The sequence below is a fragment of the Lontra canadensis genome, unplaced genomic scaffold, assembly GCF_010015895.1.
Source record: "Lontra canadensis isolate GAN:19392208 unplaced genomic scaffold, GSC_riverotter_1.0 scaffold206, whole genome shotgun sequence".
Taxonomy (NCBI): Eukaryota; Metazoa; Chordata; class Mammalia; order Carnivora; family Mustelidae; genus Lontra; species Lontra canadensis.
This window is the reverse complement of record NW_022631200.1, coordinates 1,783,149-1,851,903: the sequence shown is the minus strand read 5'-3', so window position 1 is coordinate 1,851,903 and position 68,755 is coordinate 1,783,149. Positions and strand designations below refer to the sequence as shown.

At 53.5% G+C, this 68,755-nt stretch overlaps 3 protein-coding genes and 1 long non-coding RNA gene across 4 annotated transcripts; 3 read left to right on the top strand and 1 right to left on the bottom strand.

The window, feature by feature from the left end:
- Positions 1-20,449: 20,449 nt before the first annotated feature.
- Positions 20,450-21,677, bottom strand: LOC116861851. Its single transcript, XR_004381547.1, has 3 exons — positions 21,447-21,677; positions 21,237-21,316; positions 20,450-21,144 (listed from the first exon to the last, which is right to left on the bottom strand). It is a non-coding gene; the product is annotated as an uncharacterized LOC116861851 (long non-coding RNA).
- A 154-nt stretch (positions 21,678-21,831) lies between these two features.
- MYADM (myeloid associated differentiation marker) lies at positions 21,832-24,724 on the top strand. The gene is made up of 2 exons (XM_032848653.1): positions 21,832-22,128; positions 23,580-24,724. The coding sequence occupies exon 2, from the start codon at positions 23,582-23,584 to the stop codon at positions 24,548-24,550; it is 969 nt and encodes a 322-aa protein (XP_032704544.1). The 5' UTR covers positions 21,832-22,128; positions 23,580-23,581; the 3' UTR covers positions 24,551-24,724.
- Positions 24,725-28,774: 4,050 nt separating this feature from the next.
- On the top strand, positions 28,775-45,283 carry PRKCG (protein kinase C gamma). The gene is made up of 18 exons (XM_032848620.1): positions 28,775-29,217; positions 29,711-29,742; positions 30,639-30,721; positions 34,028-34,139; positions 34,288-34,419; positions 35,325-35,481; positions 36,179-36,313; positions 36,615-36,702; positions 36,969-36,998; positions 38,596-38,748; positions 39,044-39,232; positions 39,973-40,064; positions 40,148-40,210; positions 40,463-40,601; positions 41,598-41,678; positions 42,991-43,098; positions 44,362-44,502; positions 44,752-45,283. The coding sequence occupies exons 1-18, from the start codon at positions 29,048-29,050 to the stop codon at positions 44,938-44,940; spliced, it is 2,094 nt and encodes a 697-aa protein (XP_032704511.1). The 5' UTR covers positions 28,775-29,047; the 3' UTR covers positions 44,941-45,283.
- A 2,222-nt stretch (positions 45,284-47,505) lies between these two features.
- CACNG7 (calcium voltage-gated channel auxiliary subunit gamma 7) lies at positions 47,506-65,037 on the top strand. The gene is made up of 6 exons (XM_032848669.1): positions 47,506-47,636; positions 50,184-50,408; positions 51,012-51,098; positions 51,416-51,556; positions 64,180-64,325; positions 64,716-65,037. The coding sequence occupies exons 2-6, from the start codon at positions 50,213-50,215 to the stop codon at positions 64,971-64,973; spliced, it is 828 nt and encodes a 275-aa protein (XP_032704560.1). The 5' UTR covers positions 47,506-47,636; positions 50,184-50,212; the 3' UTR covers positions 64,974-65,037.
- The last annotated feature ends 3,718 nt before the right edge of the window (positions 65,038-68,755 follow it).

Sequence of the window (68,755 nt, the reverse complement as noted above, 5' to 3'; positions counted from 1 at the left end):
GCCTGGGACTTTGTAATTCCTACACACTCATGTGCTATCTCGTCCCTGTTTCACGGATGCCGGCAGAAGACTTGCACTTCCAAGTCACAAAGGATTTATTCCCAGGGCACAGCAGGCAGGAGGACCCCCCATGCTTGTGCTGGTTTCCCGGGTCCCCCGTGTCCCGCCCAGGCAATGCAGAGAGGCACAGGCGGGCTATGCCCATGCAGTCGTGTCATCGAAGCTGAAGAACACCAGCTTGGGGGTCTGTCTCTGATAGAGCGCGCCTCTCTCTGCTCTTTGTCCCAGAAGGAGACAGCCCCTCACCCACAAAGCTGCTTGTGGCAAACTCAGCCCCTGAGAAGTGGCCAGATGGGCAGTGGAGGGCTGTGTATCCTGGCACCGACACCCTCTCCCAGCAACATGGCCCTATGTACCTGGCGGGATGACTGGGCCACCTGGTCAGGAATGGATGCCACTCGGTCATCAAGACACTGAGTCAGCATTTCCTGGAGCTGGGGGATCTCTCCGATCATCTCACCCACCGGCCCTGGATGGATGTAGCCTTACGGCGTGAATCTATAATCCTGGTCCTCGTCCCCTCTGACAAGACTATCTATCCTCGAGTGTGTGTGCGTCTTCTTCCCTATAGACAGACCCAGACCAGCTCCCTGATGACCTGTTTTTCAGCTGTATCTCCCTCAGACTCTGCTCATTCTTAGACCCCACTCCATTCATCTTACTCATTTTATTTTTTAAAAGATTTTATTTATGTGTTTGAGACAGAGCATGAGCAGGGAGAGGGCAGAGGGAGAGGGAGAAGCCAACTCCCCCGTGAGCAGGGAGCCCGATGCAGGACTTGATCCCAGGACCCCGAGATCATGACCTAAGCCGAAGGCAGATGCCTGATGGACTGAGCCAGCGAGGGGCCCCCATTTGACTCATTTCAGAACAAGCAAACACACTCCCACTCCCCAACACACACACACACACACTCTTTAATGTCCTCCTCCCACTCCCAGGAATGCTCAGCTCTAAGACATTCAGGCCCCAAGCAGAGAGGCCTTCTCGGATTGTCTGCCTTGGAGCGCCACCTGGTCACCCCCATCATGTGGACCTCACGGCCTCACCTGCAGGACCTGTAACAGGCACAGGGTTCTCTGTCAATACCGCTGGGTGGGCGTCACCCCAGTCAGCACGCTGACCCCGCTGCCCTGCGGCCACCCGGCACCCACACTGGCATCTTTCCCCAGGGCCCCTGCCTGCTCTGGCCTCCTCACTTCCCTTCTCATCTCTACGGCAGCCACCTTGCTGGCTTTTCTCCACCCAGCACGGTGGTTTTAAGCAGAGCAATCAGATTATGTCATTTGCAGTTTTAAAAGACTCGAATTGCTTCCTTTCCCACTTTGAACAAAAGCCAGAGTCTCTATCATGTCCTCAAACACCTTCCACCATCCGGCTCCTGCTCACCTCAGCGGCTTCATTTCCTGCCTCCTGCGGGCCATCTCTGTCCCACACCGCATCAGCCTAGAAGCTCTTTGCCATAGGCGACTGGATCCCTTTGATGCAGGGTCCTGAAGCTGATTCCTCCCGGTGCTTGAAATGTCCAGACTCCCCCTCTTCCACTCCCTATGTGGCTGGCTTCTCCTAATCCCTCCATTCTGGCTCCGAAGTCACCAACTCCAAGTGGCCTCTCCCACCAGGTCACGATCCTTGGGCATGATCACACCGCGCCTTTCATGTTTGAAGGGATCTGATCCACATCTCTTCCATCTGTCTTGTCTGCCTCTCTCCCCAGATCGTGTGCCCTGGATGGGCCACGTCTGTCTCATCTATGGCCATCTTCCCTGTCCCATGCAGCCAACCAATTCTTGTTGAAGGAAAGAAGAAAAGAACCTTTGTGGTCTTCATCAATGCATGGGGATAAATGAACTCTCATCACAGTTCCTAGAGCAAGATCTCAGCATGCCGGAGCCCTCTAGGGACCAGATTTGCCCAGTCCACCTACTTGCTTTCCTGAAATGCCCCCACCCCAGACTCATGTCTAAGAATATAGCAGGAGACCTCAGGTGGGGAGAGAGCCCTGGGCCCGCCCAGTCTCTCACTCTCCAGGCCTGTGTTTGTCTGGGAAACAAGGCGTAGTTCTGGAAACCACCTCAGACCCTTGTGCCCGCCCTGGAACTGATCCCGTTTGCTGGGGTGGTCACAGCCTGGCTCCTAGAACATGGGTCCTAGCACTAAGTATTGGGGCAGAGCCCCAGTCTGGAGATCATGGACTCTTGGGGTCAAATTCTGGCCTTGCTTCCAGCCGTCTGTTTGGGAACTTACCAGCTGCTACTACTTACCACTATTTCTACCTTTGCCACAAGCCAGGTGTCTTCTCCCCAGGGACAAATCCACCACAGTCTCCTTCCAGAAACACTCCTCCTCCAGCACAAGGCTCCCTTTTGGCCAGATCCTATTTTGTGCCCAGCTTTGACTCAGGAATCCTTTTACACGGTAAACTGCAGAGCATAAAGTACTTCTGTATGAAGGACGAGATGCAACATCTAAGAACAGAAGATTGCAACAACACCCATGGACCTGGAGGGCATTATGCAAAATGAGGGAAGCCAGAGAAAAAGACAAATGCCATGGGATAGCACATGTGGAATCTGAAGAAGCTGCCCTCCTAACCCGAGGGGTAAAAGGGCGTTTCCGGGGGGGGGGGGAAGTGGGGAGATGTTGGTCAAAGGGTACAAACTTGCAACTGGTAGATAAATCAGTCTTAGAGATGTAACCCACAGCATTGTGATTACAGTTCACAATGCTGTATTATAAACTTCAGAGTTGCTAAGAGACTAGCTCTTAATTATTCTCACTGTAGCAAAATGGTAAGTGTATGTCATGATGGAGATGTTAGCTAATGCTAAGGTGACAATGTTGCAATATATAAATGTAACAAGTCAGGGAACACTGTTGCAATATATAAATGTATCTAATCAGGACACTATTGGTATATATAACTGTATCAAATCAAGGGACACTGTTGCAATATATAAATGTATCAAATCGGAACACTATTGGGATATATAAATGTATCAAATCAGGGAACACTGTTGCAATATATAAGTGTATCAGCGGTGCCTGGGTAGCTCAGTCGGTTAAGCACTGGACTCTTGATCTCAGTGCAGGTCTTGATCTCCTGAGTTCAAGCTCATATTGAGCTCCACACTGGGAGTCTGCTTAAAAACAAAAACCAAGGGGCACCTGGGTGGCTCAGTGGGTTGGGCCTCTGCCTTCGGCTTGGGTCATGATCTCAGGGTGCTGGGATCAAGTTCCTCATTGATCCCTCATCGGGGAGCCTGCTTCCCTCTCTCTCTCTGCCTGCCTCTCTGCCTACTTGTGATCTCTCTCTTTGTCAAATAAATAAAAAATATTTAAAAAATTAAAAAACAAAAACAAAAACGAATCAATCAAATCAACAACTGGTGTACAACTTGAACTTACACAATGTTGGGGCACCTGGGTGGCTCACATAGTTAAGCATCTGCCTTTGGCTTGGGTCATGGTCTCCAGGTCCTGGGATTGAGCCCCATGTCATGCTCCCTGCTCAGTGGGGAGTTTGCTTCTCCCTCTCCCTCTGCCTCTCCCCCTGCTTGTGCTCTCTGTCTTTGTCTCTCTCTCAAATGAATTTTTTAAAAAAGATAAACTTGCATAATGTTATATGTCAGTTATATCTCAATAAAAATAAAAATTTTAAGTCCAATAGTCCCCCACCCATCCCCATTTTCCAGTTTCTCAATCCCTCTGCCCCTTAACCATTTCATTATCTTCCCCAGAAATTCACGACATCTACAAGAATGTATTTCATGGTTAGCAAGTGACAAGATGCCACGATTTGGAGGCACTGTCCTAAATGTTCTCCTTGCTTTGAGCTTCATAATTAATACATAACTGTTAGATGGGAAACACATTTGTGGGTTTAAGAAATGCAAAAATGTACACATCAAAAGGTCTTACCCGTGCTGTCATACCTAATCACTTGCCAGGCATCCTTCCCTTACAGGCCACCACGCTGACGAGTTTCTTATGCAACCCTCCAGTGTTTATGCAAAACCCAGAAGATAGGAAAATATATTCCCATTTTTAAACCTTTCCTCACACAAATGATGACATAATCCTGGTCTGTCCTTGCTTATCTTACTAGGAAATAGATTCTGGAGATTTTCCTATGCTCCATCCAGTTAAATAACCGTAGCTCAGCTGAGTAGGATCACCTGTCTGGCTCAGTTAGTAGAACATGTCTCTTGATCTCAGGGTCATGAGTTCAAACCCCATGCTGGATGTAGAGATTGCTTTAAAAAGAATTTCAAAAAATAGAAACAAAAGCTCAACTGAGTAAGTTTATTTTTTTAAAGATTTTATATATTTGTTTGACAGAGAGAGGGAGAGAGCACGAGCAGGTGGAAACAGCAGAGGGAGAGGAAGAAGCAGGCTCCCCACCAAGCAGGCAGCCCCATGAGGAACTCTATCCCAGGATCCTGGGGTCAGGGCCCAAGGTGAAGGCAGATGCTTAACCAGCGGAGTCACCCAGATTCCCCAGAAAAGGATAGGTTTTTAAAGGCAGAAAAAAGTAAATTATTAGCAAAGAATGCATTGCATTAGGCAATGCATTTGCCTGACGGCATTCCCCTGAGGGAAACCGAGGAGCCGTCCCAACCACACTGGTGCCTACCAGAGGATTCCAAGTTGACTGATTAGAAGTCACTTTCTTTTTTCTTTTTTTTTTTTTTTTAAGATTTTACTTATTTATTTGACAGAGAGAGATCACAAGCAGAGAGGCAGGCAGAGAGAGAGAGAGAGAGAGAAGCAGGCTCCCTGCTGAGCAAAGAGCCCGATGTGGGGCTCGATCCCAGGACCCTGGGATCATGACCTGAGCCGAAGGCAGTGGCTTAACCCACTGAACCACCCAGGCGCCCCAGAAGTCACTTTCTAAATTACATTTAGGTTAGGTGTTAAGTCTTGGTTTGCTGGTGTGGGATTTTAATACAAGTGACTCCATCTGGGGCCTGCAGTCCCCGTTTTAATACCCTCACACCTTTGCGAATTATTAAATTCTTCTCCAGTTACCCATTAGAGTTTTGTGGTTCCCTACTCCAAAGGTGCCCAGTACGCCGACATGTCTGAAAACCCCTGGAGTGTGGAAGGGCATTATGGGGATGTGGGAAATGGATACTTTGGGGGCCAGACGCTTATCAAAGGTAGGTTTTTAAATTTTATTTATTTATTTTTTAAGATTTTATTTATTTATTTGACAGACAGAGAGTCTCTTTTATAAGGGCATCAATCCCATTCACCAGGGTTCTACCCTCATGATCCAAACCTCCCCAAATCATCCCACTGGGGCTTTTCATTATTGGGGGGGCGGGAAGCACAGACATCCAATCTATAGCAAGAAAAGTCCTGTTTTAGGTAACTCAAACTTTCTGTTTCTACACAATGCTGTGTCCTGTTAAGAAATCTCTGTCAAGGGGCACCTGGGTGGCTCAGTGGGTTAAGCCTCTGCCTTCCGCTCGGGTCATGGTCTCAGGGTCCTGGGATTGAGCCCCGCATCGGGCTCTCTGCTCAGCAGGGAGCCTGCTCCCCTTCCTCTCTCTCTCTGTCTGCCTCTCTGCCTACTTGTAATCTCTGTCAAATAAATAAATAAAATCTTTAAAAAAAAAAAATCTCTGTCAATCCCAATATTCCAAAGATGTTTTCCAATGCCTTAATCTTTTCTTAAAGTTTATTTATTCATTCATTCATTTATGTAATCTCCATGCCCGGCGAGGGCCTCGAACTCACAACCCTGAGATCAAGAGTCACGTGCTCCTCTGACTGAGCCAGCCAGGTGCCCCCTTGAATACTTATTGTTTTATATTTCACAGTTAGCTCAAAGTCATCTGGAAATGTATTTGCAGGTGTGGTAGGAGTGGGGGGTTGTTTGGGGTAAATTCTCTACCCTTCCGAGGGTTTTCTGGATGGCCTAAGAATTAAACTGACATGGGACAGATGCACAAGGGAAAACCAAATTTAATTCTGCACATGCAGGATCCCCACATACACAAGAGGTTCCAAGACAGAGAGGAAGGCTGAGGCAGGTCTCCGTGCCATGCAGAGCTGAGGACGGGGCTGGGGGCTGGGGGCTGGGGCCTCAGAGGGGAGCAGGGCACTAAGAACACACGTGTGGTAATAGATGTCTGCCCTGCCGTGCAGATGGGGCCCTCAGATAAAACCCGTCTTCGGTAATAGCTCTAATTCTGGAAAAGACCCCCAGTTTAGAGTCTTCTAATTCTGGAAAAGACTCCCACTTTAGATTTAAGTGAAGGGCAAAATTTCTCTGGGGCCTACAGGGTCTCGATGGCCTTCAGCCCCAAACAGTCCACGTGGCAAAGTGGGACTTTTTGGGGAGACCTGGTCTGAACCTGTTAAGAGCCATTAGCTCAGCAAGAGTCAAACAACAAGAAGAATATCCAAACCCCCAAACCCTCCTTTCTCCACTGCAATGCGAGGTATATTTGTTCCTGAGTCAAGTGAGTTTCTTTTCTTTTCCTTTAAGATTTTATTTATTCATTTGTCAGAGAAAGAGCACAAGCAGAGGGAGCAGCGGAGGGAGAGGGAGAAGCAGGCTCCCGGCTGAACAGGGAGGCCCGATGGGGGACTCGGGACTCGATCCCAGGACTCAGGGATCGTGATCTGAGTTGAAGGCAGACGCTTCACCGCCTGAGCCCCCCAGGATGCCCAAGTGACTTCCTGGGTGTGTGTGTTTCGTCCCCCTGTGCCTGTCTCGGTGAGAATGTCACCTTAGCGACCCCTCCCACGCCTTCCCACCAGCCCCTCACCATCCGGCCCTTCCCGTCTCCTCTGGGCATGTGCGGCGGCTCTGCCTGGCGCCTCCTCCCTCGGACTCCTCGGGAGGCCGCTTCTCCTGGCCCTTCAGGGCTGCGCTCATGCCACCCCCTTCTCTGACCTCTCTGTCTGGAACAGACCCCGGTGTCCTCCGCATATTTGAGTCTCTTCGCAGACACCACCTGTGTCTGTCTTTGCATCTTCGCCGTCTCTCCCTCGACTGTGTGTCCAGAGCCGTGAGGAACCCGTGACTTGTTCCCGCGCCCTGCGCCCGTGAGGGCGGTGACTCCGCTTGGAATGAGCGAGAAGGAAAAGGTGCCTCTTCCACATCCTGAAGCCTGCATTCCATCTTCACAGTCCCCTAGAGGGCGGCCTACAGTGGATGCATCCCCAGGGCCCGGCCTGCAGGCCGTCTGGAGTTGTTTTTGTGAGTTTTCCCTGAACTGCGCCTTTTCGCTACAGATTTAGAAAGAGAGACCACAAGAACTGGAAGCCAAGGTTCATTCAGCGCTAGGTGACCCGAGAGGAATAATTCTTAGGCCCCAAGCTCGGTCCCCCCCGAGGGCATGCAGAGGTTAATGGGGCCAGATGGCCATCACGGTGGGGGTGACCCCAGCCCCCCACGCCCACCCCGGGCCATAGCCTGGCACGCAGAGCCCTGGGGTCCTACAGTAGGTACGGGCTGCATCTCAGCCTGCAGGTCACGGGCACTGGGATAAATCCGCCCTGGCCTCCCAGCCTTCCAACTGTGTGCGTTTGATCCCCACTATTTTAATCGGAGAAAGGGAGCTCAGTAAGGAAAAGGAATCTGTATTCATTTATCATCATAAGGCTCCTTGCCTGGCAGATTAAAAATAGCCCGTTAAAATGCATGCATGCGTACTTACACGTTTTTGACTTGGTAATATATTTACCCCCGCAGAGGACTCAGAAAATACAGAAAAGGGGTGGATACTGAAAAATAAGTCTCTTGCCCATGCCCGCGTGCCAGCTGCCCCGTTCTCCTGTCCCTCTGGTCCGACCGGATTTCTGTTGTATCTTTCCAGAACTTTCCACGGGTGTATTGTAGATGATATTGGGATGTGTTAGGTATCGTACTGTATGTAATTAGAGTCTACTGCTGTGGAGCCATCCTTCTAAGCATTTCACACGCGTTGAGTCTTGTAATCTACACTTAGATATAATAGGAAATAATCGGGTAATAGGTTTAAAATTTAAAATGTATCCATAGACACGGAGAAGTTTCATTTCCACCCCCGTGCCCCCATCTGACTTTCTGCCTGCCCTTGCAGACCCTTGTGTCTCCTCACAGTGTTTAAACAAACACCAGCAAATAGGGGTGCCTTGTGGGTCCATGGGTGAAGTGTCTGCCTTGGGCTCAGGTCTGATCCTGGGGTCCTCAGACCCCCCGCATGTCAGGCTCCCTGCTCAACGGGGAGTTTGCCTCTCACTCTCCGTCTGTGGTAACTCCTGCTTGTGCTCTCTCTCTGTCAAATACATAAAATCTTAAGGAAAAAAAAAAAAACAGCAAATAGACGTATTCTAATTTTAAGTATTCCCACACAAAAGGTTAAATCCTCTTATGCCATTCTGCGTCTTGCTTTCTTCATTAAGTCCATACCCTGGAAAATTTTCCATTTAGGTAAACAGAGCTCTTCTAATTCTTTTTTTTTTTTTTTCTTTTAAAGATATGCACAGGGCTGCATTATCAGGAGGCATCCGCGTTTGCCTGTCCGTTCCTCTCTAGCTGGGGACTTGATCTGTTTCCCATCTGATAGGAACATTTAGCAGGGGAGTTTTACAAATCGACTAGATTTCCTTCCTCACCTCCTCCCCACACACAAATGCCACCTACGTCTTCAAAACAGAGGACTCCAGTCTGTTTTACTTAAGGAGGATGAAAGTCACCATCTGTTAATTCAATCTGCGTTGTGGAGGAAAAGGAAAATCGTCTCATGGGCATGACATCTCCTTTCAGATCCCACGGAGGGTAGTTCCTGAGGGTCTCCTACAGGTTAGCACTGGCATCCAGAGCTCCTCCCCACTGAGGTCCTGCTTTGCAAATGCCATCTTTCTGGGTCTAAGAAGCAGGGGAGGCATTTACAGGAAGGACCCTGAGTAAATCACATGCTGCATGGGAAGGCTAGACAATCAAGCTTGGGAACTTGGTGGGAAGCCAAGAACAGACCAGCAGAGTGTCGCTAAAGTCATGCGAAACCACAGCCAGCCCGGAAGCTGCCTCGGAGCCACCACTGTCTCCACTGGACACTACCTCCTCCCCATTCTTGACCAATGGACGAAGCCTTCCCACTTCCCCCTGCACTCTGAATTTCCCCACGTCCTAGCCTCTTTCCCGCCTAATCAGAGTCCCAGCAGGAAGCATTTCATGACCCCTACCTACCTCCCAGGGATAGGAGGAAGGCAGGTCTGGTCCCCTAGGCTTCCTAAAAAATCAGACACCAGCCCCACCATAGTACCCAAGGTGGGGAACTACATCCAAAATAGGGTTGGGGCCTAGATACTGGGAAGCCCCCAAAATATCTGGTGTCATCTATAGCGTTTATAGGGGCCGTAGACTTGGGCCTTGATACCAGGGACCAGGAAAACCCCTTCACGGCACAGCAGCTTTGGAGGGCCACAGATGTCTAAGAGCTCTGGCAACTGCAACTTCCTACTTATTCGGTGTTTGGGTGGGTTTTTTTGTTTGTTTGTTTGTTTGTTTGTTTTAAGCACTAATAGATATTCAGTTTTGCCAGATACTCTCTGCATAGATGGCATCATCATATGATTTTCTTCCTACCTGCTCTGCGAGCGTGAAACCTCTCATGAACAGTCTCTGAACTTGAGCCATTTCTACATTTAGCCGTTATCTACTGCATTTCCAGAGTAAACTCCACTTGGACACAACATATTATTTTTTAAAATGCTGCTGGAATCCGTTTGCTGGTTTAGGTTGGCACACTCCAAAAAAAAATGGAGAGTTCCACTCTGAGCACAAAGCAGTGACGTTTTAAGGATGAGCTTCCCAATCCGAGAGCCTCACTGAGTGTCTTGACTGGTGGCCCGTGGGGCTACAGAACTGGATTTAACATTTTATTGATGTTTAATTTAAGCTAAAGGCTGATACTTGATTCGGTTAGATAACTCGGAAGTATGTTTGGACAACTTGGGCATAGGGATTTACTTTTTCAGCTGTTTTATGAATTCTGCCTACAGAAGAAGCATTTCCCTTAAAAATTTTAGCATCCGGTTTGAGATGTGTTCTAAATGCAAAATAGTGGGGCGCCTGAGTGGCTCAGTGGGTTAAGGGTCTGCCTTCTGCTCAGCCATGATCCCAGGGTCCTCGGATCCGGCTCCCTGCTCAGGGGGAATTTGCTTCTCCTTCTCCCTTTGCTCCTCCCCCACTGCTTGTACTCTCTCTCTCAAATAAATAAGTAATTTTTTTTAAAGAAATGCAAAATAGCCCCTGAATTTTGAAGGGAGTACAGGCCAGCATCTTTATCATGGCCAATAACTAGGTCTTATTGAGAAACATATATATTTTTTTATGATTTTATTTGACAGAGAGACGTCGAGAGAGGGAATCCAACCAGGGGGAGTGGGAGAGGGAGAAACAGGCTCCCCACTGAGCAAGGAGTCCAATGCAGGCTCGACCCCAGGTCCCTGAGATCATGACCTGAGCCAAAGGCAGACGCTTAACTGAGCCATCCAGGTTCCCCCTTAGGTTCTTTGAAATTGCTAGAACAGCTCACAGAACTCAGGGGAACACTTAGGTTCAAAGGATATGATAAAGGATATTTACCAGTAGCTAGATGGAAGACATGCATAGGGCCAGGTGTGGGGAAAGGGCCTAGGGCTTCTGTGCCACTCTCTGGACCACCACCCTCCCAGGACGCCCCTAACTCATCAACCCGGGAGCTCTCTCTGAAGCCAACCAGCCCTCTAGGGGCTCCTGCAGGCTTCATTACATCGACTTGATTGACTGACTCATTGGCCACTGGCTGGTTCCACCTGCAGCCTCTCCTCTCCCCTGAAGTCAGGGGGAGGGAGAGTTCCAGCTTTCCCATCCCACGGTTGGTCCTCCGGGCCACCAGCGCCTGCCCTTGGGTGGCATCCAAAAATCACCTCCTTAACTTAACAAAAGATGCATTTATCATCCTTATCACGGGAAATCCCAAGGGTTTCAGGAGCTGTGATCCGGAAACTGTAGATAATGGGAGAAATACATATTCGGTCATCAGAGGGACTAAATATAGATTTCTTACAAATCACACTGCAATACTCAAACGTTCCTTTTTAAAAAAGGGTGGGGAGAGAGGTTCAGAGAGCTTCCTTTTTTCCATTTTCTTCTGTTCTATTCTGAATGCTGCAGTCTGTTCCATTGTCCTCTTCATCTCGCTTTGTACTGAAACCACACTCACTCAAGCATGTGGTTTCATAAGCAAGTCTTTTTTTTTTTTTTCAAGTTTATTCAGGTAATTTCTACCCCCAACATGGGGCTCAAACTCATGACCCTGAGATGGAGAGTCGCACACTCTTCCGGCTGAGCCAGCCAGGAGCCTCTGCATTCTTGTGGTCGCGCAACCTTCACCACTCCACATTTCCAGAACTTTTTAACATCCCAAACTGAAACTCTGTATCCCTTACACACGAACTCCCACTCCTCCCTGCCTCTAGTCCCTGGCTGGTAACTACGACTCCACTTTCTGTATCCGTACATTTGACTACTAGAGGGGACTCATACAGGTGGAATCCCTCCGTATTTGTCCTTTTGTGATCTGTGTTGTAGCAGATGTCTAAATTTCTTTCCTTCGAAACACTGAGTTTGGGGGCGCTTGAGTGGCTCCGTCCGTGAAGCGCCCGACTCCTGGGTTCGGCTCAGGTCACGATCTCAGGGTCCTGGGATGGAGCCCTGAGTCCGGCAGCATGCTGGGTGTGGAGTCTGTTTAGGATTCCCTCTCTCCTCTCCCTCTGCCCTTCCCCACTCTCTCGCTGTTAAAACAACAACTATAAAAAACAAACAAAACAAAGTTTTTGAGTTCTGGAGAAATTTATTATCCAGCAATGTGTGACTAGTACCGAGATGTAGAGAAACTGATGAATCCGAGAGGGAATATGGGAAGCAAACAAGGCAGGACTTGGTGTCCCGGATGTGGGAGCTGAGACAATCAGTGATGCCCTCGAATTCTGGCTTCTGCTCGCTGGTGGTGTGTGCTGCCCTGGGAACCACAAGGTTTGAAGGAAAGGTCATCTGTGCGCTGTAGATGTTTTGAGTTTGGACTTTGGTGTCATCCAAATGGAGGCACAGCGAGCACTCCGATACATACATTTGGAGCGCGGAGGAAAGATCTGGGTTGTGGTCTAATCCTATGAGTTGCGGTCTATTCCTATCCAGTGGTTTCCCCCAATTTCCTTCCTTGTAATGAAGGTTTATCTAGACATGTACCTCCCCAAATGAAGACTAGATCCCCCAAGTCTCCGTTAGAGCTCTGCATGGTCATGCAGCGAAGTTCTGGACAATGGCATTTGTGCAATTTCAGGATTACTCCCTCGAAAAGAAGGAAGCATGCTAACCTCTCCCCTTCCCCTCTTCCTGCTGGGGGCAATGCCAACACAGTGGTATGATTGGGTCACATGCTGCATCCCAGACAGAAGCCCTTGTTGAAGAGGACAGAGCAACGAGGGAGACAGTTCCTTGAGATGGTGGAGGTATCATGTCAACCCCGGATTGCTAACTCTTGGACTGCTAGAAGAGAGAGAAGTACATCATTACCTTGCCTGGGTCCGCACTGTCTTGTATGGCAGCCGTTGGCCACATGGGGCTATTGAACCCTGGAAACGTGGCTAGCATCATATGCCAAAATTTTAGATGGACTAGATTGTATAAAATATGTTCTTAAAATTAACACTTTCCTTCTATTTCATTTTAATGTGGTTACCAGAAAATTTAAAATTGCACACACAGCTCCCATTATTGTTGTTATTGGTCAGCCCCTGTGTGAGCCTTTGCCTTCTGCCTTTGCTGAACTAGCATCTTCAGCCGTGCATGGCTTGTGTACCCACTGGTGCCACCCGAAGTCTGGTGTGTACAGGATCCCCTAGCAAGAGTGGGTCATGAGAAGAGCGGGGGCTCGGGGAGAGTCTTGAGGGACTCAAAGGAGTATGAGCTTGCAAAGAAGCCAGAGAAGGAGCCCAAAGAAGCAAAAGGAAAACCAGGAGAATGATGTGCTACGAGATCCCTGAGACAGTTTCAGGTTGGAAGGAAATACCAGAAGCTTCAGTTCCCTGAGAGATCAGAAAGTTAAAAACTGGAAAAAAAGGGCGCCTGGGTGGCTCAGTGGGTTAAGCTGCTGCCTTCGGCTCAGGTCATGATCTCAGGGTCCTGGGAGCGAGTCCCGCATTGGGCTCTCTGCTCAGCAGGAAGCCTGCGTCCCTCTCTCTCTCTCTCTCTGCCTGCCTCTCTGCCTACTTGTGATCTCTCTCTGTCAAATAAATAAAATCTTTAAAAAACAAAAAAACAAAAAAAAACAAAAAAAATTGTTCAGAGTGGTGGGAAACCGTATTAGTTCGCTGAGGGGGGTGCATAAGAAAGTACCGTGGACAGCATGATACAGAGATTTACAGAATTTATAGAAGTAAGCAGAAATTTACTTTCTCACAGTTCTGCAAGTTAGAAAACCCAGATCAGTGTGTCGTCTGGGTTGTTTTTTTCCGGAGGTTCCTCTCCTTGGCTTGTAGACCGCCATCTTTTGCCTGTGTCTTCACGTGGTCACAGCGTGGCTTTACCTAAAGCCACTGAACTATACACTTAAAGATAGTTTAAAAGGTAAACGTTAGGCACGCCTGGGTGGCTCAGTCATTAAGCGTCTGCCTTCGGCTTAGGTCATGATCCCGAGAGTCCTGGGATCGAGCCCCACATCGGGCTCCCTGCTCTGCGGCGGGGAGCCTGCTTCTCCCTCTCCCAATCCCCCTGCTTGGGATCCCTCTCACTGTTTATCTCTCTGTCAAATAATAAATAAAAATCTTTAAATAAATAAATAAATAAATAAATGGTAAACGTTATGCTACATGCACTTTTACCACAATTAAAAAGAACTATCATTTCTTGAAAAGTCAGTGAAAGATTCTTTGAGTGGGAGATACTGACTATCCAAAAAGAGGCAGAATAGCAACAGCAACAGCAAGGATATGAGAAGGATGTATTTAAAAATCACAAAGCTAGGAAGGACTGGGATGGAAATAGAGTCAGCTCTGTGGTTTTAGGAGTCTGAGGGATTCCCAGCCGATGGCTTCTAACATCTCTCAAATAAAGGAGGCAGGTCATAGGCTGAGAATGGTGGTGTGGGAAGGGCTGGAGGCAGAAAGTGTGTCGGAGATTAAAGAGGATAAAAATAGTGCACTTGTCACCATGGAAATGAGAATGAGTTGACTGGGTGGCAGCAGTGGGACTGAGGGCCGTGCTGAGAGCTCATGGAGTTCAGCCATCACTTACTCACAGTGGAACCGTTCTGCCCTGTAAGGTGACTTTCTTCAGTGACGCTCAGTTGCCTAGGGACAAACTTGGAGAAACAAAACTCCTGGTGGATGGGCTATTTCTTCTCCAAGACTGGGGCCTTACAAAGGTAGAAGGGAAGGGGCACTTAGGTGGCTCAGTCAGTTAAGTGTCCAACTCTTGGTTTTAGCTCAGGTCATGATCTCAGGGTGGTGAGATCGAGCCCCACATGGGGCTCTGAACTCAGTGGGGAGTCTGCTCGAGATTCTCTCCCTCTCCCTCTACCCCTCCCCACCCTCTAAAATCAATCAACCAATCAATCAATCTTAACAAATAAAACGAAGCAAAGACAGAAGGGCAAAGGAGTGTTAGATTCCTAACGTGGCAGAAGTATTATTGAAATGATGGGCCCTGGAATCATATCCAGAGGAAAGAGAGGGTTGGCAAGATGCGGGTTCCTATCAAGCTAAGAAAAGATCATGGTGGGCGCTGCTGAGAAAGCAAGGTGGAAGGAGAAGTGGTTGAGGTCCAAGGGGTGTGCAAAACTGAGCAAATGGAGTGGGAGCACCATCAACACCCTCCCATCACGGGGCAAACAGAAACACGATGATATTTTTACAGCTCATTGAGGTAAACAGATAAGCCTGCCACAGACAGAGGCAAGCAGGCACTCTGAAGGCTGAGGAAATCAATGTCCCCCAGCCCACCTGTGACCTGCTCTTGGCACATCAGTCAGGAAGCTCTTTAGAGAATGTCAGGAAACCATGTGGAAAAGGAGGGCAAGTGACCAGGAGGTGACAAAAAGGTGGTATGTCCAGAGAACACGCTAGGGGGTATTTCTTTCTTTTAAGATTTTATTTATTTTACTTATTGGGAGAGAGAGAGAGAGAGAGCACCAGCAGTGGGGTGGGCAGGAGGAAGGGCAGAGGGAGAGGGAGAAGCAGTCCCCGGCTGAGCAGGGAGCTCCATGTGGGGCTCCATCCTGGGATCCCAAGATCATGACCGGAGCCAAAGGCAGACACTTAACCAACTGAGCCACCCAGGTGCCCCAGGGGTGTGTTTGTTTCATTGAAGGCACAAGAAGAACACTTAAAGTTGTTGCTTTGGGATGCCTGACTGCCTCAGTGGTAGAATATATGACTTTCAATCTCAAAGTTATGAGTTCAAGCCCCATGTTGGGTGTCGGGGGAAAAAAGGAAGAGGAGGGAAAGAAGAAGAGGATGAAGGAGAAGAAGGAGGAGGAGGAGGAGAAGTTGTTGAAGTTGTTGTTGAAGTTGCTTTGATAGGGGAATTTGATTTGCTGATTGTGGAACACTTCTAGAGGACTTAAAGCAAGGGTTTCTGACAACTTGAGGAGGGAGGTGCTGGAGCGAGATGGTGGTGACTGAGAGAGCCACGATCTAAGAGTCTCCCTCCTAGATGGTGCCCAAGTCATGGGTTTCCATCATCTCAAGAAACCCAACCTCCCTGGGGAAAACTGAGATCTGGACACACATGACCCTAATTCTTCCCCACTTCCATGACGTTCACTACTGGAAATACAGGACACCGGCAGGGTAACCCCAACCACAGCGACTATTCCAGGTGTGAGCTCCCTGCTGGATGAAATCAACCCAGCCCTTGGCATCCAGAATGGTGAATCCATTCCTCTCTCTCACAGTAGACAGAGGAACTCGAAGCGGTTTGCTTTCACTAGGGATGGTGTAGGTTTAGCCCCAGAGATACATCTACATCCAAATTTCTGGAACCTATAAATGGTGTCTTACTTGTGAAAAGGGTCTTTGCTGATGTGATGAACTTAGGGATCTTGCAGAGAAAAAAAAGGGAAAGGAAAGAAAACCCAGTGGTAAAAGTCCTAATATCCTAAAAACGGAGGCGGGGGGTGGGGGGTGGGGGGATATTTGAGACAGACTGAAGAGAAGAAAAGCCTCCAGAGTGAGGCCCTGTTGATAATTCGATTTCAGACTTCTGGCCTCCAGGACCACAAGAGAGTAACTTTCTGCCTCCTGAGTCACCAGGATTGTGGTGAGTGTTACTGTAGCCCCAGGAAACCGCCACAAGTCACACCTTCCCCGGGGGTCACACTAATTCTCTGACTATTCTTTGAGATAATGGAACCGCATATATGATGCAATGCTGATAAGACCTGTAGCGCAGGAAGGAGCAGACAGGTACACTGCATGTCTCTCTTAACACACACATGCCAGAGCATGGCAGATAAACACCCTGAAAATCGGGGAGCCTGTCGCCTCAAGGAGGTTCCTGAGAATCAGTCTGTCTGAGGACAGTGGGAACATCCCATTCAGATGAAGCTAACTTCACTACTAACAAATGAGATAAAATCTCCACGGGAGGAGGCATTCCTTAGGCTGCTTTGTGCTCACACAGGAGGCACTTGTATTTGTTGACAATGACTGCAAGTTTCAGATTGGACCTGGAGTATGTAGGGAAAGATCCGTGTGATATTGATACAACAGGGCTCCCTAGGACCCTTGTAAATCCTGAGTGGTGGGGGGGAGAGGAGAATCCTCTGTGCAATACAAGCCCCTTTCAATCATAGCTGAGTTTATGCTCATGAGATGAGTCTAGGCGAGCCCTTAGGCAGCTCAGGATGGGGCTGACTGCCTGAGAAATCAAGCCTGTGATTGGAAGGTTGGAATTTTCAGCCCCACCCCCCAAGAACTTGATTGGAACTTGATTGTGGAAAGCCAATGATTTAATCAACCATCCCATGTAACGGAACTTCCATAAAATTCCTAAACAGCAGGGCTCAGAGACCTTCCAGGTTGGTAAAGGCATCAGGGAGCTGGGAGGTGGTATGTCTATATGGATGCTCAGCATCTCTCCTCCCATACGTTGCCCTACAAGTCTCTTTGGCTGTTCTCTCGAGTTGTATCCTTTGTAATAAGTCAGTAATACTAAGTAAAGTGCTTCCTTTCCTTTTTTTTTTTTTTTAAGATTTTATTTATTTATTTGACAGAGAGAGATCACAAGTAGGCAGAGAGAGAGGGGAAGCAGACTCCTTGCTGAGCAGAGAGCTCTATGCGGGGCTGGATCCAAGGACCCTGGGATCATGACCTGAGCCGAAAGCAGAGGCTTAACCCACTGAGCCACCCAGGTGCCCCTGTAAAGTGCTTTCTTGACCAGTGCTGAGCCCCCTACGTGGTAGGTTTCCTAGGGAGACCAGCCAAATACCTGGTCACCTGAGAATTATGTTGGGCTCTCTCCATCATGAAATGAGCAATGACTTTTTCCTCCCTGGAATAATTAAATCTGGGTTGTTACTTGCTTTCTTGGCCTTACTCACTCCTGCCAACAGCAGCATCTGTGCGCCCACTGAATGGCCCTATTCACTGTCACGTTGACCCACACATTACTGCTTCTGATCAAGGAACCCCATTTATTAGGAAGTCAGTGGGCAGCCCATGTACCCCATCACCCCAAAGTGAGCTTCACAAAACAGAGGTACAGCCCGTTTGGGAAAGCATCACAGTGCCAGATGGGAGACAACGTCCTTGGTGTGTGTGTGGGGGGGGGGAAGGCTACAGGATGGACAAACACTTGGAACCAGGGGCACATGCATGGTGCCAAATTATACCATCCAGGAGCCCTAAGGTATCACTTCTCAAGATCACACCCGGTGACTCATTCTTTCAATGTTTGTTTCCTCTTCCTGCCACCCTGAACTCTGCTGTTTTGGGGTTTTCGTGCCTAAAGGAAAACACTTCCCCCAGAGAGCACAACATAGTAAAATGTGGGACTGGAGGCCACCCCTGGACTATCTGTGGTATCTGAGGAGTGCGGCTATGGGGTCAGGCAAAGAGGGTGACTGACTGGGGCAGGAAGGAGGGAGAGACGCCTCTGCACCGGGGACCAGGGAGGTGTGTGAGTGGAACCTGGAGGTGTGTGAGTGGCAGCTCGCACCGGGTCCTGACTCCTCAGGCAGGGCCGGATGCCTGACCCCTTCCCTTACGCAGGACACAGAATGACAAGGAGGGTCTGTGCCTATCCCCTTTGCGGGGCCACAGACGTGGGCAGGCAAGCTCCTCATCCCCCCCCCATACCGCCGCGCTCACCGCTTCCTGGCGCCCCCCCGCCCCTCCCACCTCCGCAGGGCACGCAGTCTGCCAGACAGGCTCCCGGACCCCGTCCGACCACCCCACCCCGCCGCGACTTGCGCGGCTGCCTCGCTAGCTTAGTTGCCCTTCTGGAAGGCACCCAGCGGCAGCAGCGCCCCGTTAGCTCGGCGTGGTGGAGCTGCCGCAGCCGCAGCCGCCACCAGGCCCCGCCCAGAGGCCGCCGCGAGCGAGGCCGCGCCAGGGACGACTGCAGAGCGCGGTGAGTGAGCAGGGCCAGCGGGGAGGGACCCAGGCGTCCCGGTCCCCGCCCCTACCCCGGGCAGGCATCCCGACCTTCAGCTTCAGCTTGCTTCCCCATTCCGTCACTCCGTTTCAGGGCCCCAGAGCCGGCCTAAGAAAGGCCCCCACAGCCCCTCCCTGTTCTGGGCCTCTGGCAGTCCGGCGCCTCGGGCCCCTCCCTTTTTGCCGAAACCGGGAATCTGACGCCCCCTGCCCCCCAGCCCGGTCCTCCAGGAGCTCCCGAGCCCTTCCCTCAATCCGGGCGCCAGGAATGCAGGCCAAAAATATCCCTGGGTTCCAGACCTGGGAGGCTCGGCTTGCAACCACAGCGGAGCAGATGAAGACCCGGGAGTCGGAGCTTCCATTGCTTTTTGCCCCAAGAATCTGGGCCCCCAGCCTAGGCGTCCTTTGGAACCTGGGAGGCCGTGCGTCCCACTCCCACCGCCCTAGATGCAGGCGATTTGCTATCAGCAGCCTTTCCCCTGCCCCCATCGACTGTGACATCTGGGACCCAGGAGTCCCGCCCACCAATCCCTAACACCGCGAGCCCCAGTATAAATGAGGATTTGGGGACCCAGGAGTCGGGGACCTCAGCCCAGAAGCCCCTCAAACCCTAGGGATCGGCAGCCTCAACTATTTCGCCTTTCAGAGACCCAGGAGACAGAGACCGTATCCCACAGATCCCATTAAACCGAGAGGCCTGGTCTCCCAGCCCGCCGCCACCCAGATGTCCAAGATTCCATCGGTCCTGGAAGAGCGGGGCCGGAGCAGACGGGGATGGGAGGGGGCCGGAAGGGAGAGGGAGAGTGGAGTGAGGTGAGACTGGGGTGGGGACCTGGGCTGGGGGCTCCGTCCTAAACAGACGCTAAACAGGCGGGTTGCCATGGCAACGGCCTTCCCGGGCCGCGCCTGGAGGCCGCGCTAGGGCCGAGTCGGGGCGGACAGCCCCCAGGAGCCCCCACACCGCCAGCTGTTGTGTCTTCCTGTTTTGTCACCACGGCAACAGTGACCTCAGCCCTCCACCCCCACCACTGGCTTGGCGGGGGGAGTCTCGGTCCAGTTTACGCGGGGAGGGCGTGGTCTTTTATTGGCCCCGCCTCGGGGGGGTGGGGCTGGGATATCCCTCCTGGTTCCGGGAGTCCCTTTCTCAGCCCGAAACCCTCGCTCCCGCCGGGTCCCCGGCCCCGCCCCCAGCCCCGCCCCCGCCCCCGCCCGCCAACCCCACCCAGTAAGCAAACCCTTACAGACTGCAGCTGCTGCCGCTGCCTGAGAGGTGAGGCTGCGGGGACCCCCCGGCGTGGAAGCTGCGGTCAGGATTCCTGGGTGCTCAGGGAGGAAGGGGCTGGAGTCCCGAGTGTCTGAGTCTCTAGGCAGACTGGGGCATGGATCAGGACTCGGGTTCTGGAGACGACAGGGCTTGAGACCTGCACTCATACAGGTCATCCATAGGAAAGAGGAGGGGAACGGGAGGCCCTGACTCCTGCGTCTGAGGAAGGAGCAACTGGGGGCCTGGACTCCAGAGTCTGAGGGAGGAGGGGCTGGGGCCCTGATTCCTGGGTCTGAGGGAGGAGGGTCTGGGAGCCTGGACTCCTGGGTCTGAGGGAGGAGGGGCTGGGGCCTAGATTCCCGGGTCTGATGGAGGAGGGACGTGGGTGTCTGGACTCCTGGGTCTGAGGGAGGAGGGGCTGGGGCCCTGATTCCTGGGTCTGAGGGAGGAGGGTCTGGGAGCCTGGACTCCTGGGTCTGAGGGAGGAGGGACGTGGGTGTCTGGACTCCTGGGTCTGATGGAGGAGGGACGTGGGTGTCTGGACTCCTGGGTCTGAGAGGGATGGGGACCCCTATGTGCCCTGGCTGAAGGGGGTTGATATCTAGTACAAGAAGGTCTTCAGGAGGGGAGGAGCTTGGAGTTGGAAGTTTGGGTTTGGGAAAGAGAATGGCCTTCCACGCTCCCCACCCCTCCATTCTGGGGACAAAATTCGAACTTTGGGCCCCAAACGCCAAAAAGGGAGGACTGGGAAGCTGGTGTCCTAAGCCAGAGAGAAGCCAAGGCTGAGGCCAGCGTCCTTGGGTTACTGACAGTGGAGCAGGCTAGGGTTTAGGGACGCGAATCTCAGTTTGAGCGACGGGGTGTGGTGTTTGGCGTGGAGGTGGCGAGAGGGGATGGGCGTGGCCGGGGGAGTCCTGAAGCAGCCAGGAGAAGCCGAAGGGGTATTTCCTCTCTCTCCGGCTGTCTCCGGCCGCGCATTCCTGAGTTCTGACCTCAGGCGGCGGCTGCCTGGCGGAAGGCGACGGACCCCTCCCCTCCGCGCGGTCCCTGCGCTACCCACCTCCTTCCTCGGGGCACTTCTGTGGAGCTGTGGCTCGCGCTCTTCCTCCTTGCCTGCTTGGGACCCGGCAGTACCCGCTTTCTAGAACGCCAGAGTGTAGGCCAGTCCTGACCTCCTCCTAACGGGTTTTCGAAGGGTGTGTCGGGGGAGCCGGAGGCCCCGGGTAGCACCTCCCAGGTGGCCCGGGAGGCCCAGCCCCTACCCATAGACCTGACTTCCGAGGGGTGGTGGGAGGTGTGGCTACCAATCTCTGGCCTGGATTCCGACACCGCAGTTCCCGCTTCGAGGGGCTGGCGGGGCGGGGGCGGGAGGGGGGGTCAGCTAGGCAAATCCCAGGGGTCCGGCTTCCCAGCCAGTGGTCTCTCACAGACCCTCTTGGGTCCAGGCTCCCAGCCCCTGCTCTGGGGACCCAGAACTCACATTTTGAAGGACCCAGAAATTCAGGCTTCGGGCCTCACGTCCTAGGTGGACCTTCCTCTCCCAAGATCCACGAGTGGGGCGGGCCCTCCCGAGGCCGGCGGGGGGTGGCGGAGGTCCCAGCACCGCCCCGCCTCCCTCCGCCCGGGTCCCCGCCACATTCCAGATGGCTGGGCTGACTTGAAGCCCTTATAAGGCCCGGAGACGCTGCGCGGGGCCTGACCGCCCGCCCCCGCAGCCACTGCCCAGGGACCTCCCGCCCGTCCGCCCCGCGGACTTCCTGGGCTGCGTCCGGGTTAAGATCACTCACGCCCCCGCCCGCCCGCGGTCGTGCACTTTCTCCGGTTTCCCTCCATTCCCGCCCCCGCAGTTTGGGGACTGGGGAGGGAGAAGGGGCTGGGGCTCGCTGCGGTCACCTCCGGGACCTCTCCCGGCTCGCGGCCAGATCCCCGCCTCGGCTGGGAGGGCGCCCGGCCTGCGGAGCCTGGCTGCGCGTTCTGGGCGAGCCCCAGCGGCGGGCGGGCGGGTGGCCTGGGTCCCGGCGGGCCGGAGCCGGAGGGAGCTGGGCGCTGACTCTCTCTCTCCCCCTCCCTCCTGTGTTCTGACCAGCCTTTTCCTGGTGTCGGACTTAATCCACCTCCAGAGCCGGATCTTTAGCCATAGGGGTTCTCGGCAGAGACCGCAGGTGAGTGAGCCTGGACTCCGCGTCGGAGTCGAGAGGGGCTGGGGGCCCGGACTCCTGGGTCTGAGAGAGGAGGGAGCTTCCCACCTAGACTCTGTGTCGGAGGGAGGGGCATCTGGGGCCTGGACTCTGAGATTCTGAGAGAAGGACCTTGGAGCTGGGTTTCCATGGAAAGAGACCCAGACACCTGTTTACCTGGGAAAACAGTGTGTCCAGGAAATGGGCTCCCAGGTCCTTGGGACCTCTTGCAGGGACAGCTGGGCAAGCTAGAACCTGTTCTACTGTCCTATAGGCCCTCCTGTGCCTGCCCATGGAAGGAGGAAGTTTTATTTCCCTGCAGCTGAGAGAAGCCTTCTGAGCTTTTTAGGGGTGGAGGGCAAGAGGGTAGATGTCAGAGACCTGAGGGAGGATTTGGACCCCCGGTCCCCAAGACACTGGGCCCTCTCTCCCTGAGGGTCTCTAGGACAAGGAGATAGAAGTTGTAGGTTCTGGAGGGACAGAAAAAAGAAGCTGATTTTCTAGACCGCCGGTGTCTGGTGAACTCAAGGCCCACTGCCCAGAGTCCTGAGGTCTGAAGCTCTGTAACCAGACGTGAGAGGCCTGGAGATTTCAGTGGAAGGGGCTGGGGCACCAGACAGTAGAGAATCGGGAGTGCTTGAGTTTCTTGGAAGTTAGGGAACTTGGAGATTGGACTCCATGTGGGGGAGGGGCATAGGCAGAAGGAAGCTCAGTGTCCTTGGGGGTAGTACTCCAGCCCAATATCCCAGGTGGGATTGCGACGGAGGTCACAGACCCTTGATCTCTCTGGTAGAGGGTGGACTTGAGAGGGCATGTTCCTGAGAGCTGAGCCCCAGTTCCAGAGACAGGCTGGGAGTTCAGAAGCTCTGATCACATGTGGGTCCCTGAGAAGGTTCCCATGTGGAGGTTGGACTCTTGGATGTCTGGAGGCTGGAAATGCCTGTTGGGTGAAGGAAGGTAGGTGTGTGCAGGAGCAGGTATGCAGAGCCCTGGGTACTCAGAGGGAGGAGGTAGAGCGCACAAAGCAGGGCCTCTTGTTCTGATGTATGATTGGAGATGTTTTAGAACAGAGTCCTCAGTGGCTGGGTGGCTGATCCCTGGGGGACTGACGGCAGCTCTGAGTGTCGGGGTGGGGGGGTTGAAAGGTAGATGGTTTTACAATCGTTGGGTTGCAGAGAGAGGAGATCGGCAGCCTAGACTCCTGGGTTCTGACAGGGGAGGTGGGGAATCCAAGTCCAGAGTGGAGAGGGGTCTGGGACCTGGGTGACCAGCTGATCCCCATAGGCCCGCAACTTTACCACTTTGAAAAGCCTGCACCCTGGGTGCCCCCCAGCTAGCCTCCAGGTTACTTTGTGCCCCTGGGGGGAGGAAAGGCCGAGGGCCTGGATTCCCACATTTGGAACCTTCTTAGGACACTTCCTCTCCCTCCATCCCAGCCATGCCGGTGACCGTGACCCGCACAACCATCACGACCACCACGTCGTCATCCTCAGGCCTGGGCTCCCCAACCATTGTGGGGTCCCCTCGAGCACTGACCCAGCCCCTGGGCCTCCTCCGCCTGCTGCAGCTGCTGTCCACCTGTGTGGCCTTCTCCCTGGTGGCCAGCGTGGGTGCCTGGACAGGGGCCATGGGTAACTGGTCCATGTTCACTTGGTGCTTCTGCTTCTCTGTGACCCTCATCATCCTCATAGTCGAGTTATGCGGGCTCCAGGCCCGCTTCCCCCTGTCCTGGAGAAACTTCCCCATCACCTACGCCTGCTACGCCGCCCTCTTCTGCTTGTCGGCCTCCATCATCTACCCCACCACCTACGTCCAGTTCCTGTCCCACGGCCGCTCCCGGGACCACGCCATCGCTGCCACCACCTTCTCCTGCATCGCTTGCGTGGCTTATGCCACTGAAGTAGCTTGGACCCGGGCCCGCCCCGGGGAGATCACCGGCTACATGGCCACTGTGCCAGGCCTGCTCAAGGTGCTGGAGACCTTTGTGGCCTGCGTCATCTTCGCCTTCCTCGGCGGCCCCTCCCTGTACCAGGACAAGCCAGCCCTGGAGTGGTGTGTGGCTGTGTACTCCATCTGCTTCATCCTGGCGGCCGTCGCCATCCTGCTGAACCTGGGCGACTGCACCAACATTCTGCCCATCTCCTTCCCCAGTTTCCTGTCGGGACTGGCGCTGCTTTCTGTCCTTCTGTATGCCACGGCTATCGTGCTCTGGCCGCTCTACCAGTTCAGCGAGAGGCACGGAGGCCACTCCCGCCGCTATTCCGACGTGGGCTGCAGCAACCGGCACGCCTACTACGTGTGCGACTGGGACCGCCGACTGGCCGTGGCCATCCTCACGGCCATCAACCTGCTGGCTTACCTGGCCGACCTGGTGTATTCGACCCGCCTGGTGTTCGTCAGGGTCTGAGGCTCTGACCACGACCGGCGCTCTCAAGTCCCACTTGTCGGCCGAGGTTTCTTTTCCCAAGTCCTCCTTTCCTCTTCCTGGCTGCCTCTCTCCTGCCTTTCCTGTTTCCTTCCCCAGCCATCCTGCTCTTCACCATTCCTTTAGCTTCCTGCCTCTCTCCTGTTGCTCTCACCTTTCCTTCCTGTTTTGTTGGGTTGCCCACATCCTGTTTTGCTTGTTTGCCTCTTTCTGTTTTCACCTCTTCTTTCCTCCCGGCCGCCTCTTTCCCAGTTTCTTTCTTCAAATTTCCTTGGGAGCTCTGAGACTTCTCTCTTCTCTGCCTCCATCCCACTGCCCCCCACTTCCAAAGGTGCTGAGCTCCGTGTCCCACTCCCCTCTCCTGCAGCTGTTCCCTCCCTGGGCCTCCCAAGGGGCCTCATTGCCAAAGCATGCCTACCCGCCCTGGCTGTGCCTTAGTTGGTGTGTACATGTGTGTTTGTGGGGGTGGGGTGGGCAGCTTGAGAATGGGGCTCCCTTTCTCCCAGTGTAGGGGGTGCATACAGTGCATGTCCCCTTTCATCTCTGGAGGCCAATGATCTCCAGTGGGCATGAGGCTTCAAGCACAGGCCCCGGGTGCATGGGCCTTGCCTGGCCCCCAGCCTCGCCTGAGATTAGCTCCAGAACTTTGGCCAGGCTTACTAACATCCCGCTGCCTAGAGGCCATCTTACAGGAAGTAAAGGGTGGAAGCCTCCCATCCCAACTGCTCTCTGGGTTATCGAAAAAGTGGTGGCCAGCAAAGAACCATATGGTCTTAAGGACGACTGTCTAAGTGTTAGTGGAGGGGGAGGGCAGGGATATGGCCCTCCCATCTCAGTGTTAAAAACAGCGTATACTGCCTTTGCCGGGAGAAGAGGTTGGCCACCTGCCTGCCTTAAAGGCAGGCAGTGTGAACCTGGGTTGGTTGGTTGGTTGGTTTTCCTTTTCTGGTCACAAGGGCAAAACGTCCTGGGTGGCCCTCTTCTAAAAGGGAAGTTTCTTTTCAATGTGTTTTTCTTGGGGGTGGGTGGGTTGGGTAGGTGGGGGTGCCATCGCCATAGAGGAATTGCTTGCTCAAGTGTGGTGCGCGCGCGCGCACACACACACACACGTGTGTTTCTGCATGCTAATTGCTTCCTGTAGCTGCTTCCTGCTTCTCTGGGACTCACATGCGCAATGTCATATATATAAATGTATAAATATATATTTTTTATTTTTTTTTTAATTCCCTGGAGCTTCTGGTTCCCATCAGTCCCTGCCATCAACTACAGAGGGAAGACTTGTCCATTCCCTCACTCCCACATCCGTGTTTTTTTTTTTTTTTTTTTTACATCAATATAAAGATAAAAGAAAAACTGTGCTTGCTTTATTGTTGGGGAGGACTCCAGGAGAGAGGGCAAGGTCCAGATTCTTGGGTCTTGTGGGAGAGGGGGCCTGGGACCTGGCCAACTTTGACCTTTGGATCTCCCAAAGCCAGGAGAACTAGTTAGGATTGAAATGAATGAGATTGGTCCCTCCTTGAAATCCCATGAGCAACTCCAGAAACAGTGTCCCCATCTGAGTGCAACATTCCCCCCCCCCCAAATCAACTCCTCAGGTTCCGCATCTCAGTAATAGGCTCCCCAGCCTGCAAACCCAGGCTCTGGTTCTTCCCATCCACTCTATCTGTTGCTCACCAGACACTGTCTAGCCTTCCTCAACTGTCCCCAATGCCAGCTCCTGACCCAGCTCAGGTATCATTTTGTCCTGAGCTAGTACCCCAGGCTCCCTCCTGCCCACTCTGGCCCAGGGGGATGCTTCTAACCTCTGACACTGCCCTTCCCTGCTCCAATCCTGTATGTGCCTACAGGTGATACCAGAGCTCCTCTGGGACTTGAGGATCTGGCCCTGCCTGCATTCCCACCAGCTCCATCTTACCCTCAGTTCTAAGTTTCCTGACACAACCGGTCCACAGAAGACCTCGATAAAGAGCAAACGAATTACTCTTACAATGAGTCTCTGTTCTACAGAAGGCCCTGTTGCCTGAGGAGAGTCACAAATACATCAACATAAATCCGCAAAAATCCCAGGATCAAGCAACCCATCCTCTGCACTTACACCCGCAAGAGCAGTTGGCGAGCGCTACGTCCAGGGAGGGTCCCCGGAGAGAAGGAAGGGCCACCGGGAGCAGGCGCACTCCTTTTCCAGGAGAGGCCTTCTTCTGAGCTCTGCGGCGTCCACCCCGGAATTCTGACCCACACCAAAGCCTGCCTCCAGCAAAGGCGCCTAGCCCCGCCTCCCCACCCCATGCTTGAACCCCTTCTGGAAGGGACCAGAGAGAACAGCTCTAGGACCCGGGGGTGATGTGTTGGTGATGCGGGAAAAGCAGCCAAGCAGGGCAAGGTGGGATCCTTAGGTCCGTTTCCAGGGCCGCCCCCCCCCCACCCATATCCTTGCCCTTGGGAAGGCTGGGCACCTGGAGGTGGGTGGCAGGCAACAGCACCCCACTTCCGAGGGGCTTGGAGAAGAGCCTGATTCCCTCACCTCCCCTTCTGCTTCGGGAAACCGGCCCGGGACCTCCAGAATTCCCAGAGAAGGTGCGGCGGGCCGGGTCCCCAGGCGCCGCGGCGGCGCCCCGCCCCCGCTCGCGGGGCTCGCCGGGAGAGGAAGTTCCCGGCCGCGTCGCCACAACAGGTGGTCCGCAGGCTCAGACTCCAAGTCCCAGGATGCACCGCACTCCGCGGCCCGGGGCGGGCCGTGGTTGCCCTTGGCAACAGAGCGGGGCCGGGGCGCCGTGAACCCGTAGCTTTGCGTGTCGGGGGAGGGCGGGGCGGAGAGGGGCAGGGGCTCGGGCGGAGCGACGGAGCCGGCACGGGAGCCCCACTGGGCCGACGTGCGGAGGGCCGGAGTGCACAGGGTTTTCCAGGGTCAGGGAGGCCCGGGGAGGGCCGGGGAGACCCCCAGGCACGGGAGAGGTTCCGAGCCAGAGAGGGTGAGAGAGGGATCAAGATGGGGGCCGATGAGCTCGGACCTTCGGAGATCCCCGGCGACGGAGGGAGCGGCTGGCAGAGCCAGGGAGTGGGTCAGAGAGAGCGACGAGCACAGGGAGGTTCGCGGACACGGCCGGGGAGAAGGAGGGCGGAGGGGTGGGGGGACACAGAGACTGGCTCTCAGAGAGGAAGACGCAGAGGGAGGGGACACGGAGGCCCACAGTCACAGCCCGGCGGAGAGCGGCCGAGAGCGAGCCCAGAGATAGACAAAGAGAGGCGGAAGAGGGGATGTATGAGACCTCCGCCGCCGAGAGGCCGAGGGACACTGATTCCCGGTGAGACAGACGCCACAGAAGGAGCGACGCCAAGACCCCGAGAGGGTCACAGGATGGCCACGGGCATAGATGGAGACACAGAGCAAAACAAAACAAAACAGAGAAATAGAGGCAAGGGACAGAGACATGGGACAGGGAGCCAGGAACACTGGCCAGGGACAGAGACACGGGACAGGGACCCCGGAACTCAGGGACACAGGACAGGGAGCCAGCAATACTGGACAGGGACAGAGACACGGCACAGGGAGGCGGGAACACTGGGACAGGGACACAGGACAGGGAGCTAGCAACAGTGGGACAGGGACACAGGACAGAGAGCTGGGAACACTGGACAGGGACAGACACACGGGACAGGGAGGTGGGGACACTGGGACGGGGACACAGGACAGGGAGCCGGCAACACTGGACAGGGACAGAGACTGAGAGAGCCAGGGGCAACCCCAGAGGGAGACACGGACATACAAATTTCACCCACGCCCAGAGAGAAATCAAGACTTGAAGAGCAGCAGAGACAGCAGGTCTCCGCGTCCACCACTGGGTCCCCAGCACTGAATACAAAGTTTGTATTGAAATGAAATGTAGTGAAGCAGAGTGACACCGTCAGAAACCCAGGGATCCGAGTGCAGTCTCAGCGGGCTCACGGGACCCACCGAGGTCCCAAGTGGGGAGGACGCCCGGCCGGGGCGACAGATGGAGGTGGAGGCAGGGCACTGCTCAGAGGATGCCCCCTCCCTCCAGCCAGCCCCCAGAGTGGGTGTGCGCACGTGTGTGTCGGAGGCAGGGCGTTTGTCCCGCGTCTCAGGGAGGGGGGGGGACGCCTTTAAGCTGAAACCCCGCCCCTCGGTCGTCATGGCAACACCTCCCCCCAGCCGGGGCTCCCACATTTCAGCAGGTGCCTGAGCCGGAGCTCCCGCCGCCGCCGCCGCCCTTGCCTCCGGCTCCTCGGCGCCCCTGCCCTCGGCTCTCCGCCCTGTCCGCCCGCTCCCCCTGGTGGAGCCGGCGCGCCCCGGGGTGCCGCTCCCTGCCCTGCGCTCCGCTCCTGGAGGTGCCTCGCCCCTCTCCTTTCCTCCTCGCAATCTCCCCGTGGCTCAGTGCTCTCCCGAGTCTCCGGCTCCTCGCCTTTCCACCTGTTTCCCCAGAAAGGCAGGATCCTGGTCCCTGCTACGTTCCTGGGGCCATGGCAGGCCTGGGCCCCGGCGGAGGCGATTCAGAGGGGGGACCCCGGCCCCTGTTTTGCAGAAAGGGGGCTCTGAGGCAGAAGGTGGTCCATGAAGTCAAGAGCCACAAGTTCACCGCCCGCTTCTTCAAGCAGCCAACCTTCTGCAGCCACTGCACCGACTTCATCTGGTGAGAGAAGGGGCTGGGGGCTTGAGGGAAGATGGAAGGAGGGATGGAGACTCATGTCACCCCAGGCCACTGAGGGATGGAGAGGGAGAGGGCTGCAGCCCTGGCTTCTGGTCCTAGGGTAGGAAGGGGCTGGGGACTGGAACCCTGAGTCTGAGGGAGGAGGGCCTGGGGGCCTGGACTCCTAGGTCTGAAGGAGGAGGGGGCTGGGGACCTGGACTCCAGGGTCTGAGGGAGGAGGGGCTGGGGACCTGGACTCCAGGGTCTGGGGGAGGAGGAGGCTGGGGGTCTGGACTCCTGGGTCTGAGGGAGGAGGAGGCTGGGGGCCTGGACTCCTGGGACTGAGAGAAGAAAGACTGAGGGCCAGAATTTCTGGGCTCTAGAACAAGAGGCAGCTGGGGTCCTGCTCGTGGAGGGAGGAAGGCGCAGTAAAGCTGGCAGAGGTGGGAGGCCCCGTACCCTTTTCTGCACTGACCTCGGATCCTTGATCTTGCAGGGGGATTGGAAAACAGGGCCTGCAATGTCAAGGTAAGACCTGGGGACCTGGACTCCTGGGACCCTCAGGAGGGTGGAGGCTGGGGCCCCACAGCCCAGGAGGCTTGACACACGTGTTCTTTGGTCCCCAGAGAGGCGCGGGGGAGCCCGGGGCGGGGGGTGTGGCAGAGACACAGCCTGCTGTGGGGAGGGAGCTCTGATGGTGGGGCCACCGCGGAGGTGGTGCTGGGGGCCCCTCCCTCGGCCGGCTCCAGGTGGGGACAGATATTTGGAGAATCTGTTGCCATGGCAACAGGGAGATTTGGAAAAGGGGAGCTGAAGGGGGGGCTGGAGATGCGGAATCAGAGCCCCCCCCCAAGCTGTTGTCGCCATGACAACACCAACAGTCCTAGGCAGGGGCAGGCCGGGTGGGGTCACCAATGGGCGGGAGGGGGCCGGGCGGGGCTGACAGTTATGCGGGGCGGGAGAGGGGGGCGAGTCCTGAAACACCAGCTGCTACTGCTGAGAACAGAGTGAGTCAGGGAGGGGGAGGCCTCCCTCGGCCCCCAGACTCACTTCTGCCCAAGTCGCTGCTCTCTCTGTGCTGTTGGAGGACATTGCTGTTTGCTCTCCGCAGCCTGCCTCTTTCCTTGCTTTCTTGCCTCACCTCGGTGGGCTCGTCTGTCCATGGGATCCTGTTTTCTCTCTGTGTCCCTGGGTCTCGGTGTTTCTCGGTCTTTCTCTGTCTCCCTCTGGCTGTGTGTAGGCACTGGGGTCTCTCTGCTCTGTGATGCTCTGTGTCTCTGTTTCTGTCTTTGGGTTCAACCCCTGAATTTCTATCTCCTGTGCCCCTCTCTGTGGTTTTCCTTCTGTTGGAGTCTCTCCCTTTCTGATTTTCTGTCCATTGGGCTCTCTCTCTGTCTCTGTGTCTCTATGATTCTCACCTTCAGTCTGCAGCTTTGTGGTTCATCGACGATGCCACGAATTTGTGACCTTCGAGTGTCCAGGCGCTGGGAAGGGCCCCCAGACGGATGTGAGTGCCCGTGCCCGGACACCTGATTCTTCCTCCTTGGGCCACGCCCCCGCCCTCACCCCCTCGGCGTCCGTCCCAATTTCTCCTGCTATTTTTAAGGCTGGGAGGGGAGGGGGGCTGGAGAGATAGGGGGAGCTAGTCTGGCCCAGATTCCCTGCCCTTGGCCTGGAAAGGGGAAATGAGAGGGGGCTGAGACAGGCTGGGGACACACGTGGGGGACAGAGAAGAGGCAGTGGGAAGGGGACTGAAGATGAGCATTGGAGGGGGTGGGCTGTCATCCAGGGGTCAAGAGATTTAAAAAACGGAGAGTGGAGGGACAGAGAGAGAGACGACCATTGATGCAGGCACGGAGGTAAGACAGAGAGAGAATCTCAGAAATGCAGAAAAAGAGACCCAGAGAGAGTGAGACAGAGAACGAGGAATGGAACAGAGACAGCAACCCAGGAGGGAGGAAACGGGGAGCCACAGGGACTGAGACAGACAGAGACAAGAAACTCAGAAAAGCAGAGCTGCAGACACCCAGAGAGACCCACTAAGGTAGAAGATGGCAGATACTGAGACTGGTTTCTAAGATGCCAAGAGGGAGGCCCAGGGAGACCTGCAGTGCACACACGCACAAAACCCCCAGGAGCACACACAGGTGCACATACAGCTTCCCTCGTGCGCACACACAGATCCACACCACCTCTGTCTCTCTCTCTCCCTTTGCTTCCCATCCGGGGGATGTCAGGTGGGCTTCCAAGAACAGCCAACGCTGCGGCCCTTTCCCGATCCCTCCTTCGCTTTCTGTCTGGCCTTAGGGCTCTTCTCTCTGAGCCTCCATTTCCCCTCTGTCCAGTATGGCAACCGCCAGCCACACCCAGCTAGCTGGAGGCGCCCTTGGGAGGGGCTACCAGGACTGAGCAAGGGAAATCTAAATTCCATTTAATTTGAACTGATGGAAATTTAAATAGCCACATGTGGCTAGTGGCTATGGGCTGGGACAGCAAAAACCCCCACCTACCCCGGCTTGTTTTGATAGTCCAACAAAGCCCCAAGGCTTGAGGGCCTAGCCCAGGGTTTGACATAGGGTTCGAGCTGCTTTATGATTAGCAGATGAAGAAAGGGACAGAATGAGAAGCTGAGAGAGAGAGAGAAGAAGGGACAGAGAGCTCTCCAGAAGTCCATGGGACATTTTGCCAGCTGGTTAGGTGATGAAAGTTGAAGTTTATGTAGAGGATGTGATGGCATAGCACATACATTGAGCACCACTGTCTACTAGCCGCCATATATGTCACTGATTGGCCGCCTCGCCTGCCCACCTGCACCCCGCCGTGCGACTTCTGAATTGTCCAGGGCTCACTGCATGCACTCAGCAGGTGTCTTTCAGGCAGTCCAGGAATGAGTCCGCACAAAGCAGAAGGTGAGGTGTTGTCCCTGTCCCCATCTGAGCCGAAGCCCTGGGCTTGACTCCCAGTTCCCCCACATAGAGGTTCTCTGACCTTCCAAAAGTTGCTTTACTTCTCTGTACCTCTTGTTCTTATCTGCACAATGGGGATGACAACCACGCCTACCTTACAGGACGGTTTTGAGGACTAAATGAGTCAAATGCTTGGGATGATAGCTGGGTTCATATGGGTTATTATCCTTGTACAGCTGTTGCTGTCACTGATGAAGAAACAGAGGAAGGGGTCTTCCTCTACTTCACTCTTTTATTTTTTCCTTCTTCATGATTTGGATCTTGTTGGCCATCACATGGATCAAGGGCTAAAGAAATGGCAAGGGCTTGGCGAGCATGATTTCCATTCGGCCCCTTTCAGGGAGGCCTCGTGGTCCCATTTTACAGGAAGGAAGGCTGAGACTCTTCAAGGGGGCGGTGTCCAGGGGTGGGGCACAGAGCTGGGGAGGGGGCAGAGCCCAGTGGGGACGCAGGTCTGTGTACTTAGAGCTGCAGCTCTGTCTCCTTTTTGGTTGCGATTTCTTGAGAATGAGAGCAGCTTACCTCTGTGGAGCGGTGGAGCCTGCGAGTCCGGCGTCCTGCTGGGATCTGACATAGTGGAGCGCTTAGAGCAGCTGGGCACCCTCTGAGTTAGGGTCAGCGGAAGATCTTTAGAAGCCCCGCGTTGAAAGAGATCATCACACCCTACCCCCCCAAGTGTCACTCAAAATAGGATCCCCGCTAAACTGCAAAAATAAATAAAAGCCCAAGAATATCCTGAATTTTCACCCTAGCTCACGATGCATGCCTAGGAAAAGGCAGATACCAAACTACTGAACACTCAGACATTGCCAGGGGCGGGGAAGGAATGCTTTGTCGGTGCCCTAAATTCATGCTTAATTGGACTCTGGACATTGGGCACTGCTTCAAGATATGGACTGTTGATTTCCACTGGGCAGAAGAGGACCCCGAGGCTCTAAACTGGGCACTATCTTGCCCCAAATCACACAGCTGGTAAATTGCCCAGCTCTTATTTAAACCCAGGGCTCTGTGGACATGGCAATAAAATCATGGATAGTAACCACAGCAGCCCAACAGACAGTACTGAGCACAGTGAGCATGCCAGGCCCTGCTATGCACTTTACACTCAACTTACCTTCCTTCCTTCCTTTCTAAATAATCTCCGCACCCAATATGGGACTTGAACTCATGCCCTCAAGGCCAAGACTCGCATGCTGCATCGACTGAGCCAGCCCGGAGCCCCTACACTTGGTCTTTCATTAACTGAGAGGTCATATTGTCCATCTCACAAGGGGCTCAGAGAAGGCAGATCAACAGTGGGCAGACCTTGACAGAGGCTGACAGTGAGCCATCTGGAGTTCATCGTGGCCCACACGTCCTTGGAGAGCATGTTTGGGGAGGTGGGGCGAGCGCAGGGACTATGGAGCGTTAGGAGCCCTACCTCCTTCAGGCTCTGCCCACATGCCACCTTGTCAGTGAAGCCTCTCTTATCAGTCTCTGCAAATTTCAGTCCCCGGCCCTGGCAGTCCCCTTTCCTGCTTCATTTTCCTCCGCAGCACCTGCTACCATCCATCACTGTTTTACTTATTCAGCATTTATTTTCTGTCCCCACCCCCACTAGAAAGTAAACTCCATGGGGGCGGGAGTTTTTCGTTGTTTGTCCACAGCTGGTCCTGGCACCAAGAACAGTGCCCGGCACACAGCAGGCACTCCATAAATGCAGTAGAGTGAATGAAGACTGGGAGCGCAAGGCAGAGGAGGCAGAGTTCAAAGGGCTTCTCTCCCAGGGTCTAGGGCACCCCACTTCCCGGTCCCTTCTAGGGCACCCCCACTCCTGGCCCCGTCTGATGTCTCCTCTCTGCCCCCAGGACCCCCGAAACAAGCACAAGTTCCGTCTGCACAGCTACAGCAGCCCCACCTTCTGTGACCACTGCGGCTCCCTTCTCTACGGACTGGTGCACCAGGGCATGAAATGCTCCTGTGAGTCTATGCTTGGGGATCCTGCCGGAACCTGGCGCTCCGGGGCCCCTTTCAGAGCGCAGTGTCTGGGTTTCTCCGGGTAGGGCTGGAGGATGGAGTCTGGAGTTGGGCGGGGCCGGACGCCCTACCTCCGGTTCTGTCCCCGCAGGCTGCGAGATGAACGTGCACCGGCGCTGTGTGCGCAGCGTGCCCTCTCTGTGCGGGGTGGACCACACGGAGCGTCGTGGGCGGCTGCAGCTAGAGATCCGAGCACCAACGGCAGATGAGATCCACGTCACAGGTGAAGCCCGGCTCCTGGGTCTGGTCCCACCCTTCTGCCCCAGGAGGAAGGGCCCAAGGGGTTCAACTGCGGCGACCCGCCCAACCCTCCAGGGAGGGCCACGCCCCCTGCGGGTCACACCCACACTCCTGACCCCACCTGCAAAGGCTGAGCACCGCCCCGGCCGCGCCAGTCCCTTCCAAATGCTCCTTCCAAGTTGACTCTTGAAACTTTGAGCCTTTTTGTTTGTTTAAGATTTTATCTATTAGGGCGCCTGGGTGGCTCAGTCGGTTGGGCGTCTGCCTTCGGCTCCGGTCAAGATCTCAGGGTCCTGGGATGGAGGCCTACATCCAGCTCTCTGCTCTACGGGGAGTCTGCTTCTCCCCTTCTTCTCTCTCAAACAAATAAATAAAATATTTTAAAAAATTATTTGAGAGAGAATGAGAAAGAGAGCATACAAGCAGAGAGAAGGACAGAGAGAGAGAGAAGCAGACTCCCTGCTAAGCAGGGAGCCCGATGTGGGGGCTCAAACTCCAGGCAGGACCTGAAGGCAGATGGCCAACCGACTGAGCCACCCAGGCACCCCCTTTCAGCGTCTCTTAATGGCCACTCTAAATCAAGGTCCTTGAGAGGGAGGGAGGAGAGAGAACCTGATTCGGAGGGAGGTTTGGGGTTACTATTGGCGATATGCCCAGGCCAGGGTCCTCATTCTCGGACCTCAGGGAGGAGGGGGCTCTGAGTCTGAGTTCTGGGTCCCTGGCTGGGGACAGGTCTTTAGGCTGTCTTCTGGATACTGGAGAGGTCAGGCCAAAGACGCCTGGGTCGTGAGAAAGGCAGAGAGCTTGGATTTTTGATGGCCAACTGGGGAGACTTTGGGGCCTCTTCCTGGATCTGTAACCCTGTCTACCCTCCTTCACTTCTCTCAGTTGGTGAGGCCCGTAATCTCATCCCAATGGATCCCAATGGTCTGTCGGATCCCTATGTGAAGCTGAAGCTTATCCCAGACCCTCGGAACTTGACAAAACAGAAGACCCGGACGGTGAAAGCCACACTAAACCCTGTGTGGAACGAGACCTTTGTGTTGTGAGCCTCGGGTGCAGGGATGCTGTAATGGCTGGTAGAGAAGGATCTGAGGGTCTTGGTGGCCCACAAGACCCCAGAGAGCAGATGGTGGGAGGTGTTAGGATAGAGGGAACCCGAGAAAAGGGCAGAGAAAGGTGGTGGGAGAGGGAATGGAGTGACTGACAGAGAGGGGTGGAGTTATAGAAGCCAATAGAGAGAGATCTGTGCATTTAATATCCATCAAAGCCCACAACTTTAGAGTGAGACAGATATGGAGGGTTCCGAAGAAGAGACACAAACCCAGAGAGACACACAGACAGAATGCAGGGGGGTGGGGTGTAAGCAGAGGGCTGGTGGGTGGGTGGCAGGAAGAGAAAGAGAAGCCAATCAATAGAAAGACAGAAGGACAGAGACCCAGAGGAAGGAGCGGCCACAGAGACTCAGGAGAGAGATCTGGAAAGAAAGGACAGGACGCAGGGATGGGAAGGAGCCAAGAATGTGGGAGGAAGGGAGAGAGACTGAGCGCTGTCTAGATGTACTCAGGGTCCAACTATTGGGGAAGACCCCCTTTGGGAGGGTCCAAGATGACAGGACAGTTTAGGGAGCAGGAGTAGACCCTAGCTCATCCCAAAAGGACTTGTGTCCTCCTCCAGGACCAAGGATAGGGAAGCAGGGGAGCGGGGAGCTGGACCCTCACTCCGCCCCACCCTTCCCGCAGCAACCTGAAGCCAGGGGACGTGGAGCGCCGGCTCAGCGTGGAGGTGTGGGACTGGGACCGGACTTCCCGCAACGACTTCATGGGTGCCATGTCCTTCGGGGTCTCGGAGCTGCTGAAGGCCCCGGTGGATGGCTGGTGAGGGCGGGGCAGGGTCGCAGCTGTGCCTCTGCGTCTAGGTCTGTGTGTGGTCTCTCTCCTCCGGACAGCCGCCTCCTGCCTCCCTGCCCTTCTCTCTCCCTCCTCCCCTGTCCCCACCCCCACAAACCCCGTCTCCCCGCATCCCATCTCTCTCTCCTTAGTTCACTCTTTCTCTCTCCATCTCTGTGTCTTTCTTTCTGTGTCTCTTTTCCCCCTCGGGTGCATCCCCACCAACCCTCAACCCCGCCCCCACCCCCATCCCACCTCCGGCCCGCTCTGGTCTCCGTCTGTGTGTCAGGTACAAGTTACTGAACCAGGAGGAGGGCGAATATTACAATGTGCCGGTGGCTGACGCTGACAACTGCAGCCTCCTCCAGAAGTTTGAGGTACTCGGGCCCCACTTCCCCCAGGGGGAGTCCAGCCCCGCACACACAGTTCTGAGCGGCTGGGTGCCCAGGGGTCCTGGGACTACAATTCCCAGAAGGCCCTGGGGAATCCTCCTGCTTTTCTAGGGGACTCTTGCCCCAGGGTATGACGGGAATTAGAGTTCCTATCCATTCCCATGGCTTGGGGCTTTGGAGTCCCCTCCCTCTGTTTTAGGGCAACCTCCTACCTCTCTGGGGCCTCTGACTCTGGCTTTCTTCTCCCCCAGGCCTGTAACTACCCCCTGGAACTCTATGAGGTGAGTAGAGCTCAGGCCTGGAACGGAGACAGTTTCATTCCTGTGGTCTGCTTATCTCTTCCCAAGTCTCCCTCCCCTGGTATCTGGCCGGGCACAGACGTGCTTGCTGAGTTAAACCTAACACCCCAAAGGGGAACCTGACCCTTAAGCAAGTCCCACAGTGACAGATACTTAAATTCCAGGATGATGTACTGTATCAGAGGTGCCCCAGGCCACAGAGAAGCCTAGAGGAGGCACCAGGCCAGCCTGGGGTATGGGGATGGCCAGGGAGGGACTTCCCTGAGGAAGCTACACCTGACGGATCCTTGAGTTTTTCTGTTTATCTCTGTGGCCTTCTCTCTTCCATTCGTTTTCTCACTCACTCACACCTATTTCCTGAGGTGTCGCAGAAGCTAAAACCTGTTCTCGGGTAGAATCAATCCATTCCCTGGGGAGCTCCAACTTCAAAGTAGGAGAAAGTTACATAGAGAGACATGCCCCAGGAACGAATGGGTTTGGTAATGGAGGTAGTAGCCTCAGGCCCTGGGGAGTACTGGAAGCACAGCCTGGGAGAGCCAGAGACAGCTTCCTAGGGGGGTGGTGAATCCAGTAGGAAGTGTAGGATTTTCCAGGCACAGGAGGGGGAGACCAGATTTCAAGGCTGAAGGATGGAAAACCTTCCAGGCAGAGGGAAGAGCAGTCACAAAGGCCCTGTGGTAGGAGCAGGCTGGGAGTATTCCAGCAAGGAGGACAACGGGGCTGAAGGGGGACAGGGTGTGGAAAAGTAGGAAATTAAATCAGAGAGGGAAGGGGTGTGACTTGTCATTCACTGGAAGGATTGTAGCTTTTAAACTGGGTGAGATGGGGTGGGAGGGTGGGAGCATCAAATGTGGCCAGAGGTGGTTTCCGTCTGAACAGGACAAGGCTCTGTGTGGAGAATAGAAATAGAGGCGGAAGGGGAAGCGGGGAGGAGGCTCTGTGGAGACTCGGGTGGGAAGAGCTGGAAGAAGCGGTGGGAAAGGTGTTCGGACTCTGGGTGTGCTCTCAAGGTTGCACAATAGGAAATGCACGCGTGTCCTGGAAGCCTTTCATCCATTCAGTGCCCTCTGCGCTGGGTGATGCTGAAGACACAAAAAGGAGGCAGACAGTCTCTGGCTTTCATGGATTTTGAATTCTGGCTCTGCTTTTTAATCTGTGTGACGTTGGGCAAGTTATTTGATATCTCTGTGCCAGTTTCCTCTTCTCAAAGTGGGGGTGGGGTAGGGGCACCTGGTGGGCTCTGTCCGCAGAGTGTGAGACTCTTGATCTTGAGGTTGTGAGTTGGAGCCCCACCATAGGTGTAGAGAGTACTTAAAAAATAAAAAATAAAACGGGGGGTGCTAACAGCTTATCTAATGGCATATAGTAATCTAAGTGTTATTTTAATGATCAGCCCTCCAGGCTGTGGAAAATGGGTGCAAGGTCTTTTGCCAAGAGGCGGGTCGGGGGGGTGGCAGAGACAACTTTCTTTTTCTGTCTCTCCCCATCCCTTTCGTTCTTGGATGCTGTCTCTCTCAGGGGCATCTCCTTTTCCCCATCTGGAGTCTGATTACCTCCGGATCTCTCCCCTTTCTCACAGCGCGTGCGGATGGGTCCCTCTTCCTCTCCCATCCCTTCCCCATCCCCCAGTCCCACCGACTCCAAGCGCTGTTTCTTTGGGACGAGCCCCGGACGTCTCCACATCTCTGACTTCAGCTTCCTCATGGTTCTAGGAAAAGGCAGTTTTGGGAAGGTTGGATTCCTGGGGTTCTGGGGGGAAAGGGGAGGATGTCTGGGGGGACATCAGATTCCTGGTCTTTGGGGAGGGACACTAGGCAACTGAGTCGCCAAAGAGGGCTTGATGGGACCCCTGAGTGCCCCTTTTGATGAGTGCTCAGCAAAACCAGAGTACCCGGTCCCCTGAGAGAGAGAGAGAGAGGAAGGACCGGGGATTCCCTTTCTCTGTGTCCCTGAAAGGGAGGGGCAGGAATCTGCATCTCTGGGTTCCTTCCCAAGATGGACTGGGCCTTTTGGACCTCTGTCCCTAGGTGATGCTGGCTGAGCGCAGGGGCTCTGATGAGCTCTATGCCATCAAGATCCTGAAGAAAGACGTGATTGTCCAGGACGACGACGTGGACTGCACCCTCGTGGAGAAGCGAGTGCTGGCCCTGGGGGGCCGAGGCCCGGGGGGCCGGCCCCACTTTCTCACCCAGCTGCACTCCACCTTCCAGACCCCGGTAAGAAAGGAGGGGTGCAGAGGCTGGCTCGGGTCAGACTTCCGCTCCGGGATTCTGAGACTACCGCCACGCCAAGAACCTTCCGCACGCCGAGTGGGCGTGGCCAGAGGGCTGGGGGTCTGGTGGGCGTGGCCTGCACCGGGGTCTCGGGTGGGTGTGGTCTGAGCAGAGGAGTTCGGAGTAGAGGGAGCGCGGGGGGAGGATGGCCTCCGAGCGGCTGCCAGCAGCTGGCTCCACGGAACGAGGTCGTCCGTCTCGGATTCTGAGGGAAGGTCTCGTCACACACGGGGCGCGCCCTCCAGTTCGTGGGGTGGGGCAGGGAGTGAGAACCGCCCGAGCTGGAGAGGGCGTGACTCCTTCAAAAAGCTCTGGAGAGACGTAGCCAGCGTCTTGGATTTCGAGAATCGTTATGGTGCATTGCAAGCGGGGCCGAAACACCGCTGGTTCCCTAACAGATGGTCGGGGTCGCGTTTGCACGCGGAGGTGCGCGGAGAGGCGGCGGCGCCCTGGGATTTCCGGGGAATGGCGGGCCGCGGTCTCCATTCGCAGAGGGCGGGGCCAGTTCGGAGTGGCGGGTGGAGGGGCAGGTGGAGATTCTGGGGGGCAGGCTGGAGTCCTCAGACCGCGCAGCCGCTCTGGGTTTCCGGTGCAAGTTTGTCTGGAGTGGGCGGGAACGGGTCCGTCCTACCCTCCGGTCCGCGTGTCCCCTCCGCTGAGCCACACCCCTCCGCCCGCCCCAGGATCGCCTGTATTTCGTGATGGAGTATGTCACCGGGGGCGACTTGATGTACCACATTCAGCAGCTGGGCAAGTTTAAGGAGCCCCATGCCGCGTGAGTCTTGGCCAAGAGACGAGGAGGGGTGGGGGAAAGAGGGCCCCAGCCTTTGACCTCTGGCTCCCCGGCCCCTTCTCCAGGTTCTACGCAGCGGAAATCGCCATCGGCCTCTTCTTCCTTCACAATCAGGGCATCATCTACCGGTGAGTGGTCTGGCCTTTCACTGGAGGCCAGCAGGTCCCTAAGAGGGAAAGGGATCCAACAGGCGGCTCCAGGAGCACCTGGCTGCCCAGTGGGTAGAGCGAGGGACGGGTGATCTCGCGGTCAATCGTGAGTTCAAGTCCCGCCTTGGGCGAAGAGCTTATTTTAAAAGAAAACACATAAACGCTTGCCGCCCCAGCTTCTGGGACTCCACCCTTCCCTCAACTCCTCCCCGTCCTGCCTCCCACCCCCAGGGACCTGAAACTAGACAACGTCATGCTGGATGCCGAAGGACACATCAAAATCACTGACTTCGGCATGTGTAAGGAGAACGTCTTCCCGGGGACCACGACCCGCACCTTCTGTGGGACCCCAGACTACATAGCCCCTGAGGTAACCTCCCTCTGCTGCTCCTTGCTGCCCTCCTTTGCCTGCTGGGGGTGGCTGGTTGTTTAACACTCAGAATGTGGGGGTCCTGACCCTGGGGTCTTTACCTGAGTCTTGGGGGGTCTAGCAGCAGGCAACGCAGAGGGGCCTGTGTGCCCCACATTCCCAGTGGGCAGAGCTGGGTCTCTGAGCTGGCAATGTGGGTGGCCAGGTAGGTGAGTGTGCTAACAGAGTGGGACCCACTGAGCTCCTAAGAATTCTCAGAGAGCAGGACCTGATACAGGACTATTCTAGACTATTCTAGAGGGTGGAGACAACTTCCAGTGTACTCTGAGTGGGTGGGGGCCGTCCCCCCAGAGCCCTGAGCTGTCCTCTGAATATTTCACATCGGGGGAGTATACTTTGACTTTGTTAAGGGACTGGAGCTAGTGATCTGACCATGTATAAGGAGACAGAGGGTCCTGACTTTTCTCAGTTGAGGGAGGAAGTGGTGTTGGTGGTGCCATTCTTAATCTCTCAGGGTGATTCAGCGCTAATGCCCAGGTAATCAGTGTCGATGGATTCAGGACCTGTGGAGATTTTGAAAAACACACACATATTTCTGACTGACCTATTGAGGCTGGAAGTCTTAGGGCTAGGAACAGCCTCCTAGATGAATCGTAAGTGCATCAGATTTAAAACTCTCTGGTCTCTGAAATTTAGCCCTTATTTACCCTCCCCTTAAGGAGAAGGTCTGGTTACCTAAATATTCGAGCTGGTTGGAACTTTTGACTTGGTCCTTAGATAGTCTTTATTTTGGGGACCAAAGGAATGTTCTACGTAGGTAAATTTTATATCTGAATTTTCCAAAAAGATGGAGCTCTGGCCTAAGTGTTCTGAGTGGGAAAGTTTGTGTTGAAAACACTTAACGTGGGTAGGGTTCCCAGGGGGCAAGGCCAGAAGGGGTCTTAGGCTTCTTGAAGTCCAAACCATGATTCCTTGACTCCCACCCTTCCTCACCAGATCATTGCCTACCAGCCCTATGGAAAGTCTGTGGATTGGTGGTCCTTTGGGGTTCTGCTGTATGAGATGCTGGCAGGACAAGTAAGCGAAGCCGGGTGGGGGGGGGGCGGGGGCGGCGGAGAGGCTGGCTTGGTTAAAGGCAGCACCACGTGGGACGCCCCCTGTCACAGGGCCTTTATCTCAAAGGAGCAGGTTAGGATGGGATGTCTGCCCTGCCTGGATCATGCTGTCCTTGGTCCTGAAGCATTATTTTCTCACAGGCCAGAGGTTCTTAAAACTTTCTTGGTGCCAAGGACCCCTTCTCAGAACAAAGTGTTTAAATACATGAAATAAAATAATAGGATTATAAAGGAAACCAATCGAATTGAAATGGCTATCAAAACAAAAATTTTAATTTAACAGTTCAGCCAGCTAGATAAATTTAATTTAAAGGTATACAGTTAAGTAAATATTAAGCACTGGGATGTGGACACGTATGTGATTTCCTGTTAATGAACTAAATAGTATTATCTCACAGTGACGGGAAATAACCAGGAAGGTCTACCAGTAATCTTGAAGTTGAGATGACTAACATTTTGAGAAATCTGCAAATCTAATGTGCTAAGAAAATATCTGTGATTTCTGTTGGTGATGAAGTCACAAGTACTAACACTGTGGTTTTTGCCTACATCTATACAGGAATGCTAAATTTCAGTTAGAGATTTTTAAAAAATAAGGATGTACTTTTTTCCCTGTTCAAGCTCAGGACCCCCTCAGTTGTATAAACAGACTTCCTAGACCCCACATGAAGAATCCTTGCCTTGGGAGGCGCCTGGGTGGCTCATTTGGTTAAGCATCCGACTCTTGATTTCAGTTCAGATCATGATCTCAGGGTCCTGTGTTGGGCTCCATGCTGGGCATGGAGCCTGCTTGGGTTTCTCTCTCTCTCTCTCTCCCTGCTCCTCAGTCCTCCCCTCCCCTGCTCCTGCAGGCTCTTAAAAACAAAAAAAAAAAAAAGAAAAAGAAGGAAAGAAAGAAAGAAAAGAATCCTTCCCTTGGTTTTGCTTTTCCTAATCCCAGAAGACTGGAAGCAACTCATTCAACCCAGAGAATGCTTTTACAGTTTTTTTACCTGCATTTTTATCTCTCTTCTATTTAAGCGACATATTGTCTAATTAATGTCCTGCTGATTTGCATAGCAGAGACAGAACGGCAAGGAGGTGCAGAGAACTGGTGCATCTGAGATAGGAAAGCGGAGAGCCTGAGAGAAAAGAGAGAAATCTTTGGTCACTTGGTCCAATTTTTCCCTAGGATGTTGGACAGGGGTGTTCGTGTTCATGCTGGGTGATGAGGGTGTGGAAGCTGGGGAGGGCCAGTTTGTCAAGTCTCTGACTCTATGCCTCTATTTTCTCAGCCCCCTTTTGATGGGGAGGATGAGGAAGAGCTGTTTCAGGCCATCATGGAACAAACTGTCACTTACCCCAAGTCGCTTTCCCGAGAAGCCGTGGCGATCTGCAAGGGGGTGAGAGCCCCCTGACCCCCAGAGTCTCCAGACAACCCCTGTGCCCCACAACCACCATCCTGGGCTTCCCATACAGTGGCTCTGTGCTCATTAGAAAAAGGCTCCCACCCCTGAAGTTACTGCCCTTCCATCTGCCGGAAAAGTTTGTATCATACAGAGATGTCATTAGAACACTGTTGGACTGCCCTGCTGTCACCTCTGGTCCAAGGATGGCCTCTAGCCTCCTCCCCCTGCAGCACCCACTCCCCAGCTCACTGCGGGCAGTGCTGGAAGGCCAGGGCCTTCTTCTCCAGAACCGGGTGGGTCAGGTGAACCTAACTCTTGCCACTTCTCTTCCTGTGGGATCTTGGGCCAGCCACCCAAACTCCGGGAGCCTGCCTCCTCTCCCGGGGTTATGGAGTTAGTGCAGGAGAAAGAGCCTAGCCCGTGGCAGCTTTTCAACAAGCATTAGCACCCTTCTGCTTCCGGCTCCTGTCTCCATTCTCTCTGACTGTCACTCTCCGGCTTCTGTCTCCTACCTCTGCCTCCATCTACATTCGATGGGGCTTCTTGTGTCTCCACCTTTTCTCTGTGTCCCTGGGGATCTCCATCGACCTCTCACATCTTTGTGCCCCTCTCTCTGGGTGTCTCTTTCCCTCTAACCCCCAACTCCCGTACACACATGCTCTGAATCTCTGTCCTCTTTCTGGAACTTTCCTCCTCTCTTTCTGAGTCTCCGCCTTCATATTGTGTCTTTTCCCCTCTCTCTGGGGGTTTGCCTGCTGAATCTCCATCTTTTCTTTCTGCATCTTATCTCCCACCTTCTCTGGGTCTCTGCCGGTCCCCTGGGTCGCTATCTCCCCCTCTCGGGCTCTCTATTCCCCCTTTGCTCTGGGTCTCCAACTGCTGTCTCTCTCCCTCTCCCTCCCTTCATCTCTCCTCTTCCTCTCCTTCTCTCTTTCCCTCCAACTTCTCTTTCGGGGATTCTTTGCTGTGCCCTTCCTCTTTCTGGGTTTCTTGCCCCTCATACCTTGATGCTATGATTTTCCTCTTTCTCTGTCTGTCCCCGGGTCTCTGGGTTTGGAGTTCATCCATCTCATTCTCATTTATTCTTCCCCATTCCTCTTTCCCCCCACCTCCCCCACTCTGTTCCCCCTTGCTCTCCTCTCTCTGGGTCTCTATGCTGTGTCTCTGTTCTTCTGTTTTCGTCTTTCTCTCTTGCTCGTTCTCTGTGCCTCCCTGTCTGGGACTCTGTCTGTCTGTCTGTCTCTGTATTTCCCACAGTTCCTAACTAAGCACCCAGCGAAACGCCTGGGCTCAGGGCCCGACGGGGAGCCCGCCATCCGTGCTCATGGCTTTTTCCGCTGGATGGACTGGGAGCGCCTGGAACGGCTGGAGATCGCGCCTCCCTTCAGACCCCGTCCGGTCAGCCACCTTGCGGGAATATTCTTGGCCCTTCGGGTTGGAGGGGGTTGGGGTGGTACCCAAGAGCTCCAGTTCCTATATGTGGAGGTAGGGTGGGGGTCCCTCTGTGGAGACGCCCTCACGGGATATGCAGAGGCTGTGAAGGATGTGCAGAGGTTCCAAGCGAGACAGGAGATGGACGCAGGGGACCCGGAGGGACACCCAAGGAGCGGAGAGAATTTCATCTTTCCCTCCCTGTACTCCCCTCAGTGTGGACGCAGCGGGGAGAACTTCGACAAATTCTTCACGCGGGCGGCGCCCGCGCTGACCCCGCCGGACCGCCTAGTTTTGGCCAGCATCGACCAGGCCGACTTCCAAGGCTTCACCTACGTGAACCCGGATTTCGTGCACCCCGACGCCCGCAGCCCCGTCAGCCCACCGCCTGTGCCAGTCATGTAATCTCTCCTGCCGCCACTAGGTGTCCCCACCGCTCCCTCCCCAGGCCGGCCTTAGCCCCCTGTTCACCCCCTTCCCACTCTAGATCTGCTCCCCAGCATTCTCGCCTCTGCCCTGCGGGGGCCAGGCGCCCCACCCCAGCGCTCCTGGCATTCTAACCTCCGTACAGCCTCTAGAGCCGCACCGCGTTCTAGGTTCTGCTGTGCTGAGCCCTGGATTCTCCCGCACCTCAGTGTTCGGGACTCTGCTCCACCAGGTTCCAGAAAGGCCACCACTCTCCCAGTTCCACGGGGTTCTAGACTCCATTTCGGTAGAATCTGTGCCTCTCGTTTTTCTTTTTTTTTTTTTTTTTCCCTCCTCTTTTCCTTCTTCCTTTCTTTTTCTTTTTCATTCATTCATTCATTTATTTATTTATTTTCCTTTCTGGGAAATAGTCTCAAGGGGTGGGCTGTTCCAGACTTGGATTCCAGAATAACCCCCCACCTCCGAACTCCCCCAGCCCATTCTGGAGTAAGTGGGAGGCTGTGCCCCCATGCTCCAGTACTCCTCTTCTACACTCTAGGGATTCCTGGGATGTGTGAAGGATTCTTACCCCAGCTGTTCTCAATCAGCTTTTGTTCTAGACGCCCCCACCCTAAACCCATCACTGCTCGCCTGCCAGGTGCATGGCTCCAGTCCTGCTCGGAACCCCTCCTCCCTCCTGCTCTCCCCCTCCCCCGCCCCACCTAGTGCCTGCCACTCTCCTGGACTCTCTCCTCCTCCCTGCGCCCACTCTTCTCTTTGGCTCTCCCACCCGGCCACAGCTGCCGGAGAATAAATTTGGGATGCTGATGCTGAAGTGTTTGGATGTTTTCTTCTAAGCGCGCAGAATGAAGGGGGTGTGGAGGTGGGCCGGTGACTGTACACGGAAACACACACACACAGGCTGGGGGGCGGGGCGGCAGAGAGCGAGGGAAAGCACAGAGACCCAGAAAGTGGGGAGAAGGTAGCCACAGCGCCAGAGAGAAAGAGCAGAGGCCGGGCGTGGGGGGAGGCGTGAGTGTTGCTGCCAGGACCCAAGTGGGCACGTGCACAAGGAGGTAGAGGTGGACACACAGACCACGGGGAGTGTCAGGGAGAGACCCCCGGCCCAGAGACAGGCATGCACCTACTCACCCAGAGCCCTACCCAAGCTCCCAGACCCACACTGAGACCCAGAGACTGGGGCGGGGGAGGGCGCAGTCCTGAGAGTGGAGATCAAAGGCTGGCGTCCTATTGAGAGACCTGGAGACTCCACGATAGAGAAACCAGACGAGCAGAGCCCACGAACTTAAGAGTCAGCCAGCGAGCCAGAAGACGGGCCTCTTTGCCTTGACCCAGTTGCGGGAGTGGGGGTGGGGGGTGTGCGCGCAAAGAACAGTCCCAACAGACTACAGTTCCCAGCAGACACCGCGGCGGACCCTTCCCCCCAAGTGCGGCCCCTCACCGCCAGGGCTGATGGAAAATGTAGTCCCGGACCCTGGCAGGCCAGTTGAATGGTGTGTCTGTGTCTGTGTGTTTGGAGGGGACTGAGCCCCAAAGCTTCGCAGGCTCCCTCGGGGAGCCCCGGCATCTCTTCGTCTCTGCAGGCTCTTGGGTTTCCGGGACTCAGCCCAGTTGGATGCTGGGGCTCCTCTTGGATCCCACAGCACCGTAGCAGTAACCCCCGTGCTCTGCCCGCTGCCCCCAGCCCCCGCTCCGACCCTCGGCGGGCGGCCTGCCCCTTTAAGAGTGGCCCCGCTGACATCACGGCGGGGGGGGGGGGGGGCTGGCCCGGCTCCCGGCTCCGCGGCGGCTGCAGGACCCGGCTCCGCTCTGCGCCCGCCTGCTGCTCTGGGGACCCCGGCCCGGGACGCCCCCTCCCGCCTCCTCCAGCCGCCCAGACCCCAGGCTCCGCCCCAGGCCTGGCCAGAGCCCCAGTCCTTATCAGGGGAGCCCCAGGATTGCCCCTGTTCTCTCTCCTTCTCAGGGTCTCTCTCTCTCTCCCCCTGTCTCTCTCTCTGTCTGTCTCTTTCCCTAGCTCAAGGTGTCTGGGTCTCAGCATCTCTCAGCCCAGGGCCTGTGAGCGTCTCCCTGTCTCTCTGTCTCTCTCTGACCTGTCCACTTCCAGAGCCCCAGAAGCTGAGCCCGAGGACAGCGGGGTCTTAGACCTGATCTCTGCCTCTCCTTCTCTCTCCCTCTGTCTCTCTATCTCTTTCAGGCCCCTTCTGTGTTTCCCCCAGTCGCCAGACCTGCGAGTCTCAGCATTCCTCAGCCTCGAGGTCTCGGTGGGAGTCTAGATCCTCGGCTCTGTCTGTCTGCCTCTCTGGGTGCCCCTGCCCCTCTCGGGCTCTCTGCCTCTGTTTCTATTCTCCTTCCCTCCCTGCCTCCCCCATTCTCAAGGCCCATCTCCCTCCCTCCTTGCAGCCTCCCCCTCCCTCCCCGCCCCTCCCCTCCTCCGCAGTAGCCAATGAGCGGCCGCGGGTCCCAGCTCCCGGCGCCGTCCGCCGAGTGAGGCCGCGGGCGCGGGGGGTGGGGGGTGGGAGGCCGGGAGGGGGCCGGGACGCCGGGCTCCGGGGCGGGGGCGGGGGGCGCGGGCACCGGCGACCCCGGTGGCGGCGGCGGCGGCCGGGGGAAGCCGCGGGGCCGGTCATGCGGCTGCGGGGCCCGCGGCCCGGAGCGTGCGCCCAGCCCTGAGCGAGGTGAGCGCGAGGGGAGGGTCCTGGAAGGAGTGGGGGCTCCTCTTGAGGTGGCTGGGAGCCGGGTTTGGGGCTAAAAGAGGTCTGAGTGGCCCCGGGGTGTAGGATTCTGGCGGTCAGGACGCCCGAGTTCGGGAGGCAGTGGGGTTGGGGGTGAGGGGACATGGGGCCTAGGGAATCCGGGAGGACGGGGTCCTAGAGTCCTGGAGTGGGGCTCCAAGACTCTTCATGTCCGAGTCTTAGGGACCGTGGGCCCTGAGGAGGGTGCCGGCCAGGTCCTTGAGGGAGGCGGTCCTGGAGGAAGGGGGGAGGGCCCGGGCCCGGTGAGAGCAGGACATGTCTGAGAAGGGGTCCCCAGAAACGATTGGAGGGAGACGGAGTTTGGACTTGGGGCTTGGAGAATGGGACTCCTGGGATCCGAATCCCTGAATCCAGGAGAGGTTGCATTAGATAAAGAAGGGAAAGAAGGTGGCTCCAGGCCTGGGGGAGGGTCCCAAAGGAGGAAGGGCTGGAGGAGAATGAGGCGATCTGGGCGGGCCATTTGGAGTGAGACGGAATCGGAACGAAGAAGGAGGGGGTTTCAAAGGGGAAGTAGAAAGGTGTCAAGGGGCAAGGTCCCAGCTGGGAGTCCAAGGAGCCCCGGGAGGGGGGCGTGTGCGGGGGGAGCTGAGGTCAGCTACTTGGGACCAGGCAATCGGGGTGACTGGGTTTTCGATGCTTGTTTCCGAGCTGAGCGGGCTGGAACGGGAGGCAGCTGGCGGTCAAGCCTTGGGACGGGGGATGGGAGGAAAAGCTGGTCAGAGCTCTGCCAGACTCGGATCCCCGACTCCTCCAGGAGGCTGGGGGGTGGGGCCTGGTGGGATGGGGGCTCTGGATGCTGAGGTGTGGGGGAGGGGCGAGGGTGATGAAAGTTGTCTGACTCCAAGATCCTTACTGGCATGGGGCAGAGTTTCAAGGCTCTGAGAATTCCGATTAGTCAGGTGTCAAGTCTTGGCTGCATTGTTGGGGAGTGTTTTCGGGTCTTAACCTTCATAGTTAGAAAAGATGATGTCGGGATCACTGGTATTCAGGGATGGTCTTTGGCTGAGATAAGATGAGATAGAATGGAGATGCCAAGTTGAGTCCCGCAAATTGGAATTGTGCAGTTTGGGGAAAAGTTGTGGGGGAGGTCAGGGTGGTAGATAAGAGATTAGGAGCTCCTGGGTTAGAATCTCTAGATATTTGACTGGAATTTGCAAGGCCACAGCTATGAACTGGAGATCTCTTGTTTTGAGGGCCTGGTGTTAGAGGGGCCAGAGTTCCAGGCTAGATGTTGAAAAGAGTTTTGTAATTGGGAGTCCTAGCATGTAAGTTGGAGTCCAAAATCTGTGATAGGGAATTTGGGGATCTTGTGACGGCCAAGGGGGATGAGGAGGATGAGGATCCTGGGCTTCCTGATTTGGGATTTTAGGGTTCAGAGCCCTGATCCCTAGTTTCAAGGATGACCTAGGGTACTCTGGTTAGAGTGCTGAGTTAGAGGGGAAGGGGATCCCAGATCATGGTTTTGACTTTCTGGAATCTCTAGCCAAAATCCAGGCTCCAGGTCTCAGGGTCCCAGTGTCCTGGGATCCAGGACAGTCCCAGCATCCTAAGTTCAGGGCCCTGCCTGGATCTGGGATGGGGGGGATTCAGGTTCTGAAACCTGAGATCTGAGTCATGAGCCACAATCTCAGATTGAGGTACCAAATTAAGGTCAAGGCACAGGATCAAAGTTAGAAGGTCATGGGGTCACAGTCCTGGCGTTAGGCTTAACTATTAAAGGTCAAGATGAGAGTCCAAGGCTTTACACCTAGGTTTAGACCTCTGCTCAGGTCTTGGTTAGTAGGTCCTTGATTAGTAGGACCCTTAGGGTTCTGGTTAGTGACCTACTTAGGGGATTTCTGATAGTTATTTAGCAGAGTCCAAAAGAAAGGGGCCAGGGTGCCAGGAGGCAGGATTGGGGAAATCTGCTTGGTTCCAGTATTGAAATGCCTGATCAGTGTAATAGTTTTTGAGCCCAGGCTCAAGGTTAAGGATTCTGGGGAGGTCTGGTGTCTAGGGTTAAGGTCTCTGGTCAGGGTGCAAGGTGAAGTCTGGAGGGCCTACTTCTGGCATTGAGAATATGGAAACTGAGTTCCTATTCATAGTTATGAAGTTTGGGACCCAGGTCCAGCACATGGTTGGAGCTAAGGTTCAGTCTGTGGGTCTGGGCTGCAGGTTAGGGTTGGAAGGCTGAACCTGGGGTCGGGGATCCAGTGTGGTGTCTCTCATCAGGACCAAGAGCCAGAACACAAGTGTCAGATTTGGGAAGACCAGTTCTGGGGTTGAGAGTCAACAGTTGTCACCGGTTCAAATCCAGAAATAGGGTCATGGGTCAGGGCACAGAGGTCAGATTTGAGAAGTTTTTAGTTTTTAGTTTTTAGAAATGGTGTCTCTGGCTTGGGGTCGGTGTCCCAGGTGGCTGCATGGAGTTGGGGACTCTAGTTAGTCCCAGCAGGCTCTCCAAGGCCGCAGCTGCTTCTCGCGTCTCAGGCCCCGCAGGGCGCCCCCCGCCGCTGAGGATGAGTCACTGCAGCAGCCGCGCCCTGACCCTGCTGAGCAGCGTGTTTGGTGCGTGTGGCCTGCTGCTAGTGGGCATCGCGGTCAGCACTGATTACTGGCTGTACATGGAGGAGGGAACGGTGCTGCCGCAGAACCAGACCACGGAGGTCAAGATGGCGCTGCATGCCGGCCTCTGGCGAGTCTGCTTCTTCGCAGGTAGAGCCCCTACCTGTCCTCCACTCAACCGTCCTTGCCTTGCCTGGGGCCCGAGGGTCCTTATCCACACTGCCATCCCTCGGGTTCTAGAAATCCAGAAACTGACCCTGTTTCCTCTCCTGGGGAGGCAAATTTCTACCCGGAGACCCAATTTCTAGCCCTTTATTTCCTGGATCTACGAGCCCCCATGCCGAGCCCCTAATCCCTGGAGAGTCCCCAGTTAGAAGCAAAAGTCTAGCATCAGAGCTTGTCCCCTGAATAGTTCCAGTGTTGAATGGGCAGAATAAAGAATCCATGCCCTCCAGCGACCACAGAGACCCTCCTCCTTGGAACCCCCGCTCCGGCCAATCCTCTTTAGGGATTCAGAGGTCCTGGCCCACAGCCCCTCCTCATTGGGACCCGGGGTTCCAGACCTGTCCTCCATCCATGGGTTTCCAGGGAAGCTCAGAAGAGGAGCTCCCAGACCTTCTGTGACCCGCGGCCCCCCCCCCCAAGAATAGTATAGACAGTAATTCCTGGATCAAGCCTCATATACCCATGCCGGGGTCTCCCCACGGTGCCATCTGCCCCTCATCCAGCTTTGCTTTCGATTCTTACCCCCAGGCCGGGAGAAGGGTCGCTGTGTGGCCTCGGAGTATTTCCTTGAACCAGAGATCAACTTGGTGACGGAAAACACGGAGAATATTCTGAGTGAGGGGGAGCAGGGGGCCTCGACAAAGGGGGGAGTCCTCGGAGAAAGGGCAGCACCAGGAAAGGGGTGGGGTGGAGGGGAGGAAGTGCAGTGGTTGGATGAGGAGGAGGAGGCAGGTTGAAGGAGCTGGGGGGCCTGGGCAGTGGGTGGGGTCCACAGGAAAGGGGTGGGGTCAATTTAAAGGGTGTGGCCTGGGTGAAAGGGTCAGCAATGAGGTATCGGAAGGGGAGGAGCCACATAAAGGGGCGGGGCCGTGCAAGGGGCGTGGCAGGAGTCTCCCCCTCACCCCTTGTCTCTCTCTTTACCCTTCCTTCAGAGACAGTGCGCACGGCCACCCCATTCCCCATGGTCAGTCTCTTCCTAGTGTTCACGGCCTTCGTCATCAGTAACATCGGCCACATCCGCCCGCAGAGGACCATTCTGGCCTTCGTTTCTGGCATCTTCTTCATCCTATCCGGTGAGCTCAAGGAAAGGACTTAGGGCCCGGAGACTGTTTTCGGTTCTGGGAACCTGCAGTCCCTCCTCCACTAAGAAAGCCACTTCTTTGCTGTGTGACCCTGGAGGGTTTGCCCAACCTCTCTGATCCCCACTTGTCTTCTCTGTGAAATGGAGATAGCAATACCCATCTCACAGCTTGCTGGGGAGACCCCATTCTAGCGAATATTTATTAGGTGCTTATTAGGCTCCGTTCTGATGCCACAGCCCTGTGAGGGGAATGCTCTTACAGTCCCATTGTGTGGATGTACGAACAGTCACTGGCTCAGGGCCGCGCAACCACGGAGACACAGAGCTGGGCTCACACACTTGCCATTCACCCCTCCTGATATTTTAGCAGTTAACGTACATCAAAGCTCTTTATTTCCTGTGCGACATTTTATTTGAAAAATTTTCAGACAGAAAAGTGGAAAGCATTTTGGAGTGAGCTCCCATGTACCCACCGCTCAGAGTCAACCCTTACCCTGTGACTAGACTGGCTGTGTCCTGTGTCTGTCCATCTGTCCGTATTCCAGCCCACCTTATTATTACGTCTTTATGTGGTTCAGTGTGAGTTGTGTCATACGCTTCCCCCTGAATATGTCACCTTGTGTGTCATTAGCTATTTTTCAGTCTTTGTCTTTTCTTTTATCTTTTGAGAGACGAGGCTCTTGTGCGTGAGCGATCTCACACCTTCCCGTAACATCTCTGCTGCTGAGTTATTATTAGAACTCACTTGATAAAACGGGGGCACCGAGGCCCACAGTTGTGCAGGGAGTTGCCCAAGACACCAGCCTGAGCTGGAGGGGCGGGGGGGAGTAAGTGAGGGCGACCAAGTGTCCTGAGCTCCCGAGCAGAGTTCTTTCTCAGGCGTCACCCGCCTCCAGTATCAGCACTATCTGGTCCAATTCGGTCCCTCTCGGCTCCGGTCAGGCCAGGTCAGCCCAGGCCTAACACATTTAACTCATCCATCCGGTCCATTCTGACTCCGTTCAAATTAATTCAACATCATTTCATCAAACTCCGGTCACGTCCTTTTCATCCAGTTGGTATTTTATGAACAAACCCCGCTTCCAGCTGGCTTCCATACTGTCCCTTGGGGCCTGCACCCGGGTCCCTCTCTAGAATTGGCAAAGGGTTGAACGTCCCTGCTCCTCAGCCAGCTAAACCTCCCCTGCACCTCCAGCCTAACCTGACGAGACCTTTTCTAGAGAAACAAGGGTGCAACCTCCCAGTAAACTTGAATCGTGGCGTGTGGAGCTAAAATAAGACACGTACGATATCACCATCCCAGAGCGTCGGACTGGAAAGGTCTCATCATTTTTCATACGGAAAAATAGTGGCCTAGAGAGAGAGAAAGTGGGACAAGGGTAGGAAGCAGGGAGACTCTAATTCAATCCACCCAAAACACTAGAAGGAAGATCCCATTGTTTGCTGTTCCCAGAAGGGGCAACATAGCTCCGTGGAGGAGGGGCTGTTGGCCCAGAGGGTGTTCCCGTCCCAAAACCCAAACTCACGCTCCCGCGATCCTCTAGGCCCTGACTTCCCAGGGCCACACTGAGGATCAATGGTGCTGTCAGGACTGGATGTCAGGCCTCTGATGTAACGATAGAGAAATTTAGGGGGATTGAACCCTACTTCCGGAAGCCCTTCCTCGAGTTAATGTCATAGACTATGGCCCGTGCGTCCCACTTCAAGGAGTCTGTCATGTGCTTTCGTGGTTCCGAGGTGTAGTGACTGACGGTTCATGCTATTGTGAACCTAGAAAGACCTGGGTGCGAATTCTTCCCCTTAACTGCATAGGCTCTCCATGGTCCTGAAACCCTATTTTTCTAATGCCGGATTGTTTCATTCAGCCTAGCATGTGGGTGATTCTTGCCTACTGTGCAGTCCTGAGACAGAGGTGGGGTGAGAAAGGAGAGGGAGTGGAAGTTGAATTACAGAGAAAGGAGAGGGGAAATGAGCCTTCGTTTGTGGAGTTGTCTAGAGGACAAACCCTGGTCTAGGGTTGGCAGACCTGTGTAGGGCCAAAGAGTAAGTATTTCAGGCTTTGTGAGCTGTAGGATTATAACATGAAAGGAAGCAGAGGTGCAGCAATGGGTGTGGCTGTGTCCCAGTGACCCTGCCTATGGGCCCTGGAATTTGAATTCCATGTAACTTTCATGACCACGAAATGTTCTTCTTCCTTTGCTCCATCCTCCACCCCAGCCCCCTGCACCTTTTACAGATGTAAAAACCATGCTTAGTTCGAAAACCATACAAAAACAGGTGCCGGGATATGTGGTCGTTTGCTGACCCCTGGTCTCCTCACAGATGTGAAGGGCTGACCCCGTGCTCAGTAAAAACGTACATTTGTTCATTCATAGTTGTAGTGACAGCAGCAACCAAAATAATACACACTGGGTTGAGTGCCATGGTTGGAGGAAGCTCTAAGTGCTTTACGTGAGGTCTTTGTCTTTATTTCATAAGGCAGATGTCGTTGTTGTCATTCTCCAGGTGAGGAAGCAGAAGCACCCAGAGGTTAAGTTACTCCACGGTAGAAGCAGGATTCCCACCCAGGCCTTCCCTGTGGCAATATACTGTCCCACCACAATTAAATGTCATCAAAAAATGGGGGGCCTGGTTGGCTCAGTCAGTAGAGCATGCTACTCTTGATCTCAGGGTCATGAGTTTGACCCTGACGTTGGGTGTAGAGATTGCTTAAAAAATAGGATAGTAAATAAGAAATAAAAAATTTTAAAAAATTATAAGAATGGGGGGGCACCTGGATGGCTCAGTCTTTTGAGCATCCAACTCTTGATCTCACCTCAGGTCTTGATCTCGTGTCATGAGTTCCAGCCCTGCATTGGGCTCCATGCTGGGCGTGGGGCCTACTTGAAAAAAAATCATAAAAAGGAAAGAGATTTATTTATATTTTCAGGATTTTATTTATTTGGGAGAGAGAGAGAGCAAGAGCATGAGAGGGAGAAGGGTCAGAAGGAGAAGCAGACTTCCTGCTGAGCTGGGAGCCTCATGTGGGAACTCGATCCTGGGACTCCAGGATCATGACCTGAGCTGAAGGCAGTCCCTTAACCAACTGAGCCCCCCAGGCACCTGAAAAATGAATGAGATTTAAAAGGAAAGGGAAGGATGACAGTACCTGCATCTTAGATCTGGGAACAGAATAATCTAGTCTAATCAGTTCATGTTCCCAAGACTTGGAGAGAGAGACAGGAGTTGCCTAAGGGCTGGTAAATAGTGGCATTGGCATTCACTTCTGAAGAAAGCGGTGGGAGGGTTGGGGCAGAGGAGGAACAGGGTCACACCTGGGATTTAAGCATCTTCAGGGATGGACGAGCAGGAAAGAGATGGGAAATGGGCAAACCGAGGAGGAAGCTTATGCAGTGGTCTGGGCAAGAGTAGCTGGGGCTGGGGCTGGAAAGATAAAAGCAAGTGGATGGCTTTGACAGAGAAGGATATTGACAGAAGAATCAATGGAACCAGATGACTGGCTGGATGTGGTTGGCGAGAGAAGCAGGGAGGAGGCTGGAATGACATTGACTCTCTTTTTCCAGGTCAGAAGAAGCATGTTTCCCATGCAAAGCCTGTCCTAACCTCTGCCCCCAACACGTCCTTTGCGTGTGCACTTTCATTTGCTCCTCGAGCATTTACACAGACATCCTACATTGTGTGGCCCTGCACTGAGCGCTGACTATGTGGCTGAATCCTAGGTGAACACTCACATCCAGTCGATGACAGAACAGCTCCAGCCACCTGTCCATCAAAACTACACACCTGCTTCAATCCCACTGCACGTGTGCAAACTCTCCGTGCTAGCTTACAAGGTTTTCTAGGATTTAGTTAATGCTCAGATCTCTGACCTCATTTTCTAACCCACTAACACTCTCTCCGTTGCTCACAACCTCAGCCACACTGGCCTCCTTCTAGTCCTTGAAAACGCTCATCTCAGCCCCACATGAGGACTTTACACTCACTAGCCCTCCATGCCTGGAAGTCTCTTCCCCCGATACTCAAAGGGCTCAAACTTTCTCTCTTCAGGGTTTCTTTCTGTGACCACAGTATGTAATGTTGCCTTGTCCCCATTATACCATCACTTTGCACGCTTTGTATTTGATTCATAGTTATTGTCATGTTACAGGTTTTCCGTCTCCTGCTAGAATGTAAACTCCGACAAATATGGACCTTTACAAGCATGCTCTCATTTGTGTCTGCAGAGCCTAGATGAACTGAAGTATTTGTATAAGAGAGGAATGATAAGGACAACTTAGGGCATTCTGGAAAAGGGGAGGATGCATTCGCTTGGCACAGTCGGGTGGTGGAGAGGGGGGAATGACTTAGGAAGGCTTCCAAGAGGAGGTGACGTCTGAGTAGATGAAGCTGAAAGGGTGAGGGAGAATTTTTCAAGTGAGGAAAGACTAGTGCCTTGTATGGAGGTGGAAGTTCCAGCATCTGTTAATGCCCCAGAAAGTACGGAACACAGGTAGACGCAAGTGCAGCTCTCCATGGTGCTGAAACCCCATTGTTCTAAGGCTGGGCTGTTTCTATTCAGCCTGGAATGTAGGTGATTCTTGCCTACTGTGCAATTCTGAAACAGAGGTGGGGTGAGGGGGAAGAGGGAGTAGGAGTTGGATTACAGAGAAAGGTAGGGAGAAAGGAGGGAGAGAAAGAGGAAAGGAGAAAAGGGGGGAAAGAAGATTATTTTTGGAGAACCAGAGCCACTATAAAATGTCCAAAAAATAGAAAGAATGGCAAGAATAACTTACCTTTTATGATTGTTCTCATGTGATTTTCAATTACTAAAAATAAAAACAAAAGCAACAAAGAACAGCAAATGTTCTTTCTCTTTGGAAATATTTGTTTCCTTATCAACTCTTGTCTCTGACTCGCCTGGCAGGGACTGTTACTCAGAACTACAATGTGAAACATGGAGCTTAAGGTGTGTGTTTGGGTGGTTAGCAGGAATCAGATCACAGCATCTAGAATGTCAGGCGGAAGAATGAAAAACCTTCTCCTCTGGTCAGTAAGGAGCCAAGGAAGAATTTTTTTTTTCTTTTTTAAGATTTTATTTACTTATTTGACAGAGAGAGCAAGAGGGCACAAGCAGGGGCAGTGGGAGAAGAAGAGGGAGAAGTAGTCTCCCCGCTGAGCAGGGAGCCTGAAGTGGGGCTGGATTCCAGGATCCTGGGATCATGACCTAAGCCAAAGGCAGACGCTTAACTGACTGAGTCCGCCAGGCAGCCCCCCTCCCCAAGGAAGAATTTTGATAAGAGAAGGATTGAGTTTGTGTGGGTTTTAGAAAGAACCAGGATCTAAAGCAGGGGGACAAGGATTTAGGGGTAACGGTAAAAGCATATAAAGTAAGTTTTAACTGGTTGAGAAAACTTGTGTTTGCAAGAAGGGTGTTGATTTATGAGATGAAGTAAAATGGACTTGACCTGATGACTGAACATCTTTGCTAGATGAGAGAGAGAGTAAAATCAGGATGACTCTCCTGCATTGGACTAGGGTACCTGAGTGAGTGTGGACTGTGGGATTCCTTTTGCTATCTCTTTTCTTTAAACCTGCTCATTTTTCTAGACCTATCTCAGATGCTTTTCCATCACGTAATACTTTGTGGGCCCTCTCTTCTTGAATATCAAAATCATGGAATACTAGAAACTGAAAGTGCTATGGAAGTTCAGAGCAAGGAAAGGTTAATTCTTAGAGGAAATGAAGGAATGGTGGGATTTAGCATGGGTTCAAAAAGGGGAAGCAATTAACGATCTTTTCTAGAAGCCCCAGTTGCTTGGCAGGTACACTTATCCATTCAACTGGTGTTTAGTACGTGTTGGATCTTGTGCTAGATGGTAGGAGTGCAAGAGGAAATAATAGGCTAGTTCCAAGTATTCTGGTGGAGAGAGTGATGGGGGGCATTATTTTATCTCAATCACTCCAGTGTTTTAATGAAAACTTTGAAATTGATAGAATAGTGCAATGAACACTAGTCTACCTTGCTCCACCTAAATCCTGCATTTTGCTGATGTTTTTGCCATATTCTCCCTCCTTCTCTCTCTCTTTTTTTAAAAAATATTTTATTTATTTATTTGACAGAGAGCACAAGTAGGCAGAGAGGCAGGCAGAGGGAGAGGAGGAAGCAGGCTCCCCACTGAGCAGAGGGCCCAATGTGGGGCTCGATCCCAGGACCCTGAGATCGTGACCTGAGCCAAAGGCAGAGGCTTTAACCCACTGAGCCACCCAGGCACCCCTCCCTCCTTCTCTCTTTCTCTTTCTCTCCACACATACTTTTTTGGGTCTTTACTATTTCAAAATAAGTCACAGGCATCATGACAGTTCATTTATAAACACTGTAGTATGCATCTCTGAAGAAGAAGGACATTCTTCTCCTACAACGCCATTATCATACCAAGAAATTTTGCCATAGTTCCATAGTATAATTTATCCCATTTTCAGACTGTCCCATTGTTTAAAGAATGCCTTTTATAGCTCCCCTCCACCACCACCACTGGGATTCAGTCTTGGTTCACACACGGCATTTAGTTCATGTCTCCTTTACTCTAGACTAGTTCCCCCACTATTTTCTTTTTTACAACACTGACTTCTAAAATGAATTGCATTACAAAAATATAGAAGGAATAGTATAAATAAATGAAATCCCATGTATCCTTCCCTCAGTTTCAGTAGTTATCAACATATGGCGAATCTTTTTTTAGTCATACTGCCGTATCTCCCTTCTGTACTTCAGTACATTATTTTAAGGCAGACTCAACCATTAAATCATTTTATGCACAAATATTCCAGTATATCCCTGAGAAATAAGTACTTTGTTATTTAACATAGCCATCATGCCCAAACAATTAAGAGTAGCTACTTAATATCATTTAATACCTAGTCAGTGCTCAACTTCCCCCCCCTTGTCTCATAAATAAATGCTTTTTTACAGTTAGTTTGTTGCAAATCAGGTTTCAAATTCCCCTTGTGCATTTAGCTGATAGATCTCAGAAGCCTCTTTTAATCTATAATAGTCTCTCCCCTATTGGTTCCTTGCCATTTATTTGTTGAAGAAATCTGGTCGTTTGTCTTGTGGAATGCCCACACCCCTGAGTTTTCTCACTGTGCTCTCTCTCTCTCCTGTTGTGGTGTAAGGTACTCAATCATCCCTCTGTTTTCTTATAAAACTGCTGTTGATCCAATCCAGATTTGTGGGGCTTTGTTTCTATTTTGGGGTGCTTTTTTGGAGGCCAAAAATACTTCATAGATAGGGGGTGCCGTTTACATCCTACCGCACTGCATGCAGACACATAAAAATGCCCGGTTGGCTCTCTTCCTGAGATGTTAAGGATGATCACTGGTTCAGGTGTTACCAGCTTGGCCCCCATCACTGTCCTTTTGAAGACTGGAGGCCAGGGCATCATATAGAATGCCCCATATCCTAGGTTGGTTTGACTGTTTTCCCAAGGCATCATTTGATTTGCTCCTGTTTCCTTGTGTTCTCTGTAACCTGGAAGGTCTGTCTAGACTAGAGGCTTCATTAGGTTTGGGTTAAACAGGTCTGGCAAGCAAGCAGAGGCAGAGCTGGTGCCTGTTCCTCATATCCCAGCCCTTCAGGTGACAAAGACTGTCAGGTGGAAACTTGATCACGTCGGAACCCTTGATAAAAGTGGTGACCATCGGGCTGTTCACTGATAAGGCACATTTTCCTCTTTCCAGGTAATGCTTTGGTACCTTGGGAAGGTAAAACCCTCCCCCATTCTACTGAAACTTGGGGGAAAAATTTTAAGCCTACAGAAAAGTTGCAAAAATAAAACAGTGAACTCTCATATATGCTTCATCTGGACCAAATTTTAATATTTTGCCACATTTGCTTTCTCTCTCTTTCTCTATGTATCTGTAAGTGTATATATCGTATCTGAGATATTTACAGACATAAGCTTATGAACCACACTGGAACATAAGTTGCAAACACCTCACTCCTAAATACTTCAGCAAGTATCTCCTAAAAACAACTGTATTCCCTCTTCTCACCATGATGTAATAATCAAATTCAGGAATTTTGACATTTGTCCAATCTTATAGCTAAAGCACAGTCCATACTCAGATTTCACCAAAGGTCCCAGTGTTGTCTCTTAGAGTCATTTTCCCCCCATTCAGTATCCGATCTAGGATCATGCTTTGTACGTCTTTGTCCTGTCTCTTTTGTGGCCTTTGATCTTTTGTGGAGCGCCTGTGCCTTTTTAAAAAAGAAATATCTTTGATGTTGGCTTTTTTTTTTTTTTGAAGGGAGCAGCCAGTCGTCTAGTAGAATGCCTGTGGTTTCTTAGGAATGGATTCGGGTTACACATTTTCAGCAGGAATCCTACGTAAATGTAGTCATGGTAGGCTCGCATCAGGAGTGAACAGTGTCTGTCTGCCCTGCTTTTGGTGGCGTTAGTTTTAGTCGCTTGCCTGAGATGGGATGTTAGGTTCCTTTATGATAAAGGGAGTTTAAAAGAAAATCTCTTTATAATTAATAGATATTCCAGGGGAAGGTTCTGTCAGGTGTACAGACAGATTTAACGTGATTTAATGCCACTGACAATGCTGGCTGGGATCCTAAGATTACTTGTAGGGTTGCAAAATGGTGTTTTGTAAATCTGCTGTTCCATCTACATGTATACCAACAAAAAGAAGAATTTTCTCTTTTGTTTTATTATTTATTTTTGAAAAGTATGTCAGTATGGGTTCACATTTTTAAAAAATTCAGCATGTTCTATGCTGTTTCTTTTCTTTTTTTTAAGATTTTATTTATTAATTTTCCAGAGAGAGAGAGAGAGCACACACAAGTGGGGGAGCACCAGGCAGAGGGAGAAGCAGGCTCCCTGCTGAGCAGAGAACCCAATGTGGGGCTTGACCCCAGGACCCTGGGCTCATGACCTGAGCCAGAAGCAGCCACTTAGCCTGCTGAGCCACTATTGATTTGTTTTAGACAGTGTGGTGCAAACGTGAGCATCCACACTGAGTGGGATAGGCAGAGGGAGAGGGAGAAAAGCAGACTCCCCACTGAGCCTGGGGCCCATCCCGGGGGGCTCAATCCCACAACCCTGGGATCATGACCTGAGCCACAATCGATCACGCAGGTACCCTGGTACGGGCCTCAGTTCCATTACTCTTTTTTGTTCTTCCACTTGTCCCTAGTTGGATCAGGGATCCCCTTTCAAGCTAGTCCCTGCATCCTCTTCTGACGTGTCCCTCTCATTTTTTGAGTTTTTCCTTCCTCTGTGGCCCAAGTACAATTTTACTGCCTCTCCCCCGGGCTTCAGATGAGCGATTTCTTCTGGAAGCCCTTGCTTCTTATTTAGTGGGGAATGCTGTTAGAGACCGGGCGCTAAGTACGCTCACTGCTACTGACACCCGGGATTTTCTTCATCTTGCGCCATTCTGATCTGTGTCTTCCCTTTTTTGGCACCAGAATCCAGCTTCCTAAATATCGGTATATTTGCAAATGTGCTCAGCCCTACAACTGCTTAAGGGCTGCTGCCTCTAAGCTGCTCCCCCAGAAAGAAGTAAGGTTCAAGGTTTCTTTGCGGATCTTTTGTCTTTAGAGTGAAATGTAATCAAAGTACTGTATCCAAGAGTTACTAGAATACTTTTACCCCTTCCTGGGGTGGTATCATCATTTGATAGAAAGTTAGCTATGTTTATTTTTGTTTGTATCCAACTTTAGGCTTTCTGGCCCCATCCTTGTTGAGCTTAGCTTCCAAATGTATAAACGATGAGCATTCTTCCAAGGGTCCAAATCATGCAAAAATATGTACTCGGAGGAGCGCCCTCCCTTCCAAGGAGTGTTCCTCCCTCCCTTCCCTTCCAGCTCCTGTAGGTGACCAGCCTCATTTGTTTGCTGTCCTTACTGTGTCTCTTTTTGCAAAAATAAGCAGATGCCCATTTGTATTTTATTTTACTTATTTATTTGCTTAAAAGCTAGCATCCTGTATACTCTTTTGAGCGTTACTTTTTTTTTTTTTAACCGAGTGACAGAGTCTGGAACTATCATTGAACTCCACTCCAGTTCCCAGGGACCTTGCTCATTCTCATTTCACAGTGACACAGTCCTCTATTCCGTGATGTTTCCCAGTCTATCCCACTAATCCTCTATGTAAGTTCTTGTAGGTCATTCCAAGGGTTTTGTAGTTCCGGGTAATGACATGGATGAGCATGCGTCTGTGTCCTTTTGCGTGGATGGACAGAGAGCTCCAGGGTAATTACTGTGGGTTAGATGGCGGAGTTGAAGGGCCGACCCCTGCACGGTTTTGGCAGGCATGGCCAGATGCCCTTCCACTGGGGCTGGGTCATTTTGCATTTCCACCAGCAACGCATAACAGCTCATTTCCTCATTGCCCCCGCCTCATCGAAAGAATATGCTGTGAAACTTTTTTTTTTTTTTTAAAGATTTTACTTATTTATTTGTCAGAGAGAGAGAGAGCGAGCACAAGCAGGAGGAGCGGCAGGCAGAGAGGGAGAAGCAGGCTCCCTGCCAAGCAGGGAGCCCACCTTGGGGCTCCCTCCCAGGACCCTGAGATCATGACCTGAGCCGAGGGCAGGAAGACAGACGCCTAATGACTGAGCCCCCCAGGGGCCCCCAGTAACATTTTATTCACACGCCCTGACATGAGGAATCCATATACTTTGCAAACCGAGATACTACAATGGACAAAACATGAAGTTCACAGGATTTGGTGGTTGTGGTCTATTTGCCAAGTTGTGGGACCACCCCCAGGGCCTGACTTCACAACATTTTCATCACCCCAGCAAGAAACCTCATACCCTTTCGCGACAGCCAGTGGGAATCTCCCCTCCACCCCGCTCCTTGGCAACCACTATCCCACTTTCTCTCTCTACGGATTCGCCTATTTTCGACACGGCATATAAATGGAATCATACGCTATGTATCTGCCTTCTTTCTTTGAGCTTATTTTCCGAGTTCATCCATGTGGCAGTATAAATCAGTATTACATTCCTTTTTTTGGCTGAATAATATTCCTTTATACGGCTATCCCACATTTTGTTTATCCATTTAGTTGATAGACACTTGGGTTGTTTCCACTTTTCGGCTATTATGAAGAATGCTGCTACAAACATTCATGCAAAGTTTTTGTGCGAACATATGTTTCCTATTCTCTCGGGTGGAGATACCTAGCAGGGGAATCGCTGGGTCATGTGGTAATTCTATCTTTAACACTTGGAGGAACTGCCAAATGAAACTCCTATACTTTTTACATGCCACAAAATACCACTCTTCTTTTGATTTTTTCCCGACAGTTTAATCACAGAAAAGCCATTCTTAGCTCGCAGGCCATACAAAGGCAGGGGGTGGGCTGGATGGAGCCCATGGGCGGTCGTTGGCTGACCCCCGTTGTAGGCAGCGGGAGGAATACAGATTGCCAGGGGCTCACAAGTGTTTATTTGTCGGATTCTGGAGGACGATGCCGATGGGGATGACTTGGATTGATTTAGGGTAGGACACCTGATCACCTCCTTAAGCCACACTTGGTATGGCTGCTGCTTAAAAGAGGTTCAGCTTAAAGAAGTGGTAGTTGCCTCGTAACAATTTCTCAATGCAGACATCTCCTCTGCACCTTCTCCGTGTGCCTCTGTTCCCTCAACTGTCAGTGTTGATAAAAATGATACCCATGTGGAGGGGCAGCTGGGAGGTTTGAAGAAGTTGATACGTACACAGCACTGAGAACTGTGCCCAGCGCAGGGCAAGACCTATATGAGCAGTTGCTATTGTTTTATTAATATTATTACTGATGTCGTGGCTATTACTGTCCACACAGTTTCAACTCGGGCCTCATCCTCGTCCCCTTGGCATGTCACAATTAGTCTCTCTTCAGTCTCTTCCCAGAGCCAACCATCCTGCAAGGGTTCTTCTAACACTCTGAACTGAACCTGCCCTTCCTCTGCTCCAGACCTTCCATGGCTCCCTAGTGCCCTTGACATCGATGCCAAGCTCCACAGCTTGGCATTTGAGGCCCATTATGGCCGTGTCTCTGCCCCTTTCTCTGGCCTCATATTTTGTGGCTGGGGCCGCTGTTTTGGCTATATGGATGGATCAGTTCGGTGCTCCCTCTCCAACCCTTTGGCCACGCTGTTCCCTCTGGCTAGAGTGGTATAACTGTGTACTCTTCTCCCCAGGCCTCATCCTTTAGGACTTGGACAAAGGCCCTTCTTCCAGGAAGCTTTCCTTGACTTCCCCTGCACCACCCCCACCATCCCTGCCTGTCCCCTAGGTGGGTTGGTGTCTCTCCTGGACCCACAGGACTCTGTGCTGCTACTTCCTTGACTGCACATATCACCATTTATGTGACTACCCACCAGTGTCCCTAGTTGCCTTCCCCAGTTGCCCGTGAACTCCTGGACTGTAGATTAGGGGAGGGGGGAAGAGAAAGTTCATTCATCTCCGGAATCCCTGCAGCCGGCCAAGGCCCAGCACACAAAAGGTTTCAAAAAATGGATTTAGTTCAGGAATGAGCAGGGAGGAAAGGGGAGGGGATGGTGGTGAGATGGGGGAGGGGCAGGGGTTGGAGAGAGGGACCCTCCGCTAAGATACCAAGGGCGCCCTCTGCTCCCCAGGGCTCTCCTTGGTGGTGGGCTTGGTTCTCTACATTTCCAGCATCAACGACGAGGTCATGAACAGGCCCAGCAGCTCTGAGCAGTATTTCCACTATCGCTACGGGTGGTCTTTTGCCTTCGCGGCTTCCTCCTTCCTCCTCAAAGAGGTGATGTCTGTGGGGCCCAGACAGGAATGGAGACGGGTCTGGGGGAGGGAAGCTCATTCCTGGACCCAGGAGGAAGAGGAAACTGGGGGTATAGACTCTGGATTTAAAAGGGAGGTGGTGACTGAGGACCTAACCCCTGGTCCTGGAGGAGGGGTCTGGCAGCTCCCAACTTCTGGGGTCCTGGTGTGGGGGAGGGGCTGGGGGCCTGGGCTCACTCCTGGGTCTGAGGGAGGAGGGGCTGAGGGTCTGGACTCCCGGTCTGAGGGAGGAGGGGGCTGGGGTTTTGGACTCCAGGGAATGAGGGAGGAGGGCTTGGGGGTGGGTCTGGAGTCGTGGGGTCCTTGGGAGCTCGGGGCCGGCCTCTGGGACCCTGACCCTGCATTGCCACAGGGGGCCGGCGTGATGTCCGTGTACTTGTTCACCAAGCGCTATGCGGAGGAGGAGATGTACCGCCCGCACCCGGCCTTCTACCGCCCGCGCCTCAGCGACTGCTCCGACTACTCGGGCCAGTTTCTGCAGCCCGAGGCGTGGCGCCGCGGCCGCAGCCCCTCCGACATCTCCAGCGACGTCTCCATCCAGATGACGCAGAACTACCCTCCCGCCATCAAGTACCCGGACCACCTGCACATCTCCACCTCGCCCTGCTGAGGCCCGCCCCTCGGCTCTCCCTTCTCCTTCCCCTGCTCCTCCTCCTGCTCCACCTCCGCCCTTGGGGGTCCCCGGGCCCCAGGGCTCGGCTCCCTCCCTCGGGACTTCACGACCCTGCCCCCCCCAAGGATGCCGCGCACGCTTTAGCCCCGCCCTCTTCTCGGTGGCCCCGCGCCTCCGTGCAGGTCATCTTTCCAAGGGCTCCTCCCCCCTTAGGGGTCTCTCGACCTCCTCGGTCCCAGCCACTCGCAGACGGCCCCCCCTTTCTCCCTGGTCCCGCCCCCTCCCTCTGGCCCTCCGCTCCCCTCCAGTTCCCGGCGGCGGGTTTCCCTGCCCCGCGCACTGCACGCGGGGCGGGGGGCCAGCGGTGCAGGCGCCCACCCACCCTGAGCCCCGCAGCCTGCCGGCTCGCCCCAGGGGCGCTGGGCTGGAGAGTAGGTTGGGCAGCCGCCTGGAATGCCAACCAGCCTCTTCTCGCCTCGGCCCTACTTCTCTATTTCCCCGCCCAGTCTCATCTCCGGATCTTCTGGGCCCGCGGGTGCAGCGAGCCGTCTTCTTGCTGCGCCCGCAGCTGCGGGGTGGGGTGGGAGGCTGGAGGCCGGGGCGTACTCAACCCGGTGTCCCCCCCCTCCCCCAACTCAGTTCTCCGCTCCACTGGGAGGTCGCATTCTTCCTCACCGGCTGGGCTCTTCTCGGCCTCCTGAAGGTCACCTGCCTTTCAGGGGGTGCCGTCGGAAGGATCTCCTTGCTTTCTCAGCTGCCCTTGGCTTCTTTTTCTTTCTCTTCCTCTTCCTCGAGCTCTGTCTCCCTTCCTCCTTCCTTCCGCTCACCCAAAGCCCCTAGGTGCATCTAGCCCCGCACGCCACACGACAGGGCTGGAGACCCTAGGGTGGAGGGAATTCCTCCGTGCCATTTCCACACCTGTGCCGGCCTCTTCCCCCTCGAGGCCCCGTCGGGGGAGGGAGAGGCAGTAGCGGGGGTCGAAACCCCCCAAACCTCGAAGTCTTCCATTTTCTGGCACTCCCCCTCATTGAAGTCCCCCTTCCCATTTCAGACCCCCAACTCTGGCCTCTTTCAAGGGTCCGTCTGCCCCCTTGGACAGATTTGGGGGAAAGGTCACCAGAAACTCGCCCTTCCCCCCGTTAGGGGGGCGGGGGCGAGGTAGCACAGTGTTGTACACGGAACCAGAAAGGCCCCCGGGGTGGGGGGAGGGGGGCAGGGGAGGGACGGGGGCTTTTAGTTTGCATCTTAGGTGGGAGGGGGGAGGGGGGACCGCAGCAGTTAACCTGTCTTTACGCAGCGATTTTTAACGAGGCTGGGGGGGGGGGGGGGTGGGGGGGGGGGAGGGGGGGGGAGGGGGGGCCTGGCTCTGTTATTTGCCGTGTATCATATGTAAATACCGACAGAAACTTCAATAAACTTTATTTCAAACACGTCTCCGCCTGCCGAGGGGGAGGGGATCGGATACAGGGTCTGGGTCCTGGTGTCTGCCCCCAGGGTGGGGGCCTCTGAGTCCCGCAGAACAAGGTTAGGATGGTCTTTGTTAAGTTGCTTAATCATCCTCATTATTAACAGCAGCACTTTATAATTCACTCCGTGTAAAGCATGTAGGACAGCAAACGACACCCATCAGGATCAATAAAAATTAACTCTTGGTGTCACCATGACCACTTAGAGTACTGTTACTCTTGCACGCCTGCCTTCTACATTTATTGCTTCATCGGGTTTTCTCCCCAAGCCTACATGTTGAATTTCCTGAAGTCATTTTGCAGATAAGGCCCTGGAGGGGAGATGACCCACCTGGGGTCGGGTAGCTTCAAAGTGGCGGAGATCGAGCTGAAAGCAAGTTCATCTGGTGCCCAAGCCTCAGCTTCCCTGCGCTCCCACGGGGAGCAGCGGGCTCTCCCAATGCTCTGTTGGGAAACCATGGCTGCGTTTGTTGCGCCCCTACTGTGGGATGCACACGTTCCTCCCCAATCTCAGGAGAGGTTGCCCGCAGCCCCTGTCTGAGGCTTCCGAGCGGGCCCTGAGATCTGTCATCTCACCTACTCCACGGAGGGGCTGCAAACATCCTGGATGTTTAACAAGCTTCTCCTTGAAGTGTGTTGGAAAGGAAACAGCGCTAGCCCTTTGGCTCTTTGCCTTGTTGGGACTTAGGCTCTTGGGGGCGATCAGGACAGCTCCCACAATCAAGGCCACGCTCGTTGGATTCTCCCAAACCTCTTGGAACTAGACATTGCAAACAGCCCCATTTTGTAGAGGAAGAAACCAGCACACCGGAGATAAGATCACCCAGCTGGTAAGATGCCAGGGAGAAATTTCTCCCCGGCCTGTCTGATCCCAGAACCACCTCTCTCAAGTCACTTTATTTCACTACCATGACTTCGGTGCAAACTCATCCTGTGACCTTGAGAAGTCTTTTAATCTCTGGGGCTTCAGTTTCTTTTTCTGTAAAAAGGAGGGGGGATGGGCAGAAGGACTCCAAATCCCTCGGGAACAGGGAGAGTGGTGGGGGCAGGTTAGCAGGGAAGAAGACGATTCAGCAGGATCAGATTCCCTGAGGGAAATATTCTGAGTCATTTCCAATGGTTTCAGGAATTTCTGGAGGTCATGTTTGAGATCTGGGTTGGCAAAGAAGTTTCAGCTCCTTTGTCAAGAGGAATTAATTCCTACTGGCTGCCTGGAGCACGGTGTGGAGAGGGATTTTGAATATCTGTCTGCTCAGTGGGAAGGGATGTCCCCTTTGGTTGGATTGATTGGTGCTGTCTGCCATCCCCGTCGATTGGTGCTGTCTGTCTCGCCTGCAGAAAGGGCAGTTTTGGAGCAAGTGCTGGATGTTTGCTGGATATTTGCTCATTTTTGTCCAAAACTTAACAACCTAATGTCCTAAAGTTTAAGTTCTTTAAAAAAAAAAAAAAAACTGACCAAGATTTTTGTTTTTGTTTGGTTGGGTTGTTTTGTTTTTTACATTTTTGAAAATGGAATGGGATCTTAAAAGATTAAAGATTTCTTTATCTTTATTTATTTGTAAATTAATTTATTTATTTGAGAGAGAGACAGAGAATGAGAAGGAACAAGTTGGGGGAGGAGCAGAGGGACAAGCAGATTCCCCGCTGAGCAGGGAGCCGGATGCGGGGCTCGATCCCAGGACCCTGGGACCATGACCTGAGCCGAAGGCAGAGGCTTTAACCCACTGAGCCACCCAGGAGTCCCCAGGCACGCGTGTTTAAATCCACACACAGCTGAATACGTAGTGCATACATGGTCGTTTTGACACGGCATTTATCATTGTGTACACAGAGTTCTGCCCCTCCCAGTTTCACACGGCCATGTATTACGAAGAGTATTCAGTATTAGTTATATAATGCTACCTTATTGTTTTTCAAGGACACTTAATAACGACAGTTTGCATAAATTAATTGCATAATTTATTGACTGCTTCCTATGTGCCAGCCACTTTGCATCCAACAACCCAGGGAAGCTGGTGCTTTTCTTTCCATCCCATTTTTATAAAATGAGATTCTGGAGGTGCAGAGAGGTAAAGTAACCTTTTCCTGGTCCCACAGCTTATAAGCGGTCAAGCTAAGATTTGAAAGGTGGGGGTTTCCTGAACTGATCGCACTGAACCACTAAGCTGTATACTCTAAGTATGTTGAGCCACAAGGTTCCATCTGTTTACCTATCATCGTTTTATTTATTTTAAGAAGGCTCCAGTTTGGGGCACCTGGCGGCTCAGTGGGTTAAGCCTCTGCCTTCGGCTCAGGTCATGTTCCCAGGGTCCT

Coding starts and splice junctions, on each gene's coding strand:
- PRKCG (XM_032848620.1), top strand. CDS start 29,048: ATGGCAGGCCTGGGCCCCGGCGGAGGCGATTCAGAGGGGGGACCCCGG. Junction 39,233..39,972: donor ACTCCACCTTCCAGACCCCG/GTAAGAAAGGAG, acceptor CGCCCGCCCCAG/GATCGCCTGTATTTCGTGAT. Junction 41,679..42,990: donor ATGAGATGCTGGCAGGACAA/GTAAGCGAAGCC, acceptor CTATTTTCTCAG/CCCCCTTTTGATGGGGAGGA.
- MYADM (XM_032848653.1), top strand. CDS start 23,582: ATGCCGGTGACCGTGACCCGCACAACCATCACGACCACCACGTCGTCA.
- CACNG7 (XM_032848669.1), top strand. CDS start 50,213: ATGAGTCACTGCAGCAGCCGCGCCCTGACCCTGCTGAGCAGCGTGTTT. Junction 50,409..51,011: donor GCGAGTCTGCTTCTTCGCAG/GTAGAGCCCCTA, acceptor TCTTACCCCCAG/GCCGGGAGAAGGGTCGCTGT. Junction 51,557..64,179: donor CATCTTCTTCATCCTATCCG/GTGAGCTCAAGG, acceptor TCTGCTCCCCAG/GGCTCTCCTTGGTGGTGGGC.